This window comes from Pterocles gutturalis, unplaced genomic scaffold (genome assembly GCF_000699245.1).
Source record: "Pterocles gutturalis isolate BGI_N339 unplaced genomic scaffold, ASM69924v1 scaffold35474, whole genome shotgun sequence".
In the NCBI taxonomy this organism is placed as follows: domain Eukaryota; kingdom Metazoa; phylum Chordata; class Aves; order Pterocliformes; family Pteroclidae; genus Pterocles; species Pterocles gutturalis.
The window spans coordinates 1-53,772 of record NW_010136932.1 but is presented as its reverse complement, the minus strand read 5'-3'; the positions used below and the strand labels follow the sequence as shown (position 1 = coordinate 53,772).

The window sequence follows — 53,772 nt, the reverse complement described above, 5'->3', positions numbered from 1 at the left end:
CGGACGGAAGGTTCAGCTCAAGGAAATAAAAGGCGAGTCCGGGTTTTTCCCGAAGAATCACCGCGGCTCCAGGGAGGGTCTCTCCTCTCACCCAGGTCAGAAAAAAACATGCTTATGTTGAGGGGGATCTTGTAACTTTGTGATGGCTCCCTTATGAGTTGTTTTTCAGGTGTAGGACACCATTCAGGAGTTTTTTGAGTGCCTCTGGAAATGTTCAATGGGTCAAGGCATGGTAGGGAAATAGTTTAACATTTTTACGGGAACAGACATTGCGAAAGGTGGACTTCAGAGGGTGTTTCTAGAGAAAAATGGGTGGAGCAGCTGATAAGGACTTACTTTCTCTCGTTTGGCACTTCTGTTTTTCTGGGTGTCGTCTGTGTACGTCAATACGTGGGTTTATTAACAAAGAACCTAGCCCTGAATCCCGGCCTTTTACATGTTTTCAAAAAGTAACATCAAGTGAAGACTTTAGTGGGTTGTACTTGTGGCTAAGCTGTGAGGTAAGAGCAAGCTGTTCTGCATGGTCAGAAGCCATCCCGTTATTTCTGTCATTAGAGCGGTATGCACAAAGGCTCTGCTGGTGACTTTCCCCTCATAAATTCTTTTAAGCTATGAAGATATTTCAGACTTCATTATTGGCATACTTTTCAAGGCCTCTTTGTTTTCTGAACTAAACTGTGCTGGCACAGAATTAATTCAAAGTGATTCATTAACCAATTGTGAGGGTTGTTTCCACTGTTTAATTCTAGGCAGGCCAAAAGCCTTGAAGTTAAAATCGCAGTAAGCGTGTGAAGTACAGTTTTCTGGATATAGAAAAGCAAGCTCATGAAGTGTATTTTATTTTAGAAATTCGTGTTAATTTTTTTCTTTAAGAGAAGAATGGGCACCTTCAACACTTCTGGCACTAGGAAGGTAACTTCTGATGCTAGCAGGCAGTAGAAGCACACGTCTTTCGGTGTGTATCAGTACAGGTAAATCTTTAAAGAAAGCTGAATAATGCTGAATAGAAATCTAGAAATGATGGCCAATGCACGTCTCCAAAATATCCTGTGAAACTTCTAGTAAAAGTTTCAACATAATTATGAAAGATTTATTGTAAGTTATTTATTAGAACTGTTGAATTAAAATTGCTTTTTTAATATTAGATTTTTCTATTTTAACTCTGTTCATATTTCTAGATTAAGTACTGTAGATGTTCTTATTTACTGAAAAATAAGAGCTCTTAATTTGCATGCTTTTCTTCTAGGCAAGCATTAATATCTGTGCGAAAAAGGGCAGGTTCATGATTCTTAACAAAGTTACTGTGAGAGCGGTGCAAACTGGAAACAACTGAAAAACCCGAGCAATTTACCTGTGTTTCGTTTGTGTACAGAGCATCTTATGCTCGTTAATTTTACACAGTCCTGAGGCCAGGTTATGCTTGTCTGTAAAGTTGTATAGTTTTAAGCCATATAGGTATTAAACAGTAATAATTTTGAAAATTCCATTAATCTGCACTTTAAAAAAAAATGCTCTTCTGTATGTTGAGTCTAAGATCAGAATATTTTTATAGGATACCTGAGTTTGAACTCTTCTTTCAGAATTATGCAAGGCCTTGTTCCCGTATACCATATTTCTAGTCTCGTGTAGTAGTCTTTAGATACTTTAGATATAAAAGTGTGTTATAGATGAACATAATTAATTGCAACTTTAGTTCACAGTTAAGTATGAATCACAAAAACGTTTTAAAGTATTAAGGTACAACATAACTTAAATGGCTTGAGGAGAAGTATTAGTGAAAACTTTATTTGAAAAATTTATTTTGTTTTGTACTTTATATTATTCTTAAAATTATGTGAAAGGAATGCAATCAAAAGCAATCACTAGTGTTGCTGCCCTGATGAAGTGTACTGCAATGGCTGTATTATGCTGCTTTATAACTGTCTGTATGGTTTATGGTTAAAACAGGCAAGTAACGAGCAGGTTGGTCTAATAGGTCCTGAAACATGTGCTTGATCAGGTTTTGCTATTAGATCACTTCTAGGGCTCTTTTAGAAGTTTTTCTTTCTTTGCCAATACTGAATAAATATGACCTTCATAAAACAAGTGGTCCTGTAGGTCCATTTGAATACAGTTTCAATAGTGTGAGAAGAAAAAGCTGTACCCATTTTTTTTTTTAGTAATTGGGGAAAGGTAGAATTTATCTCAAGTAGGTACTGGATACTAGAGGGTAAGACACATGTCCCCTGAATTTTAAATTTTTTTTTTTTTTAAAGGCGAATCTCAGCATTTTCTCCAATACCCTTGGAATTGCTTGGCTTAAGGGTGGTGTTAATAATTTTGACATGTAAAGTGGTTCTTAGTTTATGCAATAGTTTTTGCAGCTTGTACTGGCGTGCTTTGTTGCATGTGCTGAAGATCCAAGCAGGTGTATTAAACAGTACTTAATTATCCACACATAATTATGTTCTTTGAGGAATGGAAACAGTTGATAGAACCTCTCCTTCTACCTGAAAGTTATCTAAAAAAAAAAAAGGGAAAGGAGAATAGAAAATATGGAAAAGAGAACTAATAAGAGCCTCAAAAAGCTTGGATTTAACAAGAGGTATCATGCTTTGTCTAGGCTGGTCAGATGCTGAGTATCATTGCAAATCTAAGCTAAATTGTTTGTTTTCATCGATACAACTCACATTTCTATGCTGCTAGGACTTCCAAGTTGTATCTTAGTGTCTTGTGCTGCTGGATATTGAACTACCTATTTCCTAGGGAGCATGGGAGAAATTCTGTTTTTTTCTGGACACATGGGGGAGTTGTGGGAAGGCATTTATGAGCTATCGGCACCTGAGTGATTTAGTTTGCATCCTTTCTATAAACTGAGAAGAATACTAGCCTTCATTAACATGGCACTCGGCCTTCAGTGTTTATCCGGATTTTAAAATAAAAACATTATGATTTTTATATGGCTGGATGAGACAGTGTCTGGTAAAGGCAGCTGTCAGGTGGTTCAGAAATGCCTATGGTAACTGAAAATAGATAAAATCAGGTGTTTAGATAGTAACTTTGAAATACAGTTGCCCAAAAGCCTAAGACTGACGTTTATTTTTGCTTTTAAAAGGATTTAAAGGTTCAAGTTATGCCATATGGCAGAGTCACTGAGATGAGTTACTGCTGTCTGGTGGTCCTGCTCCGGCCATGCATTCTTACCTCTCCTCCTTCACTGCCTCTTGTGTTTGATGGCACGAGAAGCCAGTTCAGCTTGCTAATTTAAACAAAAGAAATTAATCATTTCCTGCCAGACATGTAACTTCCATTGGTTTGTTGTGCAGACCCAAGCCCGGTGGGGAGGAAGAGGGTAAAAAAAAAAAAAAGGTAGATATCTGTATACTGCTTATACTGGTGATGCTGTACTGTCAAAGTGTACCCTGAATGTGAGTTTTCAGTAAAGGGAAATGGTCTTGACTTGACTTTCTGGTTACGTGTTTTTCTTTCACCAAAAACTAACTTGACCAGAAGAGAAAGCATGTTTTCCACTTGAATCAGTTTTAGTGCCAGCACAAGGAAAGGATAGAAGTGGAGTGGATGAAAAAGGGGGCAGCAGGACCTGCCCTTCTGATGGCAGTTATGAAACTACAGCCTGAATAAATTCTTCAGTGAAATTCAAGTCAGGAGGTAATATGGTATATATCCTGGTTTTCAATATACTCAAGTAGGGAAATGCTGAATCTGCATGCTGTGTGTACTCGTTGATGTCCCATGTAAAGGGAACATTTTTTAAGAGAAATGCACTCTACATTGAAAACAACTTGAAGAAGTACAACTTGCTTTGATTATCTTAATTAAAATTGTAATAATAATTCTCTTAAAGATATTTATCATATGCCAGCATTTCAAGTCTGCAAATCAGTGATGACACTTGCAGTAAAAAGAGTTGTCTGGTAAGTTAGCTTGGCTGCTGAACAATTTCTGATAGTCTGTCGTTTGTGCTTTTTTTCCCACTAGCAAACTTGAGCTGAACTGTTTTCCTTTGTCATGCAAGTCTTAACCTGAGTGGTTTAATATAGATTTCACCTTTCAGAACAGCGCATGCATGATTTATAATGTTACAAAATATTATAATATTTTACCATTATATATATAAACTTGGTAGATGGTTTTGTGTACACTGGTAAACTTTCGGTCCTGTTTATTACTGGTCTTCTTTTTGTGTATGAAGCTAGCTTCCATAAGGATTTCCTCCATCATCTTCACAGATAGTAAGATTAGTCTGACCAGCCTGTAGATTTCCAGGCCCTCCTTCTTGAATGGGGATGACATTTGTCTTCCAGTTGTCAGGAGTGGCCCTCCATCACCATAACCTTTCAGAATGGTGATAGAAAGTCTCAGACTGGCATCGACCAGCTCCCACAGCACCCTTGGATACATCCCATCTGATCCTGTGGACTTCTGTATGTCCAATTGGCTTAAGTATTCCCGAGCTCATTTCCTTTTCTGTGGAAGATACTGCTTCACTCCCACAGACTGGGAAGGTTTTGTCTGGGGGGAGGCGAGAAAAAATCTTCATGGTCTTCTCTGGGAAAATAACCGTGATGAATGAACTGAACAGCAAATCATATAGCACCAAACAATTTTTATATATAGCTGCTCAAGGTGCGGCAGGAGGCTTATAGCTAAAATCCCATGGGTGATACATTTCACCCTTTGTGTAAGCTTAGTTAAGAGGTGAAAATGTATGCCTCAGACTCCCTGCCTGTCCAGTGGGATCTGTGTCTGTTCAGAACAACTGTGGATAACTTCTTTACACCTCTCTAAGGATGCTGAAGAGCTGTAGACCCTCATAGACAATCTTTCACAGGGACCGTCACCTTGAGACATTGTCTAAGTGTGGTGCCTAATTCTGTTTAAAGTCCTTCCTTGTATTTAGTTCTAAGCCCATGAAAATAAAGCTCTCTTCCTGGAGGGTTTTTGTCATGGGAAATGCCACATCTCGTTTAGCAAGTCTTTAGAAGACTATCTGCTCCTGTTCAGAAGCTGTCTTGTCACTCTTGGATATCTGTCTCCTGAAGATTTCCTGTCAACTAGCTTAGAATTTAGGCGAAGTATAACGTTGGCTTATTCTGCTAGGTTGCCTGGAAAGGCATCATGCCATGTTTGATGTTTGATTGATGGCACCATGATACATGAAATTTGTAGAGTAGCTCCCTTAAACTATATCTGCATGCCTGTGGTTCAGTGTTCCTTATGCAGGCTTCCTGATCGTACCCTTATTTGAAAAGATCTTTGTCTTGCAGTCTCTGTTAAAAAAACCTAGTTTTTAAATGACAACAAAATAACAGCAGCAGTTTGTCACAGAGGTTGAGATCTGTGTGCGTGCTAGTGCAACAATTTCTTGATTCTCTCAGATTCTATGATAGACTGCTTCCTTTCTGATGCAGAATCTTCCCATTTCAAAAACTGGAGCTAGCAGTTGTACCTGCCTTCTGTGCCTCAGTGAAGCCTCTTTCCAGTTGAATGAACTTTTGCCTTCTTGTGTTACTGAGGCTGAGTTACTTATTAAGCTACCTTTGAGAAGAAGATAATCACTTCTGATATGTCTGGTTTTATTAGAAGGCGATGGTGTCTCAGTTGCGGACTTTGAACACTGTGGCAGTGTTGATGTCATGCCTGCTTCTGGAAGTGAAAGCAAACATTCATCTTGAAACCTTGATTTCAAACCTGTCTCAAGTCCCTTTTTAGAGAAGCTGTAAAATAGTGTGTGCTCTAGGTGATATGCAGCTGCTTTGGTTTAGCAAGAGGAGAGCAACAAGAGTGTTTCAGTGCGTTCACTATGAGAGTACTTAAAACATAGGGAAAAGAAATAGCATTGTTTCCCCTGTGCGATCACATAAACGGTATACACTTTGGTCAAGAAAAAAGGTTTGCTTAAAACAGTCTCTCCTTTTGCTTACCAGCAAGAACAGTTATAAGGCTTTTTGATGTCAGTAGTCTTTTGCTGTCTTGTCACAGTGGTTAGCACTTAAAAACAGTTCTTTGTGACTCAGTTGAATGCAGTCTCTCAGCTTTCCACGTGGTCATGAGACCTGGATCAGGTGTGAAGTATTCTTGGGTCTTTAGTAAGATGCCATGCTCTCAAACTTCTTCTCATTGCCTGAAGCTGTCCAAAGAGTACCTTGCAATACTGAGGAAGAAAAAAATGGCCTCTAAAAATTTAAAGAATGCATTATTACAGGCCTCCTACCACATGAAAGTTGAAGATAATTTAACTAGTGACAAAGTCTTGGGATTATGGAGCACGGAAGTTTACACATTCTGCTGTGTACTAGCTCCTGAGTTTTGATGAAGTTTTTTGAAGTGAGGTATTAGCATCATATTCTAGATTGAAGTTGATTTTAAAATTAAAACTTTAGCTAAGGTTTAGCTTGTAACAGGTAATTTTCGAGCTTGTTTTATTTTGTGTCGATGCTTTTGGGTCATATGCCTGAAATTGGAAGGCATGAACCTGTCGTCAGGCTGATGTATGTTGGGCATCAGTTTGATTGACAGAGGGTGGACTCAGGCTAGTCTTGTTTGGTTTGTAGAAGTTCTTGGGCCATAGGAGGTGTTTCTGCTTTATTTTGTGGCGTGATGTTGGAAGTGATTAGAGAAACATCAGACAGGGACAGCATCCTTCATCCTCAAAATTCCTCATGCTGGTTGTGAAACTTTGGATCTGTCCTGTGTCTTATTTGGATTAGAATTCATGAGGGTTGCTTAAGTCACACATTTTATAACAGTTTAAGACACCTAAGAGGATTCTGGAAAGCTGGATGAGAGTGGACTTGTATTTTGAGACTGAGAGTGAGAGGAAATGAGATTGAAGTTTTGTTATTAGACTATTTGCAGTCAGCGACGAAAAGTCAACATTTGCAGAAGCCTGCAGTGCTGTGAGTAAATTCAAATGCAGTTTCTCTGCAGTATATCATTACTGGAATTTTAAAAGATATGGCATTATCATCTTGTGCACGTTGCTGGTAAATGCAAGCGATGCATTTGGAAGCATTAATTATTTAGTCATCTTTCGTGGTGCTCATTAGGCTTATTGGTGATCAGACATTCTAGTCCCTTGGAAAGAAACAGAGGCACTGAGAAATATGTGGTATTAATTTAAAGAAGACCTTGTGAAAATAAATATAGAGAAAGGTAAATTTGTATTTTTGCTTAGAAAATTTTATTTGTAGTACAATAACAGATTTTTTTTTTTTTCTTTGTGAAAGTGTGACACTACTGAGGCAAGACTTTGGGGCACACTCGTCTCATTGAGCCTCCCCAGACCTTGTCAATGTAGGTATCTGAAGAAAAATGTTGCATGAAATCTCTGAGAATTCTCACATTTAGGTTGGTCTGAGGTTGAACAGATTGAGATATCCTGCTTTTTTTTTGGAGAGTTAGGAATTCTGGACAAAATTGGAGATTTGACTTTCTGTTTGATCTCTCAAATGCTGCACTTTGGTACTTCTTCAGGGAAAAAAAATGACAATAGCCCAAGTTAGGTTCTTGAAAAATCAAGCATAAATGAATAATGTCTTCCCTTCCTTAAGGAGGAGATTGAGGAAGGAGGTCTTTGAAGCTAGATGAGGAGCCAGGAACAATGGTGAAGACACTTGCATACACATAATTCAGTAAGAGCAGCATATGGTGAAAGAAGTAGCAAAACAGAACAGAAAATAGAAAATGGAAAGAAAAAAATTATACATTATTAAAGCAGAAACTGGTGTATGAAGTTATAACAGTGTTGCCCATCCTTCAGAACGCTGTAGTGAGTACTATGAAATGCAGTTCCTGCGACAGGGAAACAAATTGTCCGCTCTTCACGAGGATATGTTTGAAGATTACCAGTTCAACCTGGAACGGGAAAACTAGCAACTTGCATGTTCTGTGTTCCCGTTTCACATTCTTAGTGTAGGTAAGATTGTGTTTGTATACCACAGTTTTCAACAGACAATTCAGGTTTTACATCAGGTCTGTCTCTGCAGAAATGAGGTGGCTGACAGTTGAATTTGTGTCGTTCTTGTGAAAGATGATGTGTTACAGCTGGTAAAAATGATGATAGGTTTACTGCACTCAGCTTATATTGTCACATTGCATCTCTGTGAACTAAAAAGATAGGGCTGGCTTGTTTCAACAAAATGAAAAACATAGCTCACTGAAACACCTTCTGAAGGTCTGGAATATGCTTTACAAAAGGGGTCACGTAGGGGAGAGTTTGTCTGGAAATTGTCACCAAACAGTGACAGTGCTGAAACTTTCCTTCTGCAGCATTGCTGTCCCAAAAATGACTTTTTGTATAACAACACTCCAAGAGATGGTGCTTGCGTTTGAGTGATCTGGTACACAAAGTAGCTTCTGTAATTCGTAGTTGATTTGTTCTTCAGAAACAGTTGCTTCTGTGGAGTTATGAGATAAAAGAACTGATTGTATGTTTGTTGCATAAAGCATACATGAGAATACTGCAAGGGTTTCTTTCAAACAGGGTGAAGGTTCTAATGCTAGCTACTGATAGAAGTTATGTATCAAGACATGCAGTTACTCCTTGGAATTTTGAAATGTTATACTTCACGTGGTATCTTTGGTGTCTTTAATGTTTAGTACCTCGAGAAACATGACATAATTAGGGTCATATGTAATCTGGCTCTGAAACCAGAACCACTGAAATTATCTCAGTCTTGACTGTGGATTCTAGATATAGATGTCTAAATTAATTCCTTATGATTGGATATGTTAAATAGAAACTTTAAAAACTGGTTTTTGCTGTGTATGTAAAACATGCAGTATGCACTACCCCACTGCAAAGGCAGTGGTTTGCTCCCCAGGTTGTGGTTTGTTTTGTTTGGTTGGGGTTTTTTGTTGTTTTGGTTTTTTCTTTCTATTTCTCCACTTTATTTTTTACTGTTTGAACTTGTCCTTTTTGGTCTCTGATCACAGTTACTGAATCACTTCATCTTACTAATTCTTTCCACCACATCTGTGTTTACCTGTGGCAGGCAGATGAAATATTTTTCGTGCATGGTGTTCTAGTGCTGCCAGACTTTTCCATGTGCTGGAACATTCCATATGACACAAAATGTTGTGTTGCTAGGTGGCATGATTTGCTCTGAATTTTTCTAGATATTTGGCACGTGGAATATAGACATTCTGAGCTGGTACTTCGGTGTTGTAAGTGCAGAGTGAAGCTGGAAGTATAACTCTTTTAAGGAACCAGAAGAAAGATGTTCAGCTATTGCATTTCTTGTGTTTGGATGAGGAGTATGTTTCTGAAATATCTCTCTAGCATGTTCCTGTCTACAAAGATGTAGTTTGCATTGTGGAGTAGTTCTGGAGTAAATGAATAGTACTTGTTTTGATTGATATTCAAGTGGAAGATGCCTTCCAAGGTCCACCTAACACATAACTGCAAGCGTGCGTTCAGTCTGTGGGACCAGACCAGAATCTGAAGCGCACAAGGGAGAAAAAAGAAAGCCAAAAATGTATGTAATGTGGAAGTTGGGTCCTTGTCACCAGCTGTTTGCCACCACAGACTTGCCATACCTCGTAGTGTGGTTGCTACCTTAGTAATTCCTCAGACATACTAAACCTTCCTTTTTTCTCTTTTCAGGCCAATATGGAAATCCTCTAAATAAGTACATTAGACATTACGAAGGATTGTCTTACGATGTGGATTTGTTACACCAAAAACACCAGCGTGCCAAAAGAGCGGTATTGCACGAAGATCAGTTCTTACGCCTAGATTTTCATGCTCATGGAAGGTTAGTGATTTTTAAAAGGTATTTGTTTGAAATATTTTATTCATATGTGTGTCAGTTATTAGTTTGATGACTATATTGCACCATTTACATTTCACTATGTTATCTAGAATACACTAACATGCGGTGCTTTCAGTTTCTATGAAGTATTTGCTCTGATGTCCGATATAAGTGTGGAATTGTTGCTTGCAATCACTCATTCACGTTTCTGGTGGTAACTGTCGATGCACTTAGAAGCTTAAACAATGGAATCATGCTGGGAACAGAAGGGTAGTTGATTCTGAGTTATAATGCAACTTTGGCTTTTTTTTTTTACAAAAATTGTGCCAACCTGTCTGAGGAGATTTAATTGAGAAAAAGTAAAAGTTCAAATTGCCTTTGAAGCTATAAAATGGGCTAGAAAAGTGTTCTGTTTCGTGTATAATGGTGTAATCTGTTTTCTGTGCTATTGTGGAATACAGCAATTATGTTTTCCCCATGTCACCAGACTTGCTTTGCTTTTGCATTTAACATGTGATTGTAAGATCCAGTATGATGGATATTCAGTGTGAGCAACCCAAGTATAATTTGTAGGTTTCACTTAGGAAGATCTCTTTGTACTTTAGAATTGCCTGTTTTTTGTATAACTAAGGATAAACAGGAAGAAAGTTACAATATTTGTGTCTGTATCTTTATTTCTTTGACTCCCTGCTTTGCAGCACCACTACCCTAATATATTTGAGGAATAGCAATGCCCTTGCTTTTCTAATTATTTCAGTTACGATTTAAGTAATTAGAATTTAATAAATAATTCCTAACCTTATGCAGAAACACAGGAGGTTTGACAGAGCAAAGGTAAAACCAGGTCTTCTGAATCTGTGTTTGGAATACTGATTCATGAGTAAGTTTCTGTGTCAGCTTTTAATTTCTTCAGGGAATGGAGTGTTGCTGCTGGAAGTGTATGGTGAAAGGACTGAATTTCAGTGCCTGCTCCCAAAAGGTTAGCATTAGGGTTGTATTTGTACAGAACTGTAACCCAAATCCTGGATTTGAAGTTCTGTGCTTAAAACCACATTTTTGGATGTGATTTTTAGTCCCCGGAATTTTATATTTGAAGAAGAGTCATATTGCTGCTACCTCTGCTGTAGCTTCACAGGGAGTATCTAGTCTTCACTATTAAATTGTTCTGATAAACAAGACTGCAAAGTAGAATGTTTCAGAGGCTCCTCATTGTAAACCCCTCCTCTTTTAAATTAAATCTCCAGCAAGGCTGCAAGACAGGGAAGTTTAGTTTCAGTCTAATGCTGCCACTCTTTGGCTGCAGGCTGGTGGTTGGTTTAGGCTCACCGAAGTGTGTACTGCTGCAGAGAGCAACAGGCCTGACCACACTCCCAGCATCCTCTTTGTGCTAGCACTAGCAGTTTTAAAACCATGAAAAGAATAGGATTTGGGAACTGATCCAGCTGAAAATTACTTGGCAAAAAGAAATCAGTATGACTTGAAGGGGTGATAGAGGGAGGATGAAACCATTCTTTCTGGGAGCAGTCCACTTTTCAGTCCACTTGAGCGAGTTCATCTTCTCATTGGTAAAAATCCCATAATACTCTCCTGTAAAACAGAGCTCTTGGCTTAACCTGTGCATTCTATCTGTATTCATAAGGTGGGCTGAAAATCCTTATCATATAAGTTAATTGTAACTACGATAATGAGGTATAAAAAATATTTCGTCTCTTACTTCATATGTCTTAGTCACACCAGCCCTTAGACAGATAGGTTGATAAAGATTTTGATAACAGCCGCTATTACTCATGAAGGAAAATGTTGGTGTTTATATATGGAATTGATTCCAAGTCCCTGTACTCTGAAGCACAAATCCATCATAACTGAGGAGGCTGAATGGATGTTTACTGTAAGGTCAAACCAGTTCATAATTTAGGATTTTGGTAGTTTCCTGTGACACAACACTTCCTGACAAAGAGAGGGTAGCTGGCACGCTATAAATTTAGTCCACAAATTTCTGTTAATTGATGTGTTTTCTTACAAAATATTTTAATTTTTCTTTAAATATGAATTAGAAAAGATCAAGTAAACTGTGTTTTACTTCGTACAAGTCTAGTTGCTTCGAAGGTGTGTAGTAGTTTGAAAAACTGTGTAAATAGGACTGCCTTTCTGTAGTTGCAGGTAGTTTATTGTGAATAACTGTTTATGTGATGTATATCATCACTGAGAATGGCAACATTAAAACCTCTACCAAATGTTCTAGTAACTTTGTGCTAAGGTAGGAAATAAAGCTTTTTCAAAATATTTTTAAACCATTTAGATTTAGCCCATGGACTCTTAAAGTACTCCTTTATTTCAGTACAGGTGATGAAACTTAAAGGCATTCAGACAACATGAGGTTTGAGATTCTGAAAATCTGAACTTGATTTTTTCGAATGACATTGTACCAAATGGTTAGTGAAGACTTTGGGTGTAGTGGCTTATTGGCATACAGCTGTCCCACTTGCATCTTCTTTATTAGGATACTAAAGAGCTGCTATGTACGAGTCCTGAAATTATAATCTTCTGTTTTGAGGTGGCTTCTGATGAAATGACTGTCTTCTATAGCCAGGAAACAACGGAAAAGCCGACCTAATATTTACTGCAGTTCACTGCTGGAGACAGCAGATGAAGCTAGCTGGACTGCAACAGTTCCTGTGCTGTCTCTCTGGTACCAGCTTGAACTTGATAAACAGAATCTTTCCATTTCTAGAGGAAGCACCTGTTGGTCACGTGGCCAGTCAAGACAGGAAGGTGATTTGGCTGGTTATTTTTCAGCCAGATTAATTCCTCGTTCAGTTTTGTATATAAGCAAACTTGCTGTAGGAAGAGAGGGTGCAGAAATAAGCAGAAGTGGTGAAAGGGAAGGTGCATTCTACCCTTCTCAGTGGCAGTGCTGACATACGGCAGATTAGCATTCATCAAACTTAGTTTCATTGTCCAGAAAACAGCTGGCACCTACAAGTGTTTGATTGTGTAAGTAGCATCCGTTCTTTTAGTAGACTGTTTGGATTTAAGAACTGTATTTCATAGCACCCTTTTGTTGAAAAAGGAAAAAATAAAGCCGAAACTTAAATATTATATAACTCTACCAAGTTAAAGTGACCATTTAACCATGGGCTAATAACAATTTAATAATGAAATAGATACTGTAATGATGGAGTTAAACCCAAAGCTACTTTTTTTTCACACCAGACTCAGTAGTTCTACAAATGGGTGTATAAAACTGCTGAAACTAGGGTATGGATACCTAGTAATTCTTTTGAATCATAAACTGTGTAGTTTAGATGAGTCTATGTTATTGCTTCACCAGTTTTGCAAAAGGCACTAATTTCAAAAATGCTTCAAATTGGAAGGAATATGAAGTTTTAAAACAATCTTTAAGTATCATGGCTCTTCTACCTGCCAGTTTACATGGAGTGTTTTAGTGTCGGTTAATTTAAGGTGCCCTTTGAGTCCAGGGAAGGTTGATACCAAGATAATGAATGCACAGTGTTGATATTAACCAAGTAAGTTCCTGGTATAAAGCAGGTTTTGAACCCACTCCATCCCCCTGCTAGTCTGAAAGTGTATGTTGCCTGGTTTTCACTTCCCTTTGCACGTAAACACCCTCCTAAACAGACTAACTTCTTAAATGGGTTGTTTTAGTGGTCATCAAATAGGACTGACTGATTGGCTTCTGTGAGACTTACGGGAATTATTTACATGAATTTTACTAAATGAATTTTTTGCAAAGTTCTCTTACTACAACTCATTTTAGGCTGTCCTGAATTTAAAAAAAGAAAAAAATAAAATCTCTTTAGTTCATACTTTAGTCTTTTCAGGTTTATTCAGTACTCTGCGACCATTCAGTCATCCCCCATCTATTGCACCTTTTAAATTATATGCGTTGACAAGTAACTCACCAGGCAAGAGATCCATGAATTGGGTCTCACTTTCTACACCCATTTTGTCAAAAAACCCCCCACCCCACCCTATATTGGTGCTTGTAGGTAAAGCAATTTTATCTTGCAGAAAATTGGGATCATGTAACTCCTTGTTACTTGGATGGTTTCTGTTATTTGAGCTATCTTATATGTCTGCAGCTATGTATATCAAGAGTAATCAGTGGCAAATTGTTGAGGATGAAGGCTGCATGCTCAGTTGTGTTCTTGAATAACGAGCTTAGCAAGTCTGACTTATGAAGGTCAGGAAAGAAATCTCTGATCATGAGTGCCACCCTAGAGGTGTTAATGGAAAACAAGCTGCAAGCAGTCTGGCTGGGGTTGCTGAGTGTTGCAATGCTGTAAAGATTGCTTTTTAGATAAATACTTTAGAGGATGATACCCTCTATCTGCATCTAGGTGGGTAGTAGAAAGAAGGATGAACTTGAAGACCCTGTCGTGTGCTATGTCAAAGATCTGTTTTCTTTAGTGTCAGTAGCAGGACCGTAGGAATCGTCAGTTGATGGAATATGTTGTGTGTGTTTAATAGTAAGTGAAAACAGTATAAAAAAAATAGTAATGTCCATAAGTGTGATGGTTCTGGAGACTTAGCTTGTGAGTGGTTTAAACCCACCATGGAGTTGTTAAGCTGTTTTCTGTTTGATATAATTCAGGGCTGGAACAAGTCTGACAGTCTGTGAGAACTGAGTTTAGATTTTGGGATGACAGTTAGAAAGAAGGGCTCAGATTATTCTCCCCTTCCATTTGTACATCTTCCATTTTTCAGAGAAGAGAGTCTTTGACTTCTTAAGTGGGAAAGGTAAAGATAAAAGACTTGCACCTCAGGCAGAGTAATATCTTGTAGATTCTTAATTCTCTGAGTCTCCTGAATTCTTCAGAAAAATTCATGAAGGTACAGGATTTACACCAGGAATGAAAACCGAGAATCGTTCTCTTTCACATCATTTTGAGAAGGGTAGTGACTAGCTTGTAGTAATTTCAAGAAATACTAACTTTGAAGAAATCCAGAGTAAATATTAGGAAAACTTTTATATTGGGTGAGACACTGAAATGGATTTTGTAGGGTCTTTGGAAGTTTCTTCCTGAGAAATTAGGGTGTTGAACTGTATTTTTGGGGGTCCCTGGCAACTGTTTGTTTGAGTCCGTTGTGATAATTTGGAGTCTCCCCACCTATAAAGTGGCCTCTTTTCATTGCAGTTAATTTCATTGACACTTGTAAGAAGTACATTAAGATGTCTCTGCTTACCCATAAATTTACTTTCTTTACTGTAGGTTTCATGTAATACATGGTTTGGTGTAACTTATAATACAAGTTTGGTGATTTGTTAAAGTTATTAATCCTTGGAAGCAGAGATTAGTAGATGCACCAACTGCTAGCTGGTGTGTGTTCTTTGGTGACTCCAACACTGAAGCACATTTGTAGTGAACTGTTTCTTCTTTTTAACGGGAGAATCTGCCTTCACAAAATACATCCATACTGAAGCAATAATGTGAGCACTGGCTGGCTTGACACAAAGCCCAAGAGTCACAGGGAATTGCTGAAGCTTAACCTTCCCCATGTACCAGCCACATCTCAGAATTTCATAACCCTGTAGGAGATACCTCTAACGCATCACCAGAGAAAAATACTCACTTTGAAGCTTTATTAACATTGCGGCAACAATGATAAGTAGAGATAGTTTGATTGTGGAACACTGTTTGCGTAACAGAATAGTCAACATGAGTCACTAGAGCCCTTACCAGACTTAGGTGTAGGCATGGCTTTTTTAATTTGATGTTGCATTTTGCATCTTAATGCACAGTTGTTTCAAGATACTGATAACGGTAGTGTCATAGTATTTAAAGTGCAAGTGAAGACTGAAGATACATTGTGTATGTGCTTCAGCTGTAGTAGAAAGTAATTAGATTTAATAGACTTCATACTATGGAGCTTAATAGTTTGGGTTTTTTGCTGTTAGCACACAGGGATACTAGCTTTCACTAGGGAAAGTCAGCTCTCTCGTTACCCTACTGTGTATACTGAGAGACTGGTCATGGTTTTGTAGATGAAAACTGACAGAGATGTAGTCAACTTGCCAGAGTTAGTTTTTGTGTAACAAATTGGTGACTTAACTGTAATCCTTCAATTTTGTGATTGTGCAGAAAGAGAAAAATATAGGAAGAAAATAAAGAGTCAAATTATAATGACTGAAGTTTCAACAGCTTCGCTGGTCTGTATTTGCACAATGTGTTTATACAAAATATAAGAGCATACCAGGTGAAATTCTGAAGCAAGCTAACAGTTGTCACAGCTATGATTTCATATCATGTCAGGCATTTTAAAATACTTCAGTTATGTTGCTTGACTTTGCTGAACCAAACTTTTGTTTGGTTGCATAGCAAATGTAGTATGTTTCATAAAGATGAGCAGCAGGATTTGCATCACAGAATGTACTGTTGTAATTTGAACAAGCTCATTCAATGAGTTCTTTACATAGCTGTGCATGTGACTCTACTAGTTTAAGTATTTTTTATTAAATGTTGTTGCCCATCTGATTTTTTGAGTTTCAGTTGAAACAGTAATTAGCTCACCTACATTTCATTTACATTATTTACATGTTGGCAGTGAAAGTAAAATAAGATGGTAGTTCTTATCTCTTCCTCTTCACAGTGCTGTGAAGTACAATTGCTGCTTTCTCCCTTAAGCTGCATCTGTGTCTTCTGGAGGAATGGGAAGAAGTGTATAGTCTAAATCAGCGTTTTAGATTTATGCATTTAAGTCTAACCCTATTTTCTGGCTTAAATCTTGTAAATATAGCTACTTGTAGCAGAAGCATCTAAATAATCTTGCTTAAGGAAATCCTTCTATGGTCTAGTTCTTGTACAGTATAAACATTTTCTATAGATAAATTTTACGGGGTCTGCAGATTGCAGGAAAATATTGGTTAGGAGTACTTTGATTAATGCTCTTTCAATTGAAGCTCCAAGCCAATTTACCATCTTGTTTTGTTCCCATTAGACACTTCAACCTTCGAATGAAGAGAGATACATCTCTTTTTAGTGATGACTTTAAAGTAGAAATATCAAACCAAGTAATTGATTATGATACCTCCCATATTTACACTGGACACATTTATGGTAAGTAAAACACTTGAAAATGGATTAAAGTGCAGTCATTTTAAACGGTAGTTTTTTATTGGTACATGCAGAAAATGAATATCTGTATGATCAGGTTATCTTAATTATTGAACTTTAGTAATGCATCTAAATGCATTTAAACACCATTTGCTTTTATTCTCCTATAAGCGTCACAGTTAACAAATGAGTATTTTACCTAATGATTTTCATATCCTTAGAATTTGAAGTTCAACTCTGTTTATGAACATACTCTTCATAGAAGTCTGAAGTGTTTTAAGAAAGAGAAAAGGTGTCTGCGTTAAAAAAAAATCAGGTGTGGTTCTTAGTTTAAAGGAATTTAAGGAATATAGAGCTACCATCAGTAAGGGTAATATCTTTTGTATTTACTGAAATAGGGTATAAAATTGATTAAAAGAAAGGAGACTTAAGGGGTTAAAAGCAGATGAAAAGAAGGATTAAGACTTACTCTCTCTTTCTTTGTACAGTCTATTTGGTCCTGAAAGGAATCTAACTGCTTTCTGAAGATCTCTGTTCGTAATGTCCTACAGTCTTGAAGTGACTGTTTTAAATGGCAAAAAGAAATATATATGCTTAGCACTTTATATGCCTCTAGGTAGGCCGATTTACCAGTTGACTGAAGTAGGTCAGAGGGCTTTTAAGGTGTGTGGGATCTTTTTGTTGCATTTTTTTCTTATTTTGTGAAATTATTTCAGAAAAGCTTTTAGTTCTTTATTTATTGCTGAGGGATGAGATTAAACGATCCACGTGAACCTACTCACTGGGTTTACTTACATTTTCCTTTAATCCTCTTTATTACCGTTCTCGTTCAACCCAACTTTGTACTTGTCATGAAGATCATGAACAAAGTTGGAGTCAAACTATTTTGCTGTTGGTTCTTGATTTCTATTCAGATCGAGAGTCTTCCTTCCAAGTACTCTTGGGAATTTCCAAAGCTTACAAGTTCAGGATGTTAATGCACAATATAATAGAATATAGTCTGAAGTAAGTCTGGGATCACTTATGAATGTCTTAAAATTTAGTGTTCTGCAAAAGCTTATTTCTACTTTTTAGTGTTCTCTCTTAAGAGTTGTATGGCATACCTTCAAGATATTTCTTCCAAGTTTCAGTACTATGCGTAAGCTTTATGAAGTTCTTGGCAGTTGTTAATTAGAAATTAGTACTGGTTAATGATAAAGAATACTGTTCTGATAACTTGGTAGTGTGGTTCTGAACTCTCCGCAGCGGAGGAGTATATAAACGTTATTTTAGTGATCTTTTATCCTTTCCATAGAAAGGGCTTGTGGGGGATGCTGCGTGTTGTAGCTGTCAATAATTAAACTTTGACAGTTGTAGTTTTCCAGATTGTGACTGTTTCAAATACAAATTCACTTCATCCCACATATAAACCTAACTACAGTTGTAAGCTGCTTATGCTTGAGGAGAAAAATGCATGTCTTGAATATAGGGGAATCTTTATTTGGAAGGTTTCAAAATTCAGTGTACACTGAACTCTGATTTATTATTTTGTTAACAAGTGCATGAACAGATGTAGAAGGACAGGACTGGAATATAGGATTACATGCTGGATATGTGACAGCTTTAAAATACATTATATGCTTTAAAAACATGTCATTTATGCACCTGGTCAGGAAGGTATTCAGCTTGGTAACTATGATTTTGGGATAACTATGTGTCTTAATGTTGAACAATCTTAGTCTTAAAAATTCAGACATAAACATTCTGCAAGAGTGTCTTACTGCTGTTATCCAGAATCTTATTACTCTATAATTTATAGCAGTTGGAGACTGGTGCACGATTAGGATAATTATACAAGTCTCATGCTTTAGCATTGTCTGCTTAACACCTTGGGTAGTGTGTATGCTTTTGAAGTTTGCACAGGACTGAAAGCTTTTAGAAAGGTATAAAAAAAACTGATGTACTTTTTCCCTTAACAGGTGAGCAGGGAAGTCTTACCCATGGGTCTGTTATTGATGGAAAGTTTGAAGGATTCATCCAGACTCACAGTGGGACCTTTTATATTGAGCCAGCAGAGAGATATATTAAAGACAGAACTCTACCGTTCCACTCTGTCATTTATCATGAAGATGATATCAGTGAGTACTTCCATTTTGTGCTACAGATGAAATAATTTTAATTAAATTTCAAAAACTGCAAGGCATTTGTAAGCATCAAGTGAGACTTCAGCTTGTGTGTGACACTGTAAATCATGCTGTCCTGAAGTGATTCATACATAGCTATGGTGTGGAAGAGATTTATGGCAAACCAAAGTGAGTTCCTTCTTCTGCCCTTTTAAGAAATCCTTAGTAGTCAGGCTTAAATGTGTAGGCGGTGTCTTTTCTACTCAGTGGATACATGGTTCTTTTGAAAATGCATTCTTAAAATGCTCTATACTGGTGGTTCTTCCCGGGGATCTGCAAAATAAAGGACAGTTAAAGTTCAAGTCACTGTTTACCTACATCTAGTGAAGGTGGTACTTGCAGGAAATCAAAGCTTCACCTGCATGTGTAGGTCACAGATAACTTCAGAGAGCTCTTTAGAAGATGTGGTGGCACATCTGTGTCCCATTTTACGCAGTACCTGATGGAAGTGTACAGAGCATACTGTTTGAATTTGAAGAGTATAGTCCCAGAAGTCTGTCTTTAGTTGTAAATGCCCAGAAGGATGAGAACATGCCATGGAATGCTTTTACATCTTCAGAGCTGGTACTTCAGAGTTCTGCACTCTATGATCAGTCTTCAGCTGTAATAAAAACCAGTTTTATTTGATGCTTGAGTAACTTTATGCTGAACCCTAAAAATACTGCAATAAAGTTGTGATTCCAAGTTTCAATCCTTCCTAGTGATGTTGGCAGAGAGTCACTTTAAGATTACCTTTTGGTTATTAAAGCTAACGAGTTGTGTGTTGCAAGCTAACTTTATGTAGCAAGACTGAAGTCCTTAAAAATAAATTTAAACTATAACTTAATTTAAAACCTTGCCCCATGAGGTCATTATGCAAATCCTAGAAGACTTGAGTTTGAAGTGTCAGTTGGAATTGGATGAAGGCTCTTGAGTTAGATCACTAGAAATGACTTGAACCACTGTCATGATGATGTAAATTGTTTTCAGAGTGTGTCATAATGAGACTATATTGTGAAAAGAAATGTCAAAAATAGGAAGAAATATGTGGAAAATCTCTGGTTGTGATTTGGCTTTATATATTATCATTTATTGGCTTTATATATTCTATATAATTTTCTTTGCTCTGTAAGCCAGTGGAAAACACAGGGTTATTGCATAATGCTCTCTCTAGTTACTTCTGTTGCATGAATGCAGTGAAGAGAAATTATCTTTCTCTGCGAAAAACTCAGCAAGTTTTGTTTATTTTTTCAAATTGAATAAAGCTTCTGGAATACAGCAGTATTTTACATTCAGTGGCAGTATGTGTGCTGTCTTTGAGTATGTTAAAACTGCTGTGGGCCGGCAGATGTGTTTGTCTCTCCTGTTAACCCATTCTGTAAATATGATTACTAACCCAAAATCCAATAGAAGTTGCATAATTTTAGAGCTTCCGAATGAATGCAGTTATTGAATTTTGTGTATGTTCTGAGCTACACTTGTTTTATGTCTGACTAAATGTATGTCTTCCTGGTGCTTATAAGAACCGTATTTGAGAATGAAGTAACTTTATAGGGTAGCATTCCATGTACTACTTTTGGTTCTGGAGGTGAAGTTGCAGCACGCGTTTGATTTTCAGCTCTATAGAGCGTTGCGGGTGGAAGTCTGAGAGGGCAGTTTGCCTTGCTGGCTGCTGCTGTATTACAGGGTTTGCTGCTTTAACAGAAAAGTGTCGGGGAAAAGTAATAAAAAAAAAATTGCAAAAGCCTTGTGTGAAACTACAGCATATTTCAGAATTCTGTGGTGTGTTTTATAGGTCTCACCGAACAGTTCAGTTCACTGCTGGATGGTGGGAATACTGGACCACCGCTTATATAGCACTTTCTGTAAAGAAGTCACTGTCTGCTTTACACAGGGTTTCACCAACCCTCTTGTAGAAAAGAGGGGAGGAGGGAAGCAAAGGGACATGAAGCAGTAGTGATTTGCCTAGCTTCCAAAGGGTGACACAAGCAAGAAGATTGTCTCGTGTCCCAGTTCCTTATTTTATACATAGTGGGGGTGACTAAAAATACTCTTCACTGTTACTGTCTTATTGAAGTGAGTGGGAGCAGGATATGGGTTTTTTTAATTATTCAGGTGATGGTATGTTGGCTTACACTGGTTTCCCTCTTGAATCTAGTGCATCAAAACCATCAGTTAGAAACAAAATCAGATTATTGAGGGGGTTGTCTAGGTGTATTCCAGAGAGCCACACTAAGTACAGGATGGCTTCCAAATCTCCAAGTGAGTGAACACTGCTGCTGGCTCAGCAGGGTTGAAAATAGCCCATCCTGGAGCTAAGTCGAAGCAGCACTATTTGAAAATGTGCCACTCCTGTTGGTGGCTGTCCGTGCATGGAGTCACAGGGTGGTTAGGGCTGGAAAGGACCTCGGAGATCATGGAGTTCCAGCTCCCCTACCGTGGGCAGGGACACCCTCCGCTAGCCCAGGTTGTGCAGTCTGATGCGCATCCATTCTGATTGGATAGTTTACCTTTTTTCACTGGATTTCTGTGGTCTGAAATACCTGAAGTATACAACTGCTTCTGTCACTTTCTGAACAGTGCTTTTGAGGCTGGATTTTTTTTTTTTTACCTTTCTTGAGACCTGTTTTTGCATTGAACTGCAGCTCCTAAAAACCCCAATGACAACTAAAACCAGGTACACTTTATGGTAGCGTTAAAAACTAGCATGCAAAACTGTTGTTATTGCTCTAATGTAATGCTAACTCTTGTGAAACAGAGTCAAACCACTAATATCTTACACAGGACAGAAGCAATAAAAATGCTCACACTTCTAACTCAGGAGAGACTGAGGGGAGAAGGAGTCTTTGCTTTAATTTGGGATATTTTTTGATCACCCATGTTTCAGCCTTTTGAAACAATGTGGTTTTTAGTGCTTTTGAGAAGTCACAATGCAACATATGATTAGCATCTCAATGAGTTCTTATTCAGTAGTTAAACAAAAGGTTTTTTTGTAAATGGGGATTATATTGTCAACTTTATAAGGCAGCTTTTGTCTGTTACAGTGGATGTGGTGAGCAGTGGAAGGCAGCCTTCTATTCATGACTCAAAACACAAGTTGAATGATTTTTAGTTTCTAAACCACTCTTGATCAAAATGTTCTATAATGTAGTTCTAGTGAGATGCAAATTGCTGTTTTCTGTTTGGAAACTTTTCTTTATGGATTAGGATTTCATTGGAACTCTATTTATTTTAATTAAATAATATACATTTCAAATGTATTCCTGAGTTGTAAAATACACTGTAAAATACACAAGTCGGTATTTCCTCAGATCAACAGTAGACAGGAAAATCCTGTTCAGACCTTCAGGAAAATAAAGGTCATTTAATTGTCTTTTATGGTCTTGGAAGAAGTATACAACTGAGAACAGAAAGTAAAGTATTTTGTAATATTGCAAAGCCTATCTGCTGAATGAACTACATTGCGAACTATGTATTATGAGAACTCGGTTTCTTCATTTTTTCATGTTGTGGTCGTTGGTTTAATAACGAAGGTCTACTTGGCAGTTGTCATGGGAGCACAGTGTGACAGACTGCTTAGAGTGAAATCTGTAATAAGGAATTTTTTTTAATCTGATTGAATTTAAATTTTGTTCTGACACCATTGCTTTTGCTAGTATTAGGCAAATTTCTATGGCGGCTGAAGAACTGAATTTTCATCATTTTTAATGGAGTTTGATGTCATGTCCGTGCCCCATGTGCCTAAATCCAGTATCCATTATCTAGTTAATCAAAATGCTTAACAGATCATATTATTTACTGACAAGTAGGGAAAAAAATCATGTGATCAGGAATCTTTGTGGTAGGTAGTGCTTTTTTTAAAAGGATAAAAATTGGTGTTTTGAGCATCTGTAGTTGTATATATCAATAATGATCTGCCATCTAGCATCTAGTTAGGATAACATATTGTTGTCAAAGCATGAAATGACAAGATTTTTGGTTGTTTTTTTAGGTTTATTATTACATTCGGTCAGGATGTGCAAAAATTGAAAGTGGAAAATGGGAAACTGGATAATACGGAAAAGAAAAAGAAAGTATTTGTTTTGCCTGAGGATTTTCTCTCGTTAGAGAATTGATCCTGTAATTAAACTCTTCTTTTATAGATCTGATGGAAAGTAGGCTTCTAGTTTGTCCTCAATTCTCCATCCACTGGAAGCAGTCATTTCCTGATGAAGGCATGTGCTTTCTCTTGACCGATTCGCTGGGCTGTGGTAGGGATAGGCTGAGAAGCTCTTGATCCCAAAGAGATGACAGAAGGCTGTACCTCTCCAGGCATTGAAAAGCATCACAAGAGCGTGGACCAGACTTCTGTGATGTGGGTTAAAACTGTCATCTGACACAGCATAGTTCCTGCTTAGCTCCAGAAATGGAACTGCTGCAGGGGATGGTGGAAATAGGAAGCCTCAAAAGATGAAGAGGGAGTAGCACCTTCACAGTTTGGGGGTGATGCAGCATTTATCAAAAGAAAGCTTTGTATGCAACTTTCTCTGTGAGCTAGACGTGGTTCCGAAGTGAGCTATGCTGTATGAACTGCGTTCAGGGCGGATTCAAGCTGTCCACGGGGCATTTGTCTTTTCCAGCACATGCAAAACCTTGGCAACTGCTGTTGGAGACCGTTTAATGTTCAATTCATTATAATTTGAACTGTCATGCTTTTAAACTGTTTCTTACTAGTTTATTACTTTTGAAGTGAGAAATACTTGTTTGAATTGCAGGCAGTCGGTGTTAAAAATGTGCTAAGGGATTTCCTAGCCTCTTTGGGAAACAAGGTGTAGTGGAAAAACTGCTTATTTTGTATGATGCTCTGAGAGCATTTATTTCTAGTACTGCTCTGTCAATTGTCATAATGCCACAGAGTATGAATAGAACTCTGGTGGCAGCAGAAAACAGCATTTTGTGCTGGTGCAAAATGTACCATGCAGTCATGTTTCCAGCTAATTTCTGTGGATTCCTGCAGTTAGCACCTGCAGAAGTAGCTCTAAAGCTACGGTGGTTTTATGTAGACAGAGTGTGCTGATGGTGAGGCAGTTCTGTCCGTTACTCCTGCCCTTTTGTAAGGTGCTTTTATCACAGAGGTAAGTACTCCGTAGCGTGCAGTTGGGTAGTGGGTAATGAGGATTTTAGATTAAATACAGTAGAATTTTTTTAACGCTATGGTGAGATGAAAAAAAGGTGGTGGAGATGGTGAAGAGAAGGATCATATCTGTAACCCTTTGCTCTTATCTCCAGTCTAGTGATAGTAAACAGGATCCCAAGAGGTACAGATGCCCTCAGCAGTGAGTAAGCAGTGCTTTTTGTTTCATGTTGGTTGTAGCAAAGCCAGTGTTCCACTACAGCGCTAATCAAACGGGTGAGGTGGCTTCCAGTAAGAGCATTTTTTTCTTTCTCTCTCCATTCTTCTGGCACTGTGCTAGGGCTAATCATCCTGGGAGAAATATCATGAGACAGTAGTTCAAAAATTGTATTTGTCTGGTGTTAGAAATTGAAATGTGGAGAACTAATATGCAGAAAATCATGACATAAACTTGCAGGGTTCGAATAACAGTAATTCATGAACATTTCTGTAAAAGAGTGAGAGGAATATACCAGTTCCTTCAGAAGTCTGGGATGTTTTCAAAAACCCAGGTGTTGCACATTCATTGTAGCTGCCTCTCAAAAGGTGTTTTCTCTTTAATTTAAAGAAACAACCTTATTAGAATCCAAACAAGTTGCCTCCCCCACAGTATCAAGATTTTTCTAATAATCTCATTGGCAAACTTTAGTCAAAACAGAGTGCACACAAAGTTGACCAAAGAAAAAGTCATTTTGTTGTATGTTGGAGCAACTTCTCTAAAATTCAGACTGGAAATAAGTGTTGAAATACAATACTGTACTTGGATACCTTTACAGGAGATAAAATTAATTTTCCAGTGAGATAATGAGTAACTGTTTACACCCAAATACAATCTTTCAATAGCTCTTAGACTGAAACTTTGTTTGCAAAGAAATGTGTGTATTAAATCTGGTTCCTTCCCACAAAGGGAGGTATAAAATTGCAGTAAAATACTTTGTAGCCAGAAGAGGACTCAGTTTGAAAAATAATGATGTTAACTATTTTTAAATTAGCCTCATTTGTCATTTAACTGGTTTAAAAAAAAAAAGTGTTTAACGTGAGCTCTTTAAATACTTGTGTAAATATGGGTGATTGAGAGGAATGAAGGCTGGAAGACTGCTTTTGTTTCTTGATCAGTCCATTTTAAGCTTATCGGTGTGGTCACTGAATCCAGTCTTCAGGTATTTTGGAGCATAAACACACCTTAAATGGTTTGGTTTTTTTCAGAACTCAACTTTAGCTCTATGCCAAGGATATGATATTTTTTTTTAAATTCCTGTTTGCTATTTAATTTTCCCCTGGCTTTTAAAGATACAAGGAAGTTGGGCTTGTATATTGGAATAGTTGAGCAGTATCCTACAGTAGACTGCGGGAGACAAGTCTGAGAATCAGAGATGATTAGAAGCAACTGTCAGGTGAAACCCTACCAGGGTGCATACTCCAGGAGTGCTTCTACTGTGGCCCCAGCTGCTAACAGGCTTTGACTCCACAGAACCAGACTAGAGCTAGTCCAGGGTAAATCCCCTAAAATTCATATCACATGAGCGTCAGGTCCCTGGTGCCAGCTCTTAGGCTTTATAAATCTACTCCTATGTGTCTGTTTCTTTTACTCTGTGATTCTTGCTCTTCACACTTCCTTTGAGAAAAAAAAAAACAACCAAGCAAACCCACCAAATAACAATTAAAAAACAACCCACCAACAACTCCCAAAAAACCAACAAACCTTGGTGAAGTTTACACATCTCTGACAGAACCTGCACCTTACTGAGATGGCAAAACAGGGGTTTGCTGTGCAGGAACCGGTTCCTTAAGTATTTCCATGTGTGACTTCCATAATCTGTACTCCATTGTCTCTTACTGGGGCACCAATTTATCATGGGATCCAGTCTGCAGAGAATCTGAAGGGGCAGGACCTCTTCCCTTCAGTACTTCTCATCTCCAGTGGAAGCTTCTGCAAGTGCAGGTTGCTTACAAATCTCCAGTAGGTACTAAGTGCAAACCTAACCAGGTGTGTCTGAGGCACACTCGCATGTGCAGTGATATCTGCCACGACAAGTATTGAAACAATTACCCTTGTAAGCAGCCAAGGTATGATATTCTCAGTGAGCTGGTTTGGATGTCCATATTTAACTGATGTGCACCTGGATAGTACTCTACAGTTTTGTTTTAAAAATTTAAAACAGTCTGTACTAAGGAGGTGATGAAAATGTTTCTTTTCGGTCTTATTTCACTTTCTAGGTTTTAAATATATCTGTCAATTTTGTAGTCTAATTCTGTAAGTTTTAAATCTACCCACACATGTAAATACATACACACACTGATCTCTTATCCCTAATTGTGTTGCTTATTTTCCAGAATGGAAGTTGTACATTTCACCTTGTCAGTAAAATTGCTTGCAAAGTCGCAGTTCTAAAATTGTAGAGTTGAGTTTGAAACAAAGGATTATTAGAGTTTCAGTTCTTATGTATTGGTAGTTAAGTTAAATAATATAAAAATTTTCAAAAATTCCAGGGAAGATTAATAAGGTGAGTCCTGTAAGAATGTTAGCAAGGTTCCTTAGTTTACCAAGTAGAATAAAGAAACCTGTTTCTTATACAAGCCGTCTCTAGTATACTTGATCTCTAATAATTTTCCATTGTGAGTTCATTTTTTAAGGATGCTATTAATTCAAGCTAATCGGTATAGATGTGTAAATAATAGCTCTCGTTCTTATGTTAGATGTTGCTTACATATGTTCTTTTACTGTCTATAAGAAAACAACGTTTTGTTCTCTTTGTAAAACTTATAGTAGAATGTTTAATGTTTAATGAAAAAAGGGCAGCAGCGTAAAGCTTGAATCTTAGAATGCTTGCCACAAACCGCATGAACAGTATTGGACACAAACTGAAGAAGTTGCAGTGATACAACCGTATTTTGCACTTAGAATTTGAGAACTCAACCTGGCCATCTTCTTTTTAGAATATCCACATAAATACGGACCACAAGGAGGTTGTGCAGATCATTCAGTATTTGAAAGAATGAAGAAATACCAGATGACTGGTATAGAAGAACCAACAACAGAGGTACAACACAGGCTAATGGATTATGTAGATTAGAAATTGGTGTAATCACTTCTTGTTTCTTGTGTGTTGTCTCTCTTACCTTTGGTCTGTCATCATCCCTCAACATCGTGAGGTACTTAAATTATTGCACGAGGTTTCTTATTAACATAACTTTTCTAAACTCTTTTTCTCATTGCTTCTGCAGCATAGATGTGCTAGCTCATAGTTTTAACGGCTCCTACGTGATCGCAAATTTTTCAGCAATTGGAATTTTAGCTGGGTGTGGAAATCCAGCTTCAGATGATGAATATACTTTATTGCAGTTGAGGAGGAAGTCTCAAGTTTCTTTTATCTCTAATCTATTGGTCCTTAAAGAGTAATAACTTCTGGATTTTCAAGTTACATTAGTGTAACGTGTGATATCTGAGTGCTTTCAGTGGTAATGAAGTGATATGAGTGGGAGGGTCCTACTAGCAATACTGAAAGGTGGGAGGGGTTACAGCATGCTGCAGGTTGCCTGTAATAGGAGGTAGGTGGTCTATGGAAGGGACTTGTGTACCTGTTTAGAGTCCTGCAGGGTTTTGGTTTTTTTTTTCCTTCAGGTTTGCGCCACTTGTCCTGAGATTAGATTTCTTTTTTCAACACTTTCCAACAATAAATTATTTAGTTTCTCTTAGTGTTAACTGTGTTCTGAGCTGTTTGAAGTTTTGACGTCGTTTTGTGGTGCCAGTTAAGTATATGCCAACAAAACTATGCAATATGGCTTGTTAAATAGCATCAGCAGCTTAAAGTTTCTTTACATTGTCACTCCAGAAGTTATCAACAGTATTACACAATTCAGCGCTGGTAACAATGCTTTACCAAAAATTTACTTGTAAAACTTCGTGCAGAGGTTGGGCCGTCAACCATTGAATACCATCAGGCAAATGTGTTAGCAGATACTGCTCTGACTAATGAGCGTTATTTTAACTTCGTGCTTAGTGTACTGTTGTTCCATGCTGAAGTGCTTCGGTATTTCTGTTTGCAGAGGTAACTGACTACAGTCATTACAATGTGAAATAACCTGTATTAGGGAGGGCGCATTTAAGTCCCATAGTGCTGGTTTTTTTCTGGTCTGGAAACTGTTTGTTCATCTTAGAAAAGGATTACGAAAAAGAAAAATTCCAAAGATCGCATGAATGAAAAAATCCATTTCACATTGACTGCCTTTTGTAATATAAAATGAAATGCACAGAAGGGTTTGACTGAGACATCATTAAAAATAGAAGGCATACTCGAAAACTGGCTGTAACGTGCTTAGTTTAATTCCAGATTCATGAGACTTTGTGGGTTAAAGAAAAAGAATTAAAATATATTTGTATTAGTAGAGTATGTTTAGAAAAATCCATTGCTATTTTTAGGTAATCTAGGGAAGCATGTAAATCCACAAAATTAATATGTTAATTTCCTGGGTATATGTAGAAGCCTTTTGAAGAGCCTAAGAACAATGGTCCACAGCTTTTAAGAAAAAAACGTGCCACACAGGCTGAAAAAAATACATGTCAGCTGTATATTCAGACTGATCATCTGTTCTACAAGCATTATGGAACAAGGGAGGCTGTAATTGCACAGGTATTTCAAATCCCTTTGTTTTAAAGGATCTGCTTTTACTTTATTTCTGATAAATTTCATGTAATTTCATTGTGTATATTATTGCTTGTTTACTTCAGAAGATCTTGTTTCATTTGTTACAGTGCTCTTCATATTACTGAAAGAGCTTTTTCTATTTTGCTGGGAAGATGCTATGTATCTGTGACAAAAGTCTTTGGCACTTGTGCTTCCTTCAGTTAATTATGGCAGCTGTGGTTTGTTTAGCACTTCTGAGCAAGACTTCCAGTCTGACTTTTTTCAATTCTTACTCAGTAAAATAATACTTCCTACAGAGTTCTGTTGTGTTTGACCTGCCAAGCCTGTGTGTTAACACTTTGAAAACCTTCCATCTGGAACTTGAGTTCAAAACACTGTGAGCTGATGATGCTGAGATCTGTTCCTGTACTGTCTGATCTAGTGGAAGGGTAAAAAAGCCGTGGCAGGCGCTTCTCACTTGTCAATATGCTATAACTGGAAAAGGTTTGGGAGTTTTATTTTGCTGACCGTTTGCTAAAAATGTAGCTAACGTGTTAGCACACTTCTCTTGAAGCCTGAGGTTTCACTGCCACTTGCAAATCTGACTTTTACTATTTATTCATCATGCTGTACATACACAATTCAATTTAAGTAACATTTTCCCAAGCTCTGAAGTCACCTTCAAAATCAGGTTTTCAATGAGTTGGCATTTCTGTGTGCTTTTGGAAAAGGGAAATGACCAATTTTTTTCACATTTGTGTTCTACTGTAAATGAAAGAATAATGCTGTAGTGAGTAATTTTTTTCTCAAAAAAATAAATAGTGCTTTGAATACAATGTTATGTACAGTGCTATCTTATCGTAGCGATGAATTAGTATCACAAACAGTTATCTGAATAGTTAATAGAATTATGTGTTAAAAAAAAACAAACAGCAAAATACTTTGCTGTTATCTGGCATGGTGGCAATGCAGATACTAGGTTATGTAGTGATTTATTTCCATTGTTTGCCATCGGCATTTGGACAAAAAGGCCTGTTAAGAGTTCATGTGACACAATATCTTATATGTAAAAAGCATAGGCATTGCAGTTGTTGCTATTTAACATTAGCTGTGGTGTAGTGCATACATCTTGGAACTGTATATACTTTTGCTTTTGACAGATATCCAGCCATGTTAAAGCGATTGACACAATTTACCAGTCAACAGATTTCTCAGGAATCCGTAACATCAGCTTCATGGTGAAACGAATAAGAGTAAGTTGTATTGGAAATACTTTCAACATGACTGACGCTGCTTGGAGGCTGTATTTTTTTCAGCAATCCTGTTGCAGTTCACTTTAACCATTTATTGTCAGAAATTTCATAACACAAGCATCTCTAGTAAATGGTTCCTTAACTCATTTACTTTGTTTGGTTTTAGTGCTTATTGTCAAAAGCCTGCTACTTCTGTTATTAAGCTGTAGTCAGTTTTTACAGGAATCAATTTCTTATGTTTTAGCAGTGTTGACTGTGGGGCAAGTAGACTGTATTGCTCTCCAAGAACTTTAATACTAAAACAGATAATAACTATCCAGATTGAAAGTTCCTTATATATTTATCCTCTTAAATCATCAGTTTTAAACTTTTGGGTACTGATGGAAAGGAAAAAGAAAGAAATAAGAGAGTGGGGATTTACTACACAAATATAATTATTTATTGTAGAACTTGGTTTTCTGAATATTGGGGTGGTAATTTGTCATGGCCTGTAAATCTTTAGCAACATCTTCAGCTGTTTAACATAAGAAGGTATTGACAACAGCAAGCCTCTTAGCTGATATTCGCAAGTCAATTGGAAATTAATTATGTCTTACAGCTTGTTTCAATTTACTTTTAGATTAACACAACTGTAGATGAGAAGGACTCTTCCAATCCCTTCAGGTTTCCTAACATTGGTGTGGAAAAGTTTCTGGAACTGAACTCGGAACAGAATCATGATGATTATTGCTTGGCCTATGTGTTTACAGACCGGGATTTTGACGATGGAGTACTTGGTCTGGCTTGGGTTGGAGCCCCTTCAGGTAATTCTATCCAAACTTTCAGTGCTTCGAGATAAAGAATTGTAGGTAGGTACAAAGAAGGAATGTAGAAATGATGCCATTTAAATTGACAGCAAATAGACAAAAATCTCATAACCAACTTTTCACAATTTTGGTTAGGAATGGTTTGATGGGTTTTTTAATATAAACAGCGTATCATGTGTCACTTCACTTAGTCTTGCTGTCTTCCTCATGAGTAAGATGTGAACAATAAAGAAAAACTTGTTTCTTTTGTTAGATGAAGGTGGTATTACTTAGATGGCTTTTTATTTGACAGGTGTGAGTGTCCAGTAAAGTGACAGAAGAAACAAGTATTTCTATGTGTATAAACAGAGCTTACAACTATGGGGTTTGAATTTTGCAGTAGAACTACACTGCAGAATCCTTAGGTTTTCTAGGTAGTATTGGAAGTTGTTGGGTTTTTTGGTTTTTGTTTTAAAACAAGTAAAATCAGTGAGATCCTGTTCTGAGAGATACCAGAATAATTATTGTGTGGCTCTTCTTGAACTGCTTCTCATTAGTTTCAATCTAGTCTCTTGATGTACAACATTGAACAATGGTCTTTACGTGTGCAGCATCTCAAGACATTTTTCCTGGATGTATTTTATTGGGTGTATTCGTTTTATAAAATGATGTATTTGAAAGTTGTTAGTCTTTAAATTTGAGTAAATACAAATTCTTTAATTATAGCTCAGCACAAATTCCAAATTGTGGAAACTTTCACAGAAATCAAAATCAGAAATTTGGAAGGAACAGTCTTCCCTTGTTTCTTCCCTTGAGTGATTTCTATAAAATAAGGAATTAGTCTGAAGAACAAGAAGTTCTATGAGACTTTGCAAGAGACTGAATACTTTTATGAGGACGTTATCAAGAGCTTTTACAGAAATTTGAGTAATGGTGGAAGAAATGTTAAACCATTCAGCAGATGTTTGTTGTAGAATGCTGGAGCTATGTGGAAAACTGTCATGGTATGATAGTCTCTCAGACTTTGATTTTAGGAGATGAAAATGCTGAAATAAGCGTTAGTAGGATATTCAGAGGAGTTAACAGATCAGTGGACCTATGAGTGTAATATGTGTGGTCGAACCTTAGTGTCTGTGGAAGAACCATAGGAAAAGTAATACACAGGTGGGTCTGTGACGACTAGTCCAGTGTAGAGACTGAGCAAACCCAGGGAGAATTGGGATGTGCATTCCATAAACGCTGCTTCCAAAACTAAATTTGCGAAAAATTAAGTTACTTCAAGAGATTTTCATCTTTAACACGTACACTGACGTAGGTTAAATGGGATGTTTCACTATATATGATTTTTTACTTCAGAAAGCAAAGAAACTCTTCTGTAGAGTTTTTTTAGGTACCGTTTATGTTAGCAATGGAATAGCTGAATTTTAGAACATTGATAATGCCTCACTACAAACTCAAATTATGGAAAAAGTAGGTGACATTAAAGCCACAATTTTGAGACTTTTCCAAACAGCAAGTGTGGTGCACTTGATTGTTGACCTTCTAAAAATGGTTCTGATGAACCCTCACATAAAAAGCATTTTCAGCTTTAGTTTGTACAGTGGAAAAATGAGTCACTTTTGCTGACAAGGATATATAGCTGATCTTGGGCATTTTATATAAATGCTCTTGCTGTGACAGAGGATCTCCTGTGATTTTGCTGTGGCTTTATTTCACTCAGTGAAATGCAGATGGGATGTAGATTGAGGCTACCTGTACTGAACATTGCACCCTGCTAGTCTTGTATGACAGGTCGGATGAATCGGGGCTCCTCCATGCAGTGCAAGGCCAAAATAGCTCGCTCTTAATAACTATTCTAAACCAGCTAACTTCTTGTGGGAATGTATCGATTCAGTGCTGAGGTCATTAGTGTGGATAAATCTAATCTACTTTCAAAGTTGTGTTAATATTCATTACACAGAAGAACTCCTAGTCCCTCAGTCTGTAAGTGTCCACTGAGGAGGAAAGCTCTTTCTTGTTCTAGATATCGCTAGAGAAGTAACACAGTACTTTTCTTAAATGACTAACCATTGTACTTTTTTCTAAATGCAGGGAGCTCTGGTGGAATATGTGAAAAGAGCAAACTGTATTCTGATGGTAAGAAGAAGTCTTTGAACACTGGGATCATCACTGTTCAGAACTATGGCTCTCACGTTCCTCCCAAAGTTTCTCACATTACTTTTGCTCATGAGGTTGGGCATAACTTTGGTTCACCTGTGAGTATTTCTCGCTTTCGACCGTTTTGAAGTGCGTGATTTCCAAATGAAGTTTTTACTCCTTATAAGCAAATATGATCATGACTGCACATGGTAAACAAACAAAAAGCAGATTGCCAAACCAGGCCCCTGTTATGAGTATTTGACAACACCGATGCAGCACTGGCTTTGGTGAATTATTTCCACTAGTTCAATCTCTTATAAATGGACGAAATATTCCCTCAAAACGTGCCTGTTTTTTATTGAAGACTAGGGTCACACACATCTTTTAAATGTATTTTCACTTATCATACAGAGGAGGAAGAATCAGTGCAAAATTAAGATGACACTTTATTCAACAAGTGAAGACAGAACTGGCTCTCTCTTTTTTTTTAGTGTTCAATTGCACTTACAACTTTACCCAAGAAAGCTATGGAGAGGATTACCAAGAGCAATATTTTAGAGCAGAATCGTCTCCCAGTTATTTAGGGAGATGATTTGTGTGCGGCAAGCTGAAAGCATGAAGCTTTTGGTTTTGCTGGAGATGAGAACAAAGTTCTCTGATTTGTTGTTTTTATTTTTATTTTTAAACTTAATTATGTAGGCTTGCTACTCTTGGAAGTAAAATGAAATCCAGATATGACAGGAGTGATGAGTTCTTCCAAAACAGATGTTCATGTGTGAATACTTTCTTTATGTGCCTTGAGAAAATCCTTAATACCGCTGCTCTGAGTGGGGACAAGCCTTCCGAGTATAACTGAAAATATAAGCACATGAAACTGAAAAATTAGTCCCACTGAGTGTAACGTCTTTTGGATCAGCCTGGAAGATGGCTCTTTTTTAATTTTACTCTGAGTTGCGTTTGATCCAGGGAAAAATGTGAAAGTACATGTTTGATTCTCCCAAACTATAATAAATGATACAATTCTTACAACTATGTTGAAAATTTTAAGATTTGCCTACTTCTCCTGGAGACATAGGTTGTCTTTCTGGAGTGTTGGATGTGTCAGGACAGCATTGGTGTTCCTCTTACAGTTAATAACTTAGTATGTTGTCAGTCTGCTATTCGGTAGGGTGCCCACCTGTAATGCATTTCATTCCTCGTGCTGGATATTGGATAGATCCAGGCACTGGCTGACAGAAATGGGCTTCTGCTCTGTTCTGAAGGCCTCTTGCACCTCCCTCAAAACAAACAAAAAGAATGGACTGCTGTTTCAGTTCACTCCTCCTGCTTTTATTCCCCAGAATGCTTCCTACCCTTTTGTGATCATAACACCACTCTTTGTAGAAGATGGCAACTTTTTTGAGTCTGTATTCATTCCAGGACATGCACTTGGGGTACACGTGAGCAAGAATGCAAATAAGCTAAAACTTCAGAAATTAGACACTTGCTACTGTTGTCTGGTTAAAAAAAAACAAACAAACAAAAAACTCCAAAAACAAACCCACAACAACACAAACAAGAAGCCCAAAACCAAACCTTTGTTTCCTTGTATAATGTCTGTGTTCCAAGAAACCTTAGAGTGTAAGGTGGTGTTCTGTTTTTATGAGCCTTTTTATTCTCACTGTGTTAGCAAATCAGGTTAGTTGTGCACATGTATAAAATGATAGCAAGAAATGAGAGAAGCTGTTGTGATAAAAGGTAGTTTTAAAATATTTGTTTTGCAGCATGATTCTGGAATGGAGTGCACTCCAGGGGAGTCCAAGAACTTGGGACAGAAAGAAAATGGCAATTATATCATGTATGCAAGAGCTACCTCTGGGGACAAACTTAACAACAACAAGTTCTCTATCTGTAGCATTCGAAATATCAGCCAAGTTCTTGAGAAAAAGAGAAATAATTGTTTTGTTGGTATGTATCCAGTCACCCTGAAAGCAGAATACCTAAGCTATTACTATTACGCTTAATCAAAAATTTATTAATTTTTATTTTACTTTGTCTTACTCATATTTTTCTTTTGAAAGATTCTGTAAGTCAATAACTTAGTTTGAGATCTGGAGTACTATGTCAAGTTCTGGGCTCTTGCCTCCAGGAAAGACATGGACATACTGGAGTGAGTCCAGCAAAGGGCCACAAAGATTATGAAGGGAGTGAAGCATCTGATATAGATGAGGAGAGGCTTCAGAGCTGAGACTGTTCAGTCTGGAGAAGGGAAGGCTGGTGTTGGGGGGTGGCTCTTGTCCGTCTTTGGAAATGCCTGATGGGAGGGAGAAAAGAGAACAGGGACAGACTGTGTTCAGTCATGGCCGGTGAAAGGACAAGGTGTAAGGAGCACAAATTAAAGCACAGGAAATTCTATTTAAACATAAAAAACCCCCAAGGAATTTTCTTTCTGGAGTCTGGTGTGTGAGCTCTTACAAATTTTGTGAGATTGTGGAGTGAGTAGGTTTGTGTTTTGGAGTGTTGGCAGTAGTTCGTCCCAGTACCATCAGCCTTTGCCTTAAGCTGCTCAGACTCTGTTAAAGGAGAAGGAGTACAAGAAAGGCTGCTGCTCTGTTGGAGGCTTAGCAGAGAACTGCCTCTTATCACTGCTGATTTCCTGTCCACACAAGAAACTCCCTGTTGTCAGCAGAAACCTTTTACTCAGAGGTTTGAAATTGTATGAATGGTGGGAATGACTAAGCTGGGTGGGAAGCAAATGGTGCAAGTTGACTTGAGCCCTAGTCTAACGTCCATCTTGACCAGATGTTTTCAGTCACAGTTGGCTGAATGCTCTTTCAAGTCAATGTTAACATTTCGAAGTCTATTTGTGTGTTCCTTGTGTTGATTTGTACATACATATCCTGGCATTTTTCAGAGTCTGGTCAGCCCATCTGTGGTAACGGACTGGTGGAACATGGAGAGCAGTGTGACTGTGGATACAGTGACCAGTGTAAAGATGAGTGCTGTTACGATGCGAACCAATCAGAAGATAAAAAATGCAAGTTAAAACCAGGCAAATACTGCAGGTATTGTGCATATCAGTTACAGCACAGTTTAATTTGGGGGATCTATTGGTAGCTATAATTGGTATTTTAGAATCGGAATGTATTTACCTGTATTATTCTTAAAGTACTTAATTCCTTTAAAATGCCTTATACAGTGAGTGAGAAGTTCATAAGCACAATTACGCTGTGCAATTCTTGGTGCTAATTGTCGCTTGCTTTCCCTTAGATGACTGTTCTCTAGCTTTTGAGGAAACATAATACGGCACTGGATTGTGTCAGTGCTAACGTATCGTGTTGAAATTGTTATCTTTATCGGAAATGTGTTGTGCAGAAGTCTTGCAAAAACTGCACCATTCGGAAAAACACGACCAGGATGCTGTTTGTACAATAGGTACAGGAAGGTGATAATGGAGGGTATTATGAAATTGGATCCTATCCTAGTGACGTTTCTACAGCATTGCCTAACTGGAAGATGGCTGAAGGATATAGTTGATTGATTATTTTTTTTAATGCTTGTCTCATAAATTAAACTCTTTTCAAGTCACCTTGTATCTTGGCAGTGTTGTGTACACAGCAATTTATAAGAGGAACTTTTAAAGATCATAGGACTTACTTCACTGTAAGTCAACTTCCATCTTGTAGTTCCATGACTTATGATAAATGTTAAATTTTTACCTCATCTGAAAACCTAAGTGGATCTTTTTCACATGAAAGATGTGAGCTTTTGTTCCTCTCTCGAGACAGACATAAATCTAACATCTGGTTAGACTCTTAGCCAAAGATGATGAGAAAATTACTATTATTTTTAAGTCTAAACCAACTCAACTTTTTAATACAACATACACAATTTTGTTCTAATTAAACTTTCCTGCCCTAAAAATGTTTTTTTGTCATCCTGGGAGTGGAAATAGAAGTAGCTTCTATTGTTAAAATGTGTTTGGCAGCGTAGTCTTGGTGGAAGGACCATTTCCTGTGAATTCGTAGTTGCAATAATTTTGCATGTCTTACCCACACCCCTGCAAATTCTTATTTCTGCCAAAATGAAGGCCTTACATTGTCTTGTTTTATAATTGGTATCAGAGTTTTGCTTTTATGTTGCTCCTGTGGTGAGGAGCTAGTGGCCAGGACCAGCTCCCTTTGCTCTCTTGTGTTCAGCTGGCTGTAGGCTAGTTTTGTGCCCTGCTGGGACAGTCTTCAATATGAGTTGTTTTAGGATTCCCTTTCTTCCAGTTCGGTTAAGTTTGAAAATATTGCTATACAAAGAGGTCAAAAAAAAGCTTCAGAAAGAGAAGTTATGTGTCCTGCTGTTTCAGCAGATATACTAGTGTGCTATACTGGTGTACATACCATCAGGGGCTCCGATGCTTTTTCCGGGACAGAAAGGAGCCCAAGTGTTTTGGGGGAACCGGTGAAGCTATATGGCTGCTTTAACAAATCTTTCCGTCCCCCTAGATTTGTTTGTACGCTCATAGTGATTTCTGAAATAAAATCTGGTGCCTTCTGCCCTTTTCTTGATTATTTAAACAACGTAAGTGGTATGGCTGCAGAAAGTAGAAAAAAAATTTCTTAGAGATGTTAATCAGTGACAGATAAACCTTGACTCACTTGTTACATTGGAACTGCTACTGTCAAATTAATCCATTGTTCCTGAATTAATTTTGCCAACTTGCTAATTGTATGTTTTATATATACAAACTTTGAAATGCTGCTATTTTCTATCTATTTTGATTTCAAATGTGCTTGTTCTGTTTATCTGATACTAATGCAAGCAGTTTAATTGGTTACTACAGAGACTATGAAATCTGTAGCAACCTTTTGTTACCTTAAGGGACAGAAAAAATTATTTCAATTCACATTTTAGATAGCACAAACTAGAAATAGGTTGTGTTTGAGTAGGTTTCGGGTTGAATAGTGCTTCTGGAATTGTTCATGCTTTTTCTTTACATCCCTGTTTTCTGTTTGTTTCTAGCCCTAGTCAAGGCCCCTGCTGTACTGCACAGTGTAACTTCAAACTGAAGACCGATAAGTGTCGGAATGATTCTGACTGTGCAAAGGAAGGAATGTGTAATGGTGTCAGTGCTCTCTGTCCAGCGTCTGAGGCCAAACCAAACTTCACAGACTGCAACAGGCACACGCAAGTTTGCATCAATGGGGTGTGTGTTTTTACAATCACATACAACTGCAGTCATTTATTGCAAGGCACTGCATTATGAAGTGATATCGTTTCAATGCTTCATGGAGAAGAGTAGAGGATTAATCACTTTTTCAGTAAAAACGTTTAATTTATGGGTTTCAATGAAAATAACTGTAAAGGTACACCAAATATTAAGAAGCAGGTAACAAATATCAAGCTAGCTTTACTACTTGAGAGAGTTCAAGTTAAAGGTTTGGGGTTTTTTTTTTTTGTAAAAAGTGGCAATATGAGTGTGTTTTATTTCCTACTTCCATCTTCTCGTTTTTCTTCAGTCTTGGTCAAGTAATTTTGTTGCCTTAGGAAATTATATATGCTATCAGTACATGTTGAATTCGCTCTAATGAAAATATGTGGTTCTTCCGCCCATGTGTGGGTAACGCAGATGTGCGACCATACAGAATGAGTCTGAACTGCTGTTAGTTTCCTGGGTTGAAGACTCCATGGCAGTTGCATGAAATATTGATGGAAAGTCTTAGAAATTGATCTATGCTTACTTGGAAACAGAAACAAGCAAAAGTCATCCTCTTAAAGAGCTATAACTTGTGTTGCTCTAAGTCTCTGTTTCCTGCAGTCCAGATTTTTAACCCAATGACACTACTTGTAATAATTTTTCCAATAGTTTACCATCATCTTAAAGATGCAGGAATTGTCTTTATGTAGTTACTTGACTTTGAAACAAGATTATAAATACACTGATTTTTTTCATTTTAATTTGAAGTGTCTTCCCACAGTGGAATTAAATACAGAATCTTTCCTGACATTAATTTTTATATCATTTTATGAGATAAAATATTTTTGAAGACATGCCTTTGATTTATTTTCCTATGGTTTTGAGTGATGCTGTTTCAGTGTGAACTGCAGTGCTGTGAGTGTTTTGCAGGGTACTCTGAGGGCCCTAAAAGAAGTCACAAAATAAAATAGGGCAAATCACCTTTAAAAAAATTATCAAATAAGCTAAACACTGCAATTGAATAATAATTTTTTTGTTTATAAATTTCGTAAGAAATTCAAGCTATTATTTCTCTTCATAAGCATCTTTAGGCCTACGATTGTGCTTTCAGCTGTTAAAACTTAATATCTTTCCTAATGTCTGTGTGCTTAAAAGTGAAATAGATTTTTGTGTTCTCGTGCTTTTGGCTCCAACAGCAATGTGCTGGCTCTATCTGTGAGAAGTACGGCTTGGAGGAGTGTACGTGTGCGAGTTCAGATGGCAAGGACGATAGAGAATTGTGTCACGTCTGCTGCATGAGAAAAAGTAAGATTTGTCGGAATTGTAAGCATAAATATAGCAGTAGGTATCTGAGGAATCTTCTCACGGTGTTTATATTTTTGTTAACTTGAGAGCGTACTGCGATTTTGTTCATACTTGGTTTCAGATAGACATGGCATTGCATTTTGTAGTGAGTAAACTATATTTTGCTTTTTTTTTACAGATTAATAGAAATTTGACATTTTTCAAAAGCATTTGAACAATTAAACACCAGGGTATTCATGCACATGTTTTAATCCAATAATGGTTTGATTAATTTGTATTCATTTTCAGTGGACCCGGCTACTTGTGCAAGTACAGGCTCTAACCAGTGGGAGAAATACTTTGGTCGTAAAACTATTACTTTGCAACCTGGATCTCCGTGTAATGATTTCAAAGGCTACTGTGATGTGTTTATGAGGTGTCGACTAGTAGATGCTGATGGCCCGCTGGCTAGGTTAAAGAAAGCGATTTTTAACCCGGAGCTATATGAAAATATTGCCGAATGGATTGTGGTAAGTGGGTTTTTTTATCTTACTAGTCTAATACAATTTTTTCTTGTTAATCAGTATTCACAGTTGGTAAATGTTGCTGCATATATACAGTACCTCAGCATTCTTCAAAGTGTAATCAGTCCTCATTTTCCTAGTTTTTTCTGTAAGCACCTTGAGTGCAGCAAATAAGTTTGATGGATTGAAGGCAATGGGAACAAATAAAAAATAAGTAAATATTTAGTGTTAATACCTCTATTCACTCCATTGTCCATATTGGTGTTAACGTTCACGTTTTTAATTTACTGGGTGTTCCTGGTTTAACTCTTTGTATTTGAATGCTCTGATTTCTTTTAAGGAACTAAATATTGATCTCTAGCATTTCTTATTTTTGTTGCATGAGATGACACTTTCCTAACAATAGACTGGGAGAAGAACTACAATGAAACACTGTTATAGAGCTGCCTAGTCAATTCTGTGTAAGCTGGTGGTTGTTTTTAGGCTTGTGTAGTGTATCTTCTGTGAAATACTCTGACTCCGAAGCATTTGGGGATTTTTTGTGTAAGAATGTTGAGGATGTTTTTCTTCAATATGTTATGGTCTTTTAAGTGATGTTTGAGAACAGCTTTTTGAAAAGGCAAAGGAAACCCATATTCAGTGATCCCTGACTCGTGTGTGTGTGTGCCAGTCCCCCAAAAATCATTCTGTTGTGTTTTTAGGCTTATTGGTGGGCAGTGTTGCTTATGGGAATTGCCTTGATCATGTTAATGGCTGGTTTCATTAAGATATGCAGTGTTCATACTCCAAGCAGTAATCCAAAGTTGCCTCCTCATAAACCACTTCCTGGTGAGTACACCAAGTAATTAAATCTATGGAGAAATGTTTTAGCAGCAATTGTTTTGTTCTAAAGGGAAATTTCAGGTGTCCCAACCTACAGTTCTTAGCCTGGCACTGTGAAACTACGAATGGAATTCATGCCAGTGAAACAATTCATACAATTTAACTTTTGCCATATTTTCCTATAATATAATATGCATATAAAAAGAAAGCTTTGGAGACTTATTTCTGAGTTAGAGTTCTTTTCATTTCCTGTTACATTTTGTAAGAATCAGCCTGTTCAAAGACCTACTGTTGAGAAAATCAAAAGTATTCTCTAAATACTCCATGCAGTTAATAATCTATTTAAAACCTTGTAGGTCTGAATCTGAAGGCTTTCAGAAAAATAGTTGTTTAATTTGCATGGCCAGGGCAACTTTTCTGGAAATTTATTATTTTTTTAAAATTCATTTTAATAATGTGTACCTTTCTTTGAAACAGGCACTTTAAAAAGGAGGAGACCACCACAAACCACTCAGCCACCCCAGCGGCAGCGGCCCAGAGAGAGCTATCAGATGGGACATATGAGACGTTGACAGCAGCTTTTTGCCTTGGTTCTTCCTAGTGCCTACAATGGGAAAATTCACTCCAAAGAAAACCTAATAATTCATTGTCCCCGGTCTAACTCTCAAAAATTGAAGAGGGAAGAAAAAAAAAAAGCATGATATGCCCTCAAAACAAGTGGAAATGGTTAATTTTTAATGAGCGAATCTTCCAGCTCAAGAAGAAGAAAAGTGTTTTTTCTTGCGTATTTTTAATTTAGTGGCACAAAGTCCTAGAGTATCATGATTCTTTCCCCCTTCTGTGCTCTTCATTGCTGCATTTTCTTCACTTGCAAGCAAATATGGCTGTAGTAAAACTTTTACTCAAGAATTGAAAAAAATATCTATTTTTCAACTGCCAGACAAGGCTAGGAAGCTAGACCACCTCAGCATTGGAGACATGACTTGTCAATGTATATACGTTGTTATATGCAGACATGTATTTCTAACGTACACCCGTACTTGTGTGCAATTGTAAACGAGAGAATTGCAATATGGATGTTTCTTTGTATTATAAAACTTTTCCGCCATTAATGAAGAAATTACTGTTCAATTGACATACTCAGGATAACAGAGGATGATGGTGTGTAATGGTCAAGGATCCTGTGATGCTTTACACAGCAATTTTGAGTCAAATCAAACTTCTTTTATCATGATCGAAGTTGTTTCAAGCACTCATTTCATCTTTTATCAAACAGCTGCTAAGACATAGCATACAAGATTGAATGGTCTTCTGCAGGTGTTCTGCAAACTTTGCAAATGCCAGAATGTTTCCAAAATGTTTTATCTAAGTGTCTGATTTCTTGTAGCTCAGCATAAATATTTTTAATTTGTCTGATTATTCAGCTAAGTAATGAATAGTTAGATGAAGTATTTCCGTGCTTTATTAGAAAATTCTGCCTGTTATTCAACTTGTTTTAAAAATTTCAACCAGTTTATTTGGGCTGTTCAGATATGCTTGCAGTATGATAAAGTTCATTTTCTGAGGGATGTGTAAAGAAAGAAGAGCTGTAGGGTTTTTATTTTCTTTTTTTTACATTTATCAGATCTTTGCATAACTTTTCAGCATGATACTGTTGATAACCACTAAAGTAGAGTGATTTGCCCAGCTACTGCGGCAGAGTTAAAACCGTAGTTAAGCCTTCCCTTTTTCCCCCGTTTCCTACCAGTAGTGAAGTTCAACAGCACAATGTCCCATTCCAAAGTTTTTATTATGAATGTAAATAATTGGCATTTTTGAAAGAGGAAACAAAAGATGTCTTAAGGTGCTTACTGCTATGCAGGAGACGAAAGGGGGCATTACAAAACGTTTAAGCTTGTGATATATTTATTGCTTGTTTTCCAGAAGCACCAAGCTGATTAGAGACGCAAACGGCTATAGTTTTCCTGGCTTTGCTTAGGAGAAAACATACTAAGGGTTGGACAGGCTTCCTTTGTTTGTTTTTTGTTTTTGTTTTGTTTTTTTAAGAGTATAAGGTTTACACAATCATTCTCATAATGTGACGCAAGCCAGCAAGGCCAAAAATGTTACAGAATATAATGGAATCTCTTCCTTGTAAACTTGTACAGTATGTGGTAACTTTTTCAAAATACAGCTTTTTGTACATGGTTTAGAGACAAATTTTGTACATGAAACCCCAACTCCAATAGACTATATAAATAATTCTAAATGATCTTAACTAGCTAGAAGTGTACGTAGTTGCTTTTAAGTCATTTTAAAGACCTTTGTTTTAGGACTGTGCAAAGATTGGAAGTGGGTTTGCATTTCTAAAATGGTGACTTTTATTCAGCAAGAGTTCTTAGTAACTTCTTGAGTGTGGTAGACTTTGGAACATGTAAATTTTTTGCCTGTAATGTTATCCTGTGGTAGGATTTTGGCAGACAACTACTGCCCTATTTTATTTTGAGTCTAAGTTAAATGTTTTCTGAAAACAGAAGCGTGCACTGAACTCTCCACTGCAAGTCAAGATGTGGTAAAACCGAAAGCAAGTTCAAGACAATGAAATGGAATACTACTGTCAATTTCATGTCCACTGTGTTTTATACAGTATCTTTTTTGTTCACTTTGGAAATTTTTACTAAAAATGCAAAAAATAAAGTATTGTGCAAAGATATGTAAGGTTTTTTGAAACTTGAAATGCATTAATAAATAGACTTGATGAAATCATCTTCTGAAGATCCATTTACTTTTTTGAACCCTGAAAACAAAAAGGAATATACAGATTCTACTTAATCTTCGGCTTTTGCTGGAAAGGGGCCATCATGCCAAAAAGGAATTGTACTATCTTTGCACTGTCAAAGTGCACCTCCCAATTTTAACATCATACAGATAAATAGAAATGTTTTTGTACAGACTTTTTACGGAGAAGCCCTAAAATGATATTTTAAGTTACTTGTATGATCACAGGAATGAAATTCTTATCTCCAAAATGGAAACTAGTTAAATGGTGGGGTGTTCAAGCCTGGCACCACAGCTCCTGAACGATATCTTCTGAAATTAATATATTTTTGAAGAGAATACTGGAATTAACATACAATCCTCTGAATGCACAACTCACGGATAAGACTTTTAGAAAGGGGCAAATTTGCTTTTTGCAAGGTGTTTGAAAACTGCGAACCTGGGTCTCTGTGTTTCCGTGTGTTGTATAGTTGATGTAAGTGATAAGACTGCTTTTAAAAGCCGAGTCCTGCCAGCTAGTCTTTCTTCGGGCTGTTTGTTGAGAATGGCCTGCTTGGACATCTGTTTCCCTAACCGAGCAGCGTACACTTTGATGTAATCAAAGCGTATTCAGAGTTCCTTCCTCACAGAACTTTTATTTTATTTTTCCCATGACTTTTTTTTTTTAATATAAGTGCTTCCCCTTATAGCTAAACAGCACTGTCAGGGCAAAAGGTATTAAAATCAGTTGGAGCAGAGCCCTCCTGCAAGGCAGCATCATAGGTGCCTAATAGATTTGGTGGTGGTTGCGTTTCAGTTTCTGCCTAGGGATGCAAATCAGAGAGGTAGAAATAATGCCTACGCAGCTCAAATACAAATTTGGTGTGTATTTTAAATGTGTTTGGGGAAAACAAATTAGTACATTCATTTATTCATCTTGTGTTTCTTAATGTTTTACTCATTAAATGTGTGCATCCCCCTCTGGTGTAGAAGTGCGTGTGGTCAGACTGGTGTGAATGAGAGGACATCAAGCTCCGCTTCAGCTGGGAAGCTTCAGGACTGGTAGCCTGGATGGTGTAAATAGGTACACGTTGCCTTTTAACGTTCCAATATTTCTTTCAGGAAAAACACAGGAAGGAAAAGGTTTTGACTTCTGAATATTGGAGGTTCATTTTGTAAAGGGAAATGATTAGAAGGGCGACAGTCCTGGTGTCGGGCTGAGCTGTGCTTGCTCTGGCAGGAGCAGGCTCCCGATGGCTTCCGAGGTCTCAGTGCAGCTGGTTGGCGTGAGACAGGAATAATTCCCATGAGCACAAAGGAAGGCACCGCTGTAGGCATTTGCAGTTGTAGGTGTGAGCTCAGTATTATGTTCAGGCATTACCAGACTTTGAGTATGCTGCAGCTTGGGCTATATTTCATTTTTCTATTGGAAAGTAGTGTAATGGCTACCAAAACACAGGAATGGGATTATTTGCACATGTGATTTGTGAAAAACAACATCACAATAAGTATCTTCATATCTGCAAGAGTTCAAATGCTGAATGTTCTTTTGATTTTCCTATTTGACTTTTAAAAAGTTTTCAAATTGTTTTATCTGAGGATATACCTGCTTGTTTCAGGTGAACTAGAGAATGGTGGTTTGGTTTTTTTTCCCAAGGAGCTGTAGAAGTCCTCAAACTGCAGTATCCCCATCACCTGAGTTTCAGCACGCTGTAGACATCTCTGACCTTTACTTCCCCACCTGCTTTTCCTGAACTAATGCTTTCAGGCTTGTTTCTCCTAAAGTTTAGATCCCTCTACGGCCTTCTTACCAAGTAAGTGTTAGTAATGTGAAAGAAATGCCAGTTTTAATGCCTAGAATGTTTCTGTGGGTGTTAGGATGTGTAACTACAGGAAAATCGCGACTCAAAAGGCTCTGATTGTGTGGGGGTTTTACATCATACAAATTTCATTTAAAAACTGTCTTCCCAAGTCTAGTGCTTTTTTTTTCTTTTTTTTTTTTTTTTTTTTTTTTTTTCCCCAGGGATGGTGAAACACTAACATCGTTTCTGCTCTGGAGAAGCAGCACAGTCCAGTTCTTTTCTAGTCTTTGTTTCTTGCACTGTCATCTTTCAATATCTTCTGAACAAAGGCATTTTTTGAGGAGTGGGGGTAGGATTTGGTTCAGGAATGGTGAAGTTCGTAGGTTAGAAAGTTGGTGATAACCAATACTGTAGGCGCAATTCCGGTGCCAGTATTTCAATTCTTCTATAAATAGAGAAATAATGTATATACAAACCAACCCTAAGCATAAGTAAAAGTGGCAGATCTTTGGCTTTTTCCACAAGAAAAAATTGAATTCTAGAAACAGTCTAGGGAGATGCGTAATTTGAGTTAGCCACACACACTTTTCTCTCTGTGTCTAATTTTTCACTGCGCTTTGGAAAACTAAACCAGCCACACTGTCATTTCTTCTTTGTCATTCCTCAGGGGACAGCCCATTTTAACTTCAGGCCCCTAAAAATACTGGCAGTGGGTCTCTAGCAATTGAGTCTCTCCAGTGGATTATAGAGAGTACAAATATAAAAAACAAACAAAACAAAAAACCAAACCCACCAACCATCATCCAAAAAAAGTCTGGTGCTTACCTAATTCTTTCAGAGACATTTATTGCTGAAAGCTCCCTCTTCTCTGTCTGCTCCTGATTTGACTTTTGGCTATTGTAATTCAGTGATTTTTATATAACATACTACAGCAATTTGATAAAATAATTATTTTAGGAAATTTAAGTATTGAAGGTAGCAGCCTGAAGCATGGAATTAATAAATTGTAATTTTTGACATAGAAGGGAGAAATCCTTCTGTGTTTAAAAAACCCATTTGCTTCATTGAGCAAAATCTTTTAAAGCACAAACATTCATTTTCAGTGAAGATCTAAAGATCCTTTTATATAGAATTTGTACCTAAATCTGTAAATATTTCTCATAATCAAGATGCTGCTCCAAGTGGGCGTTGTAAATGTCAGAAGAGCTTCTGAGATTTACACCTCAGGAAGGACAGCCATTCTCATTTGAAAAGCAAGTGTACTTCGGTTCCCATCAGATTTAGTCAGTCTTTCTGTGTCTGTATTGAACATTCCTGTTTGTTTAAAGGAATGGCAGTTACTGAAAGCAGCTTTTAGAAGTTAATATTCTGAGTGGTTGGCAAAGATGCCTGCTTTCAACATTTGCTCACTATCAGTTGCTTGCAGGATTGCTAGCTCTGTTCAGCTTGTTCATTTGTCTTGCTTTTGAAGTAAATCTCACTTTAGTCCTGATAACATCTGTAAATTTTTATGCAAAATTCCCTGCAATATCTCGGTATGGAAAATATGCTTTGCTCCAGGTCTTAGGACTATCTTGCGCATTTTTTACCATTTAGAGAACATTTAAAACAAATTATGTTCAGAATACGGAGTTGTAGAAATGTAATTTTTAATGAATCTTGTGTTTAGCATTACAAAGTGACAAATGAAATACTCGGACATACAAACTGATTTCTATTTCAGGATGCACTAACCATAAAATAAAAATAATCTGAGACACGTTGCTTTGTCTAGCTTATGTTCTGACATAGGAAACAGGGGAATTACATGTTTTTGAGTTTATAAAGTTTGTTTACATGCACTGAAGATGTTTGAGGGTTTTACCATTTCCATTTATTCATGCAGTTTCAAATCATGTGAAAATCTGCTATACAGTGATTTACTAACTAAAAATCTTGGGCCTCACCTGAACAGGCAAGTGTGGTTCTAATGCATAGTTGGGCTAGAATTGTGTGTAGTATACTAAACATCGTTAAAATAATTAAATTGCTAGTCATTTAAATCAGAAATTTAATTAAACTGCAATGCATTGTTGAATTGGACAAAGTTCAGTAGAGCCTTTTTAGGTGATACAGTTATTTGCCTTGTCATATTGGTTATGCCAGATAGCTCAAGCATTCTGTAGGTTGAGATGCATTTTAGTTTTTTGAATGTTATAAAGTAAAAAGTTCAAACTCTTTGTTGACAGTATTGTCTGTTTGGCGGTATTTTTTTCTATGAATTATTTAACTGCCCCTTCATTAGGAAATAATTTATGAATTAGGTTTTAATTGATAGTAGTCACTATTAATGTTTCAAAGTATTTAATGGGAAAGGAGGATCCTTTTTTCCCTTGAATCCAACAAAAATAAATTTTTTAAAGGCTTATGGCAATGAATCTTTCCAATAGTAATATTGTGATTTCTAGTGAGCTGGCGTTTTTTAAAACTTTCGACAATTTAAAATTGATAGTTGCTGTTGATGAAATTTCTTATTGATCACTTTGAGAATAGGCTCGTAGATGAACAAAGAGTATATTTCACCTTACCGTTGCATCACAAAACATGATTTTTTAAAAATGTATTTTCTTTACCACCTCTGAAACTGTCAGGATATTTAAACTTAATGTAGCTCTATATTTTTAAAACATTTTACTAATGTATAGTATTTTGAATATATTTTGAGTAGTTGTTATTTTGTGTTCTTGCTCATTTTCTGTTTTGTCTCCGAAAGCGATCTTCACACCTCACAAATGTTTTCTCTTGGGCTGGATGAAGGTGAATGTTGTCAATGCTTTGAGAACAAAATGTTATTCTAGGAAGAAAACACAACAGGTAAGTATCATGTTACTTTTTAAAGCTACTATCTGTATAAAAGCCTGAATACTGAATAAAACACTGAACGTGACTTCCTTTAATTTGGCAGCTAGGTCAGTACTGATTTGGGATCATCTCTTTTAAAACAGCAGAACATCTTATAGAAATGTGTGGGGTTTTATGGCAGGAGCATGGACCAAGTGCTAGGTTAGGAAAATACCTGCAAAATACATTTTCAGGGGGATAAAAAAACCAAAAAAATATGATTCCCCCCAGCACACACAAATTGTCCTATGAAAATGTGTTTTTACATTGTCTAATTTGTCTTTTGCATCAGTATCAAAGAGATGCAGCTCTGCCAATAGGTGTTGTTCCACAGCAAGTCTGCAGTAGTTATATCTGGTGCTGGTAAGAAAGAGACTGCAGCAAGGAAGAATCACCTTCTAAGACTGAGCCACAGTTACAAGGTAAGACATGCTTTTGTATTAACCTTAAACAGTTCAGTTAAAATTTCTCAAAGGATTAAAGCAGTGGGAATCATTACAAGTTTTGTTGTTCTGTCTTCTGGCTGAGATGTCCCTGTATGAATAAGCAGTTTCAAAAGTGTTCCTAGCATTGCAGTATGTAGAGAACAAGGCTACTCAGACTTGGTGATCTAGTTTCAAAGCAATCAGCAGGGAAAAAAGAAAAAAAAGAACACCTACCTCCCAAAAAAACCTGAAAACAAATGAACAAAATAACAAAAAAAAACCAAAAAACCCAAAAAACCCACAGACTTCAGTTTTCATTTGTAGTTTTTTTTTCCTGCAGAAAACTGCTCTCTGATGCTACTTCGGAGTTCAGCTGACAAAATTGACATCATTGAATTAACATGATAGAAAAAAACACAATCAGCATGCAAAAACTACTGTCGCTGTCCAATGCCAGTGAAGGTGTGGTATGTAGAGTATAGGTAGTCTGTTTGTTTTCCAGGCCTGCTTGCATTCTGTTTGCCCACTACAGAAATTTCAAAATGTCTGTAGTTGAAACTTTGCTTCTACTTCCATTCCAGAAACCTCTTGTACAGCCTACACAGTGTAGTAGTTTGTTACCAACTATCAGACAATGGACTGGCTCTTAAATGAATGAGGCAAAAATAAGGGAATTTTGTGATAAAACCCTTAACTTCAGCAAATAATCAGTAGTTCTGCATGTTATCCTTCTAATGAGTACTTTCAAGAATGGTGATGCTGAGTTTCTCTGTGAAGTAGGTATTGAAAGTCAAATAATAAAAATTTGGCATATTTTGTTTAAGTAGGGAATTGAATTTTTTTGTGCCCTAAATGTTGTAGTCAGTATTTATCTTACGTAGTGTCTTGTTTCTTTGAAATTTCATATGCTCCTTATGGAGTGAGATCATCTCATTCTAAAAATAATGCAGAAATTGACATGAGTTATTGTCATTAATTGTGCAGAAAAATTTCAGAACTTGTTAAAATTCTTCTTTGGATCTGTGTGCTGACTTCTTCTCTATCCTCTATTCCCAAGTATCAACAAAACTGTCACCCAAGGTTATTGTACCTTAAGCTCAGATTAGTGGCAGTGGTGAGCCAGAACATTTCCCATTTCTTTTCTGACCTGAGAACAAATAAATTCTTTAAGTCACTTAAAAATCATGCAGTCTGATCTGAGGGGGACAGGGGAAAACCAGAAGTTGTACACAGATAAATTCACCATCGGTGTGAGTGCTAGGTCTCAGATGCTTATGTTTGAACTAGGATAACCTACGTGCCAAACATCTGTTCTGTTATTACAGAAAAATTGTGTTTTCATTACACTTACTTTTGCTGTGTTTCCCCTGCTTTCACTCTTATTGTCTTCACTATAAGTCCTGGTCGACGGGTGCCTTTTGTCCATGGTATTATGGTTTGAACTGTGTCCCAGATGTTTTCCCAAACTGCAGCTCCTTCCCATTTGAACTTGATCATTATTAGCTCACCGATATCAGTGTCCAGGGTGATGAGAAAAGAGTAGGTTTTATTCCCATTAATACCTTCAGCTCTGCAGAAAACAAAACCAGAATAGTGCTGTCTTAATTATCATGGATTAAAGTGAAAAAATTAGTTTTCTCTTCTCTTTAAAATCAATGAAAGAACTGCTTCCTCCTTCTCCAGGAGGGAACGTTGCTGTCTCTAGGATGCTCTTCCTTCAGGTGCATGAAGTGGTGAGATATGACAACAAGCTAGAAAGGAAGCAGAAGGGGGAGAAGCTTGAACAGCTGGTGAAGCAGTAATGGTTTCTGACAGCAAAAGAAAAGGTGTCCCATAATAGCATCTCTGTTATGTCTTTTGTCTGCTAGAGCAAGTGCTGACCCACGCTGTTGCCTTTGCTTTTGTTAATACAGTTAGTGTCCATCATAAGAAACATCCAAAATTCTCTTAATTACAGTTGCTATTTTTTTTGGTGTTTTAATTGATCAGACCTCCCTGTGTTTAGCCGTGGGATGGACTGAACATAAGCAGACAGCATACTTAATGTTCAGGGAAACTTCCAAGATTAAGTTTTACAGAGATTTTTCGTGCAAAAACTGCATACACATTCTAAAAGCTTGTGATTTTTAGGGAGCATGTGTGAAGAGAGGGCATTTTCCAGTTCATCTTCACTTAGCTGTACTAAACTATTTCACACATGGCATGGTTTTATATGTGATGGAGTATTATAAATGGGCACCGTGTTTCTCACTTGTACAGTGACATGTAATATCAATACTCACAGTGTGATGGGCAGGTCTTTAACATCCTCCTTAGTGCCTGTCAGGGACATGGTAAAAGTTGGATCTATCTGCTTGCCTTCAATTTCATTGATGAAGTGGATCTTAAACTGGTAATGATAGACTGTAGAAAGGAAGAATTTGCAAAGTGACAAAATTAATAGTCAAAGAAGCAATAAATTTCTCAGGCAAAAGAATTTTGCCTTTCAGAGCAGAAACTTAATTGGTACTCCATTGTATTTTGTAAACAAATTTGTTGCAATTAAAACATCATCATTTTTTCTGATTGTTGCTGTGCTGTGGAGTCCCTTATGGTTTGGGGCCCTGTTGCTCTATTTAAAGGGAAGAAGGAAAAAGGTAACCTGTCTGAGTTCCCTTTGTAGGATAAAACATTCTTCCATAGGAAATATTTCAGCTTTTCTGAAGTTTAATTGTTAGAATTTCTGGCAAGCCCTCTATCTGATCAGCAGACAAATCCCTATGACTGGACATGGCTAGAGATACATGATACAGATTGAAGACCTTATGCAATGTAGTCAGGCTTCTTCTCTGATCGGCTAGAAAATTGCCCTGCAAAACAGATGACTCACAAACTTTCCTTGGCTGCATAATGATACAATTGTGCTTAACTTGCATCTGTTAACAATATGGCTTTGTTAAAGCACATTACTATACGAAAGATGTCATACTTCAAGATTTGTTGGATTTCTAGAAGAACAGTGTTTAGGAAACTTTCTGAACTGAATGTTGTCAGAATGAGGAATGCTTAAGAAATCATCAGTGTACTGATTACAAGCAGTTTGACATTTAGTAAGTTATGAAAAAAACCCCACCAATGTACAGTTTAGAGGCCATGTGCACACAGATACTATCAGCTGGATTCGACTGTCCAAAATTCTTCTGTCTGGTGATTCTACCAGCCACCTTCTTGACAAAACTGGTAGGTTTATGTATTAATTAAGAAAAAACTAAGTAATTATCATTAACAAAGAACACAGGGTGTGGTGGTGTTGGGTTGATGGTTGGACTTGATGATCCTTGAGGTCTTTTCCGACCTTAATGATTCTATGATTCTATGAGTTAGGGGTGTTGTATTTATCCTTGCAATCTGATCAAGTTACACATGGGAAACTGTTCTGGTAAATGTTATTGCACGCTACTTTTTGAGTAGGAAGATGCTCTTTCCTCATTTCCTCTCCTCACCCACTTAAGGCTTTGGTACATCTGCGAATGGCTCCACCACACTACTAAGGCAGTCATCTTTTTTGTGTGTATGCATAGATAGATTTTTTTGTTGTTGTTGCTGTTTGTGCAGCTCTGATTGTTTACAAGGAAACGTATTTGCTAGAAAAGCCGTATCTTTGCTGTTTCATAGTTGTATGTTAGTGAACAATGGATTTTCTTTGGAAAAGGTGTCACTCAGTAGAAAACAAAATGGCTGATTCTTTGCTGCAAACATGACGAGGACAAAGTCGGCAGAGAGGCTTGTTTACAGGTGGCTTTTGTTACTGTCCTGTCTTTCACTGACTTTTCTCTCCATGTAAAAATTGATTGTTCTAGTGTATGTTCTGATAAAGCCTAGGCTATTGCTGTGGTTATGGATCTCACTTTAAGAAAAAATATAAGCATATTCATATAAAAACTCTGACTCAAGGTCCCATCACAGCTTTATTATAAATGTTGGCTTGTTTTTAACTACTATTATTTTTTAACTGGATTAATGTATGTTCCAGAATATAATGCCATTAACTTGCAAAATGAAATGTCAGATTTTGTGAAGACGCAGAGGACTGTGAAGTGTACTGCTGAGTTTCTCACATTTCTTCTTCTCACGTCACCTTCAAACATATTTTTTAAAAGCGTTACAAAGATGACTTTGTACACACTCTCCCACAGTTGCTGCCTTGTTTGGGAACTTTTGTGAAGGAAAACCATTGTCTGGGGCACTGATATCTGCATATGTACCAGCAACAGTTTCTTTGAAGGAAAACCAGTTCCAAGCATAAAAATGCAACATGCTTCAAATTTAAATCAAAGCCAATAAGACACAGATTTTTTTTACTGCAAGATTAAACCATCTCTGTGCCCAGAGAAGAACACAACATGGGGATCACGTTTCTGTGCCCAGGTGCGGTGGCAGCAGATGCTGCATCCTTGGAGCAATTCACTTTCCTGATTCTGATGGTGACATGACTGTACTGCAGCAGAATTACATCAGCAACAAGACACGGCTGCTAGAACTTTTAAATCTACTTCAGGTAGCTTCCTGAGGCATTTTTGAAAGCATGAGAGATCCGGCAGATTCAGTGGCCCTGAGTGTCAGTCAGGGCTGAGCAGACGCCTCTGGAGTCATCACCGTGTACTTCACAGCTACGTTAGTGGAAGAATTCAAAAATTATTTTTAAAGTACCTGAATTCTTGTGGTTTTTTTTAAACCTGTGATATTGCAGTGGAGTACCGAGCACTGTGGGGAAAAAAAAGATGTGTAATGCAAGCAGCATTTTGAAGCATTTTGCTTCAGGACTGGAAAGTCCTTGAGTGTCCATGCCAGGGGCGCACTGTTCATAGAATCATAGATCATAGAATCACTAAGGTTGGAAAAGACCTCAAGGATCATCAAGTCCAACTGTTAACCCAACACCACCCAATCCACCGAACCATGTCCCGAAGCATCACATCTACACGTTCCTTGACCCCCTCCAGGGATGGTGACTCCTCCACTGCCCTGGGCAGCCTGTTCCAATGCCTCATCACTCCTTCAGTGAAGAATTTTCTAATATCCAGCCTAAACCTCCCCTGGTGCAACTTGAGGCCATTTCCTCTTGTCCCATCACTTGTTCCTTTAGAGCAGAGCCCAGCACCCCCTCACTGCACCCTTCTTTCAGGCAGTTGTAGAGCGTGGTGAGGTCTCCTCTCAGCCTCCTCTT

At 37.4% G+C, this 53,772-nt stretch overlaps 1 protein-coding gene across 1 annotated transcript; it reads left to right on the top strand.

The window, feature by feature from the left end:
• Positions 1-9,607: 9,607 nt before the first annotated feature.
• Positions 9,608-43,465, top strand: ADAM10 (ADAM metallopeptidase domain 10; the record flags this gene model as incomplete). The annotated part of the gene is made up of 15 exons (XM_010082483.1): positions 9,608-9,758; positions 16,716-16,834; positions 18,790-18,948; positions 27,062-27,165; positions 28,606-28,755; positions 29,910-30,002; positions 30,622-30,805; positions 32,879-33,042; positions 34,690-34,873; positions 35,820-35,970; positions 37,919-38,102; positions 39,290-39,398; positions 39,687-39,907; positions 40,603-40,729; positions 41,201-43,465. Coding segments are annotated over 15 exons (2,195 nt in total), but the record flags the coding sequence as incomplete, so codon positions are not given.
• Between the last annotated feature and the right edge of the window lie 10,307 nt (positions 43,466-53,772).